This window comes from Fundulus heteroclitus, chromosome 19 (genome assembly GCF_011125445.2).
Source record: "Fundulus heteroclitus isolate FHET01 chromosome 19, MU-UCD_Fhet_4.1, whole genome shotgun sequence".
Lineage (NCBI taxonomy): Eukaryota > Metazoa > Chordata > Actinopteri > Cyprinodontiformes > Fundulidae > Fundulus > Fundulus heteroclitus.
In genome coordinates, this window is record NC_046379.1 from 33,301,989 (window position 1) to 33,374,077 (window position 72,089).

General features: G+C 41.0%; 2 protein-coding genes and 1 long non-coding RNA gene across 6 annotated transcripts; 1 reads left to right on the forward strand and 2 right to left on the reverse strand.

Moving 5' to 3' along the window:
- Positions 1-34,433: 34,433 nt before the first annotated feature.
- On the reverse strand, positions 34,434-36,356 carry LOC118567054. Its single transcript, XR_004933446.1, has 3 exons — positions 36,334-36,356; positions 36,052-36,189; positions 34,434-34,700 (listed from the first exon to the last, which is right to left on the reverse strand). It is a non-coding gene; the product is annotated as an uncharacterized LOC118567054 (long non-coding RNA).
- Positions 36,357-51,751: 15,395 nt separating this feature from the next.
- On the reverse strand, positions 51,752-69,593 carry LOC118567006. 4 transcript variants are annotated; one of them, XM_036150941.1, is made up of 3 exons: positions 67,484-69,593; positions 61,686-61,903; positions 51,752-53,937 (listed from the first exon to the last, which is right to left on the reverse strand). In XM_036150941.1, the coding sequence occupies exon 3, from the start codon at positions 53,532-53,534 to the stop codon at positions 52,563-52,565; it is 972 nt and encodes a 323-aa protein (XP_036006834.1). In that variant the 5' UTR covers positions 53,535-53,937; positions 61,686-61,903; positions 67,484-69,593; the 3' UTR covers positions 51,752-52,562. The 4 variants fall into 4 exon arrangements, with proteins under 4 accessions (XP_036006834.1, XP_036006836.1, XP_036006835.1 ...); XM_036150943.1 differs by lacking the exons at positions 61,686-61,903; positions 67,484-69,593 and adding exons at positions 54,031-54,175; positions 61,443-61,479; XM_036150942.1 differs by lacking the exon at positions 61,686-61,903.
- LOC105922401 (uncharacterized protein K02A2.6) lies at positions 58,849-59,999 on the forward strand. The gene has a single exon (XM_012858294.2). It carries the CDS (start codon positions 58,849-58,851, stop codon positions 59,977-59,979), a length of 1,131 nt encoding a protein of 376 aa, XP_012713748.2. The 3' UTR covers positions 59,980-59,999.
- Positions 69,594-72,089: the final 2,496 nt, after the last annotated feature.

The following is a 72,089-nucleotide window of genomic DNA, read 5'->3' on the forward strand; positions in this document are numbered from 1 at the left end:
GGCATAGTGATTAACAGATGCTGTTCTCACAGAAAGAATACTGCTCACCACAACTGGAACTGCAGTCTACAGACTGCAGTTTTCCACTAAGGTCTCTCCTTCCAAACTTCTAAACAGATATATTTCCATGAATGCTTGGTCCACATTAATGAATCAATTGCTTTGTTGCAAATTAAACTGTATGAAATGTGGCTTCAGATGTCAATCCAGTCTGGTTAAATGCTTCTACGTGTGCAGGTTTCTACATGTGTGTCATTTCAAATGACTGTAATTACCCAAGTGAAGCTTGTTGGAAAAAGGTAGTGTCAGAATGAAGGCAGAAATTATGATTACTGGTGTTAAAAACACTGCTGTTAAAGTATAAATTCGGAAATACAACAAAATCTTGTCAGTTGTCTGAAAAAAAGTTTCTTTCAGCCTCTGAGGAAACCTGGGAGTCAGATTGAAGTACAGTGCACTAGAGTTGTTTTTATTATTTGCAGTATTTTAGCTTTTTATACTTGTATGCTCAGAGTTCATGAGATTGCATATAGCATCACTTTCTGTTTCTTGTTATTGCTGCGTGGATTATGGTTTGGTGTTCCAGAATCTCTCTTCTAAAACATAAGCACATTTAAAACACATTCTCTGTAGCTGTACTTCCCATTTGGAAATTCTTGTGTTTCACACGGTTTACTTTTCTAGCAATGGTAAGTTGTCCCTAACCTAGCCTAGCCTAGCCTTAGCTTTACTGTGGTTTCCTCCCCGTACTTCCATTAGCTTCTCTGCCTAAGTCTCCCGCTCTCTCCTGCTCTCTGTGTCTGATGTTTAGTTATTCCTCTGCCACCTTTAGTGATAATGGTACGTGTAATAAATTTAGTATTTTTGTAGCCATGGAGGTGTCAGCTGGCCTGTGGATAATTATCAACAAATTCAAAACATATATTTTAAGTGCAGCCCTGGCCATTTTATGTTGTTGCTTAGCGACCTAATTTTACATAGAGAACGCACAAACACTGAATTCAAACTCAACCCTTTATTCAACAAACTTTTTACCAAAGCTGCAAATATTTAAAAACTGAAAGAGAATGCATGCTCTCTAAACTTTTTTAAGGGGGCGGAGTGTTCCTGGGTCTGCGTTGTGATTGGTTGGAAGGATGTAAAGACTGTAATATTAACTTACATAATAGGCTCGAATGCAAAAGGAAGGAAAACTGTTCTATTGAACTTTTTATTGAACCTATTTTGTATCATCGATATACGTCTAACGATGGATATATATTGTTATTTAATTATCGTCCAGCCCTAAGGAAGAGTAGCAACTATAATTGAGTCTGATTTATTAATTAGTCCCAGGCCAATTAATAACTGCAATTCTTTTGAACACTTAACCCTTTGTTTCCCTCATCCAAACTGCAAAGCAACAAAACCTGTTTTTCTGTTTGTTGTTTTGTATCATCCACCAGGGGTCCGTTCTTCGTACGGTGCTTAAAACATCCAAGATCAAATGAGACATCCAAGATGATTTCATCCGGCTAATCCTGATCCGGCTAATTGGGTTCTTCGAACACACCTGTTGTTTACGATTAGTATGGCTGGATTGAGTTATCTGAGACAACTGCGCGTTCATGCGTTTGTTTAAAAGGGGAAATGTATCGATAGTAGAAACAATGATCAGCAGCGCCGCTATTGGTTGTTCAGCATGGCCAAAGAACGCCCACAGTTTTTCTCCCAAGCAGAACAAGAGCTTTTAATGGAAGGTTATGCCGAATTTGAGTCATTAATTAAAACACCTAAAAATCTGTTAAAGCCAGGAGAGAGGGCTGGCAAAAAGCAGCAGACAAATTAATGTGTAAATACTGTCCATGGTAGATGTTTCTATCACTTTCTACAGTATGTATTTTTGCATTTTAATAATCTCATATTTACTTTGTTCTTTTATGTCAGAGCCTCCACGGGACCCACTAGAACATGGGGACAAGTAAAAGTGAAATACAAGAATATTCTACAAAATGGTAGCCTTTAATTATTATACTGTATTTTAAAAAGGCACTTGTTATGTCAAGAGATCCAAATTTCAGTGTCATTCCTTAGATACGGGAAGTAAAGGACACGTGCAAACTGGGAATTTTAACAAAAAAAAACAAAACAATCTTTATCCATAAAAAATGAAAATCTTCCTTTTCCAAGTCATCCACAGTTTACACGGTAAAACTGTATTGCTCCGTGTCTAGATAATCCAACCATAGTTTTTTCTAATACAATATACGGCTCGACAGGAAGCAAGCCTTTCAAAGTAAACTAAACTTCACAATAAAATGGCCCGAACAAATCTTCTTACTGAATAGGATAAAAATAAAAAGCAAACCACCATACAAATAACTCAAAATTTTAGATTTATGGCTCCAACACCACTTTTTCCTCTTTAAAAGCCACTGTTAAATGATGTGTTTGTCTGTTTATAACAGCCACCAAGAAAAATCTCTCTACAATTACACTGTCGCGCTGCGCTAAAGGATCCTGTCTATTGCGCAATACGCGATTAATTCGAAAAACTCTGCAAATTATTCTTGCACCTTCAGCAACAGGTTGCAGTCGTAAAAATGGACATAGCTACGGCAGACTTCCCATCTCCTCCGCTTATACAGCCGTGATCTAATCTTGTTTACATGAAATAAGCCTGCTCTGGAGCAGGCTCAAGCTGGCGCACTTGTTGCTATGACAACAAGTGCAGGAAGTCTTTCGAAGAACCAAACGATCCAAGATCATGCCAAATCGTCAACAATGAAATCCTGCTAACTGAGTTAGCGACGTACGAAGAACGGACCCCAGCTCCCTTACTCTCAACCTTGTCAGTGTTAAACACTGACAAGGTTATTATAGTGAGGGATTTTCACATTTGCGTTGACGCTGAAAGTTATAATCTTAATGTAGCCTTTAATACTATCCTATATTAAATTAGTTTTGCTCAAAATGTGCACAAACCGACTGTCAGAACCCTGCAGGCAGCGTTGTGCAGTTGTCTGCAGGCTCCGCCTGATCTGCTTTCCCCACAGGTGGCTGGAGTTGACAGGTGGGCATGGTACACACCTGCGGCTCGTTCAGCAGCGCGGGGCTGCGCTATAAAGACAGCACTCGGACTGCTGGATGATGCCAGAGTGCTAACCAAGTTTTGGTATGCTTAACAGGCCCCTGTTTCGTGACGGTGTTCCTTCTTAGAGTTTAAAACCTTTTTCCTGTTTCTCAGGTCACCCCTTCGTCCCGAGTGTTCCTCGCTCCTCCATGGACTCTGTCTCTGGTGCCCACTCGGCTTTAATGAACCTGTCAGTGGACCCCTACGTAACCACTCTGGTTACTCCAGCTTTCCTCGAACCACCCATCTACCCAGCTGCTGCTCGGGCCCCTCATGGACTCCTCCTGACATTCCTGTCTCTCCACCACCTTCTGCCATCTAGGAGGGTCTCTGATCTGGTCCGCCTCTCCGCTCAACTCCCCCCGGCTAGATTGCGATGCTCGCCGACCGCCCGAGCCCGGCTGTGTGTACTTTCCCTGGCTTCGAGAATTATAAACCTCCTGTGATCGGCTCGAGCTTCCTTGCATTAATAAATATCTGAAACTGCTCCACGCCTCTTGAGTGTATTCTGCATGTGGGTTAAACACCTCAAAACCATGACACCGACACTTTCTTGCCTTCATACTTTCGACCTTGTGCTTACATATGGCATTGATTCCGAAGAATTAACAGTATTTCCTCTCAGCCCTGTCCTATATGACCCAGTTAAATTGAACTCAAAGGTTCAATTTAACTGAGTGCCCCCCCCCCCCCCAAAAAAAGAAGGTTTCACTATAGTAGATCTTAATCAGATATATATATTCTTCAGATTGGTAACATTATCAGACAGTTTGGGATTAATTTCTAGTTATGCTGATGACACTCAACTACATTTATTCATAAATCCTGATGAATTTAATCAATTAATTCGACTACAGGCATGTCTTGATAACATCTGGATGGCTTTAAATCTCCTGCTTTTAAATTCTGACAATACAGAAGTTCTAATCTTTGAGTCCTCAAAAAATAAAAATCCCATATTAAACAGGTTTCCATGGTTTCCGTTTTTCACCTCCGGAATTCTCCTAAAATTAGAAATATTCTGTCAAGGTGTGTTACTGAAAAACTAGTTCATGCATTTGTTATTTCAAGGTTGGAATGTTGTGATTCTCTACTATCAGGAAGTCCACTAAATGCAGTTTGAAGCCTTCAGCGGATCCAAAATACTGCAGCAAGAGTTCTAATGAAAGTCAACAAGAAGCATCACATTTCTCCTATTTTAGCTTTTAACATTTTGTTCTCTGTCATTTTTTACTTCATAGTAGGTACACCATGTCTGGTGTATTTCTGGTGATGTTTTGTGTTTGAACCAGTCTTGTTGCTGAAGGATTTCTTTAAAAGTAAAAATGTTTCACCTGCAATTATATTTTCAAGTCCAGGTATTTGGAGAATACAAGAGACTTGTCACAAGTAGAACATAAGTGTACTTGTTTGAAATTATTGCAGCTTCTCCAGTGTTGCTCTCAAACCTCTGGGCCAATTTTAGTACTGTCTTGTTGCATAGTTTCCTGAAATTACTTTGTACAGTGAGATATTTTTGATTCTTTGTAACGTCCTTTTAAACTATAGTACTTATAAAGAAGCAACTTAGCAAATGTCAAGAAAACCCAACCAGAACATTGCCAGCTATACTTCTGATTAATCGGGTTATCTGTCACTGATGGAAGTGTAATCAAAAATAGTAGACTATTTATCTCCACTGCACAAGGTGTAATACCAGGTGGGAGATGAGTTGTGTTTGCTAAAGCGTCACAACATTAACAGCCCTCCATTTCTAAACAGCTCTTATTCAAAACACTCTTCTGCACTGCGAAAAATAAAGTGGCTCCTAAAACTGTCAAAGTTTTGGTGTTCTTTAAATTGCAACAAAAAAAAAACAGACACAAAAACAAACTGGCATTTCTTTTTTTAACTTTTTAAAAATCTGTTCTTTTTCCTGAATGCTTGGTTTCCACCTGCCTCCAAGTGTTTCATCCATCTGATTATGTGCCTTATTCTTTATGGTCCAAGGTGTCGTGTCAGGTGGGAATTGAACTGGCAGTTCTTTGAGAGAGTAGAGGGCAGGTTTCACACTATAATTCTTTTTTAAAAAGGAGCTCTGTCTCCATTTCTTTTACAGGTCTGATTAAAGGTGTCGTCACCATGTCATACCTATGATTATGTCTAAAGTCAATGGGGGGATTGTGTGTGCGTGCACATGCATGTGTGAGAGACAGGTCAGTGAATACCAAAGGGAACCTGTTCAGTAATGTGACTAATATATTGGGCATCACAGACTGGTGAAGCTTGACAACATTAATAATAGCTTCTTCTGGCAGGAGATGAATGACCTACCTCCATGTATCAGCCTTGTGCAAGCGTTGTGGTTCAGCCTTAAAACTTGTGTGTCCATCAAAGCTGAGAGAGACAAGAAAAAGTCACAGGATACTTAACAATGAATATTGGAAGATCACATTTGTGTAGTACAGGATGTACATATTAGAAGCTTTAGGCCAAATACCTCTCAGGCAGTTGGGCATGGCAGTCAGCTATATTGTTTCTCTTGTGCTGCAGTAAGACTTTAAATACTCAGCCCAAGCTCAGGCAGTTGATCACTCATTCCCTTCACCTGCTTATTTATGAATATCAGATTTATTCTAATAAATATTAACAGCTATTTTCATTCATGATGTGCAAATGTGGAGATCACTTTTTTGTAATGGAATTAAAATACTATTTTCGGTCTTGATATGATGTTACTAAAACAGAAAAACATGCAATTAAGAAATATTTGCTTCATAGTTTGACAAACTAGGATGAACCCCTCCCACAGAATTTCACAAAAACTGTCTTGGCTTATGTAGATATAGATGTTAGGCTTTTGTCATTCAATATATTACCAGGGGAACAATATTATGTATCACTAACTGATATGTTGCACACATGAATGGACACCAACGTTGGCATTTGTTAAGTCGGCCAACAAAACTAGCAGAAAACAGAGACGTAATATAACTTTCATCCGATATGTCTCAGTCTGGAGTTTCTGAGAAATTCAGGAGAATTTTCTGAAAGTAAAATATACCAGTTTATTTCAAACCTAACAACACTTTCAGACAAAAACTGGATTAATTCAAAGATGGAACATCCAAAACAAAGCTGAGCAGCGTTGTGAATGCGGTCTAATGCAGCGAGGACTGCTCAGACTCCTACATCAGAGAAAAAAACAACAACTACATAAACGCTTGGTGCAGCACAGGAGAGCCAGCAGCTCAGGGCGAGATTCAGCCATCTAATTCCACCTCAAGAGTAAAGGACACACTTTTGACAACAACGACATCCAGATTTTGGAAAAGAGGACAGATGGTTTGAAAGACGGGTAAAAGATGCCATATTTGGTGATTGGTAAAATCGCCTGTAGTTGTCTAGTGCTTTATCAAGTCCAGAGGAATTCAAAGTGTTTCACACTACATTCAGTCAATCACCCATTCACACACACATTCACATACCGACGGTGGTGAGCTACATTTGTAGCCACTGACAGACTGAAGGAAGCCTCTGACCACTGCCAACAGGCAACGCAGGTGAAGTGTCTAGTCCAAGGACACAACAACCGAGACGGTCAGAGAAGGGGGTTGTTACAGGAGAAACTCCTTGGCTCCTTCACTGACACCCACTGTCTTTTTGTCAAAAGAAAAAAAGCCAACACTGAACAGAGGGGGAGGATTGCACTTCCAACTCCCCAGTGTTTACAGCTCGGTCCACCAGCTCATTCCAAAGAGACTACATCAGCAGTCTCATCATGATTCAGGTGACCAAGTACTCCACTCACACCAAGGAATAGCTTCTATTCTGAGAAGGTCGCAAGTATCCGGTACGATCCCCACAGCCTGCAGTCTGGGTCCCTGAGCAAGACCCTTAACCTCCGATTGCTCCGCAGGCGCCGCACAGTGGCAGCCCACTGCTCCCCAAGGGGATTGGTTAAAATGCAGAAGTGAATTTCTCCATTGTGAGATCAATAAACTTAATTTTTTTTAACAAACCAGGACAGTGACAGGTGGGTCATTGATTGCATCTAACTTAGAATGTGCCTAGTAGGATGGGCCTCCACAGGCTTAAAAACAACAGCATTCTAACTGCAGGGAGCCCAAGTGTGATCCGCCAGAATTAAAAAGATTCAAAACGTTTTCAGAAGAACAGAGCAAAAGTCTGGCTGCCTCTGATTTAAGCCTGTTTGTGGTTATGTGATTTAGGATTAGGATGTACTAAAGTTAAATGCATTTTTAGTGTTTATTTTGTTAAAAAAAACTTTGGGATTTACTGTATTTCTTAAAAAGTTGTATTTACTTGTTGAGATGTACAGATGTGTCAAAGAGCAAAATTATGATCTGCTGAATATAACCTAGCCTATGCAGAACCACACATATTGAAAAAAAACATAATTATTAGTTTAATAAGATATACATAAATGATTAGGAGTCAACATTTAAATATTTCCACCCAATGTTTTCTTTGTTTATGAATGTTTACATATTTATAATTATATTTCTCTATATTTTCAGTTTAAATCTAAAACTTCCACACAACAATAAACTGGATGTCCTTACAAAATGAAATTTTTATTCTAAGACGTTTCGAGCATCATTTATGTTTTTTTACATAAATGATGAGTAACATTTATGAATTGCGTTGAAGGTGGTTGAGGTTACCAGCTGTTACCAAGCTGACGTGCATTTACACTTGCTACTGTATGAAGTAAAACAGAATCAGAGACCAAATGTTATTATTGGACTAAATGATCATCTGACTTCATCTGTGAGGAAAATGAACTCCTTTAAGATAGAATGTGTCTTTAGGCCTCCTTATAAGTAGCTCACTAATAAGTCACTGACATATTTTCATGACTGTGCATTTTTCACAAGTATATCTAATTAATTAACCTGGATAGATACCAAAATATCATACAATAAGAAACCGTGCATGATAAGAGAAATGGGGTTCTTTCCTATGTAACATTTGAACACAACAAATCTAAAGGAATATTTATACTGAATGGTCCCTGCAGACAGTTTGAGAAAGACTCTCTGAAAAAGTCTGTATCAGTAAAAATATACAGAAGAAATGCTTCACAAATATAAAACATGGATGTGAAAAATGGATGGGGTAGTGCATCAATAGATAGAGAGGCAGATGAATAGATGGATGGGTGCAGCTTGACTGCTGTGCCCTGCTCTGAACCTTCTTTTGTACCAAATTAGGGAGAGTATGAAAAGACAGAAAGAGAGAAAATGGCTGCTCTCTCCTTCTGCTTCTTGTTGTGTGATTTAATTTCCCCCAGCACCGGTGCTTCAACTGAAATCTAATTTGAGTGAAAAATGGCAATCCAGCTGTTCCGTTGACAGAACCCAACCAAAACATGGTTTTCTTTCAGCGCAAAAACATGCGGCGGCCATCTTCATCTGCACATCAATGACTGCTGAGCGGAGGCTGAGCTCAGTGCAAGGTGGTAATTATAATGTTCCTGCATGCGTGTGTTGTGTGTGTATGTGTGCGTGTTTTGTACTTTTACTGTGCTTTGCAGTGGAGGTAATTTGTAGTCCTGCTCCTTCTCTACTCTATAAAACTGAACGAATACAGAGAAAGAATGCACTGAGGCAGTTATCGAAATGAGAAGGAATGGAAATTATTTGGTTCATGCTCTCTCTCTCTTTCTTTTTACCTCTCTCTCCGCTCATTTGCTTGGTGTCACCAGGCAGGATGAGTTGAACTGAGAATTAAATGGCCCCCCTCTACCTCATCCTCCTCCCCTCTACCTCCTTTCCTAATCTATTATGCAAACAGAAGTGGTTAATTGTCCATATATTTGCATGCACTGGGTAAATGAATAATACACTGGCTCTGTTGCTTAGCAACTATCCTGGGTGAGAGAGTTAGAGGCGGAGACAGAGGGTAGGGAGACTGTTAAAAGAAGGGTTGGCAGTGACATTAGGGTGTCTTACACGACATAATGTAAAGAAGTCACAGAAGGGCAAAATCAAGTTCTGTTAGAATGTTTTTAAATCACAAATTTCAAATGACCTGGAGCTGTGATTGGAAAGAGAAGTGTATAAAAGCAAAAAGACAGAAATACTAACACTATCAAGCAAAAGCAATCCCTTTGAATATATTTGGACATAACAATTACAACCAATGTCTTCATTAGTAATTTAAAAATATTTCCTTTTTTTAACCTACTTTACTATGCAATTTTTTTTATGAACGGTCCTTTCAAAAATCTCATTTCGATTTGAAGGCAATCACAACACTGCTGTGCTCATAGTACTCACCAACCTACTATGCTGCTTTTCTGTGCCATCCAACCAGTTTTACTACAGATGCCCTCCTGTATATCCTCAAGTCACACCCTGTAGCTGCAGACACTACTGCCACTCTAACCCTTCTGTTCCCATCATGTTTCATTTTCATTGTCACTCCAGTTGCAAGTAGGTGAAGGTTTTCTTCAGGGCAATATTCCACCTGTCTTCACCTTTGCCAACCATGGATTTGTATCATGTCTCCTGTGCCCTTCAGTTACTAAACATCTTATTCCCCTCTCAAACCTATCTATACTTTCTCTCATTTGGGAGCTGGTGTAAGTCATCCTTTAGGCTTAAAAAACAGAAATGCTCTACTCCTTCATTCTACCACACAAAATCTCCCATCTCTGTCAAACTTAAATATTCTATTCCCTGGATCTACTCCATGCTGATTCATTGCACCCTTGATAGGGGTGTTTTAATCCAATATCTGGCCCGCACTCATAGAATAAACAAAGTCAAAAAGGAAGACAAGTCCCAAAACAAGTAATTATACTTACTGACCGATGCTCAGTTCACACGGCCATAATGAATGTCAGATCTCTTACAAATAAAACGTTTATTTTGAACGACTTTTTTACAGCACATGATCTGGATTTCCTCCTGTTGACAGAAACCTGGTTGAAACCAGGTGAGAACAGTGCCTTTTCAGAGCTCCCCCCCCCCCCCGGCTGTTCCTTTGTCAGCACCCTGCGAGCTGCCGTTCGCAGGGGCGGCCTGGCTGCTATATTTAAGGACAGTTTCAGATGCCGGACGATAACCGCCAATAATTACTCCAGCTTCGAACTGCAGCTGTTCGTGATCTACCTTACCTGCCCTGTGCTGTGTGCCACAGTTTATCGCCCACCCAGATCAAATAAGGACTTCCTCCAAGAGTTCTCAGAGTTTCTGTCTGAGTTTCTCCCAAAGTTTGATAAACTGCTGATTTGTGGAGACTTTAATATTCATGTTTGTTGTGCAACAAATCAACTGGCCAACAAATTCAAAGGCCTTTTAGTTTCCTCTAATCTTATTCAATCTGTTAATGCACCAACACATGAGTGGGCACACTCTTGACCTTGTCATCTCTCATGGGCTTTTGGTTTCCCTCAGAGAAATATTCAACACTGCTATCTTGGATCACCTCCCTGTTGTTTTCGACTTTGCTGCCCCCTACTTGCCAATAAGCAAGTTTCCCCAGCTCACAGACGCCGAATCTTTACTCCATCAATGGCTGGGGAGTTTGCTGCTGCCTTCGGAAATTCTCAGCTGTCTGATGACTGTGGGTTGGTTCCTCCCCTTTGCTGAGACTCATATGGGCCCGTTCATGTACCACGGCCCGTCTCATTCATCGGTTCGATGATTTGGCCACAAGAGAGGAGACAATGAATCAAAGGCAAAAACAGGTAAACATATATTTATTACAATTTGGAATTCCAAAGTGGGAGACAACTTACAAATTTTTATCACCGACGCGGATATCCTAATCTCATCCCGAAAATGCTCTCTGTGAGTTGTAAAAATGTGTCTCAGCGCTTACACTCGAAACAAGCCCTTTTACCCAGAGGCGGTGCCAGAAGGGGCTGGACTAATCCCCCTTCGTGCAGCCTCTCAGCCTGGCTCAAACATGTGCTTCCTGACGCTTGACCGTTAGATGTAATCTATTATCCTAGCTCGGTTCCTGGGAGTTAACTGAAATAACATTGAGACCCTGAGAAAGGTTTTTCTTAAACCACTATCTCTTGCACAAGGCTCTCATAAATTCCCCATTCTGTGCCGTGGCTGGCACGCTTGCTGAAGTCTGAATCCACCTTTGTGCTCTGTGAACACTCTCATCTTTAGGTTACTGGGTTAAAGGGTGATATCTGTATAACTTTAAAATACACTATTATCATATAAGGGATTATATATTTCCATAACACCAGACGGCCTACTTGCCACTTTTCATTTAACATTTAGCAATTCTTGACTCTGTTGCCCCTTTTCGGCAAAAAAAATATTAAATCTAACTCAGATCCCTGGCTGAATGACCATACCCGTCCTCCATTATAGCTAACAGCTCCATAATCCAAGACTTTTATTTAATTCTATTGATTCTGTCATTAACCCATGCCCTACTGTCCTGTTCAATGCCTCCACTGCAACTTGTGAGGAGTTTGTGTCTTTTTTCACTGATAAAGTAGCATCTGTCAGGCACAATATCTGTAATATGAATATGAATATGATTATGTGTTTTGATGGTGTCTGTGCTCCTCCGACACAGACTGCTGTATTCGAGCGGTTTGAGACCATTTCTTTGTCTTCTTTTATTAAGGTGGTTAGTGGCATGAAACCCACAAACTGTTCCTTACATATTATTCCAGCCAAGTTTTTGAAGGAGGTTCTGAGCTCTGTTGGGTCAAGTCTGCCTGTTTTTATAAACACTTGTCTTACCTCAGGGTCTGTTCCAGCTGCCTTCAAACACGCTATGGTTAGGCCCCTCATTAAAAAAAACGTATCTTGACCCCTTTTTATTCAACTACAGACATTTATGGAGATCTATACTTTTCTTGATAAATTTCAGTCTGGTTTTAGATCCCAACATTTAAGTGCACTGCAAAGGTGCACAATGATATTGCCTTGTCTGTGGACGCTGGGAACCCTGCTGTGCGGGTACTGCTGGACCTCACAGCAGCCTTTGATACAGTCCACCATGCAGTTCTTGTATCTCGCCTAGAGCACGTCGGCATCCGTGGCACCGCTCTCCAGTGGTTTAGGTCATACCTGGCAAACAGGAGTTTCTCTGTCGCGATTTGTGACCAACGCTCTTCAAAGGCATCGCTGCCCTGTGGGGTGCCACAGGGATTTATCCTCTGCCCTATTTTTTTTTTTCAATGTATATGTTACCTTTGGGATCAATTATAAAAAAGCACAACCTGTCTTTTTACTTGTATGCCGACCACTTGCAGATATATTTGCCCATGAAACTAAACGAAAACACTGCCCTTACTAAGCTATTGGACTGCATCACAGATATAAAGCAGTGGTTGTCACAGAACTTTTTGCACTTAAATGACAGCAAAACTGAATGCATTTTGTTTGGTTCTCCATTTATGTCAAATGTTATCACCACAAACTCTGGTACCCTGGCCCCCTTTTTTAATTCTCATGTCAAAAATCTTGGGGTAACATTTAATAATGGGCCCACATTTGACAAACAGATTAGCTCTGTTGTCCACTCAAGCTTTTTTCAGCTCCGTCTTTTGGCCAAAGTCAAGTCCTTTCTCAGTCAGCAGGATCTCAAGAAGGCAATCCATGCTTTCATCGGTTCAAGACTGGACTACTGCAATACCCTCTACATTGGCCTCAGTCAGTCATCAATTTCTCGTCTCCAACTTGTACAGAATGCTGCTGCCCGATTTTTAACAAGCACGTCTAGACGTGAACACATTACCCCTGTGCTGTCGTCACTCCACTGGCTTCCAGTCAGTTTTAGAATTGATTTTAAACTCTTGCTGTTTGTTTTTAACGCGATTTATGGCTTGGCCCCCTCTTACTTGTCTGAGATTTTAACTTTTCGCAATTGTGGCAGAGCCTTGCGCTCCTCGGGTCAACTTCTGTTAATGTCCCTAGGTCAAGACTTAAACAGTGGAGCGATCGCTCTTTTGCCGTCGCTGCTCCCAGACTGTGGAACAAACTACCCCCTGACATCAGCAACGCTACTGACCTCAGCCTTTTTAAAACGAAGCTTAAGACCCACTTTTTTAAATTAGCATTTCATTCTGACCTGGGTAATACGATCTCTTAGCTGTTCCTCCTTCTGTCTGCTCCTTTCTATACATTTTTGGAAAGCTTTTAACGTCCAGCAGTGCTGTACCACTACAGCACCTTTTTATTGTATCTGTATGTTTTGTATGTCTTATGTATTGTTTTATGGCTCTATTGTAAAGCACTGTAGGTACCGTTCGGCTATTGTAAAGGGCTATACAAATAAACTTGATTGATTGATTTATTGATACTTTCTCTTAAGCAGGTGGCTTTGGTTAAGATAACCTTTTCTGTATCACCTTTACCTTCTGGTCTGACCTAATACAGGTCAGAACCAATAAGGCCTTTGTGATATTGCATAAAGTAAAGGATTCACCAGATAACAAGCATTGTCTATGATTGTTCCATATATAACCTATTGTGTAAAGGTTTGAGGTAGTGCATGTAAAACATAAATTTAATAAGTTTTTATTTTGCAAAAAAAGCCCCATAATAATTGTAAGTGGAAAACACTATTTCTGTATAGTATTGTACAACTATAGTATTGTACAAACAATGTAAAGCACATAAAACACATTACCACTAAACATTCAGAACATATCTGAAAAAGGAATATGATTTGAAAGAAACAGACATTTAAAATAAATCACAGTGTTTCTGTGAAAGGAATCAGCTCATGGAACAATCTGAACAAAGACATCAAAGAGTCACAGTAAATATTTACAACTGAAAGGACAATAAAAGCAAGTACACTGAGAGAATATGACAGCTATGCCTGATTGTAATGTAAAGTAAATAATCATGTCAAATGTTGTTATGCTATAATAACGCCGTGATGAATAATTGATCTCAGATTGAATTCTGAACAGTGGAAGAGTTTGACAAAGGAACCCAACTCCTGCTGTAAAGGATGCACAGGCACAGAGCACGGCCCCTCCTTTTCTCACCAGGGGTCCTGCTGCTATAAACACCTTCCTCCCACAGACACAGACTCTCTCTCTTCAGCTCTTCACTTCTGCAGACTTCTTCAGCTCTTCTCCTCTGCGACCCACTCTCAAAGCTGCTCAGACTATGGGCCCTGCACAGGCCCATGACCGATACACACACTATGCTTGACCCAGGGTCTGCTGAACTCATCTGCTGTTTCAATGGAATGACCAAGGGGAAGCAGAGGACCTGACTGAATCAGGACAAACAACACACAAAATACAAAGCTAAGTCTGCTGTTTAACATCATCACCGGTAGCAGGAGCAAAGATCTTGCATGCGAAACAGCTCTGTTGTGTTTGTCCTCAGCCTTTACCAGGAAGCAAACCCAGATGGAGCTAAAAGCTGTGGAATTCTGAGGAAAAATCCCTGCCCAAATCGGACTGCAACCGGGTCAGAGGCTGCCTGGAGGACCTACAGACCTCCATTCCCTCCACACGCTGTGGTTAGCCCACATGCTGCTGCAGAGCTAACGCTTGCCCGCCAACAACTTCCCTCCTTCAACACTCCTTCCGTGAAAGGCCAAACTGCATAGAACTGACACGAGATAAAGGACAGGTTTGGGCAGCGAGCTGAGGGTGAAGTAAAAGGTTTATTGGGAAATGTTTTGTAAACCGTTGGACTCATGGTGTTTAGAACAAAAGGGCTAACAGGTAGCTCACGCTAGCCTTAATGCTATTAGCCTTGCTAACATCCGGTCCCGGACATTTCAAAAGGAGTTTGTTAAAGCACAAAGCTTAATCGTTCGGCTCCGGCATCCTTCAATGGTGCTATATGAGCCTTATCCAGGCATGGACTGGTAATCGGGCGTACTGGGCATTTTCCCGGTGGGCCGACGTGCTGTTTGGGCCGGCAGACCCGACATGTATATTAATAATATGTATTAATATTATTATTATGTATTTATTTATTATTATTATTTTATATATCGGCCTCGTTATATTTGCATAATGCATAAAGAAAAATAGCAGCGCAAGAGTCTGTTCCGATCATCCGGCCCTTACCACAGGCTACCGGAGCCCATTGGTTATCATCCCTGACAGTCTAAAGGGCTAGGCCAATCATAAAGTAGAAAAACACCTTCATGCTCCGTATGGAACTTTGTGCAGCGGTGTTCACAGTAATAACGGATAAGAAACGCAAGGGAGGCGCAGAGAAACTGCGCGAAAAAAAGAAACGGGTTCTTCAAGCGGACGCTGCGAAATGTGTCAAACTGACTGACATGTTCCCAACAGCAGGCCCTTCATTTGCTCCGGTGTCTGATGTAAAATATGGTGGTGGTGGTGGTGGTTGTTGTCAGTGACGTGCGGTAGAGTTCATAGCTGGTGAGGCACTGACGTCATCAGAGTCAGATTTACAAATATATACACTCTACAGAGTAGACTCATTGCAAAGTGCTGAAGGAGACTGATTGAGCAAAATCAAGTCACCAAGAGACATGGAAAAAATATTGATTCTTTGATGAAAAAATAAAACTAAATTATTTCTCATTTGACTGGTAACAGTTTATGAGTTATGATGGATTTCTGCATTTGTAACACATTCTAAAACTATAACCCACATTACGCACATTTTATTACAAAAACAAAACATGAATAAGTATCGCTGTCTTACCTCTGCTTATAATTTAAGTCCATGCGGCGCTCTTTCTGAACAAAAATATCATCATTTTCCGGTAAATGTTCCTTTTATTTTCTTCAGTTTTAAAAGTCTCTCAGTCTCAATGGAGATCACTACCAGGGAGGAAAGCCTTCCTTGATCAGTCCTGTTCCAGCTGTATGTTTAGAATCTTTTTAGTGCTTTACTTGTTTAGCATAACTCGCTGAAAAAACATCCATAACTTGCTGTCACTCTACAGTTTTGGGATCAGGAGCGGTGCCCCATGAGCGCCCCCTGCCTAGAGCCCAAGGAACTGTCGGCCTCACATTCAGCCAGCTCTTTGCCTTTTATGATCGTGCGCAGCAGCACAAAAACATGTTACCTGCACACAGTATGATGACCAAAACACAATTCATAATCCACATATATTAAATTGTGGAAAATCAGTTCATAACTGTTTGAACAATTGAATTTTCTCTCTCTCTCTCTCTCTCTCTCTCTCTCTCTCTCTCTCTCTCTGTCTCTCTCTCTCTCTCTCTCTCTCCCTGATCTAAGAATTGTTGCTGTGCTGTGGTGGAGTTTACACTTTACAGTGTTAATAAATTAGGATTTTGGAAGTATTTTAAGTGTCCACTCTCACTAAATTCCATTAACTTGGCCTCAACGTATTGCACAGTTGGTATACACATTCAGTACACACAAAAAAAATGTGGTGGGCCAGTCTAATCCAAAATGCCAGGGCCGATTTTTTGTCCCAGTCCACCCCTGGCCTTATCCCCGCATTACTATTGAATATTAATGTTGGTAAAAGCAATTTTGCCAACTTTATGCTGTAACCTTTTAGCCATCGATTTGCTACAGCGACCCCAGACGTCCAGAGGGAGAATCGCATTAACAAACTCGGTCATAAGGTTAAATGATTTTACTGAGCAAATCAGTCTTCAGAATATGCTGGTGAAGATTCTCAGTCATCCAGGTCATGGTCATTCCAAAAAAAAAGTAAAAAACAAAGCAACTTGTTCCTTTAAGCCAAGCCAATAACAACCCTAACAACTCCTCGTTACAGAGGAGTGGACCAGTTTCGGTCCAATCTGCTGGCTTAATGGCTTTAACGACCGCCCATTACTAAGGGGTGGACCTGTTTCGATTGAATTTGCATGTTATCTAAGCCATTGCAAGGCCTTTGTTGGGCAATGGTATAAAGCTTGTTACTCCACATTACTCCAGACTTTTTGAATTGAGAAAGTTTCCGGGAGAGGAAGCGAAACGTCAACTACGGAAAACAAGTCCAGTTGCTTTGTTTTTTACTTTTTTTTGGAAGTCAGAGGCAGAGGGGTAGAAGAAGACATGGCAGCTTCAGTGGCATGTGCAATAGGCTAAAGGTTAATCCACATAGACAAAGAAGTGGTTAAATAAAAACACCCCAAATGCCGCAATGCAGCAAGCAGACTGCTCCCTGCTCAGAGCCAACTGGACTGAAGCGACAGAGAGAAGCAAAGGTTAAGGCTGCAAAAGCAATCAGAACCTTCTGCTCTCCCGATCTGGAATATCTAGCAATTAAGTGCAGACCATAAACTAGTTAGAGAGTTTAACTCTGTGATAATTATTGCAAAATACATTCAGCCTAAAGCTCATGTGAAGTTAGCACTGGACAATTTATACAGTTTCATCAATAACCAAATAAACAGTAATCCAGAAGCAGCTATGATCGTAGCTGGAGACTTTGATCACGTTGAATTCAAGTTGCACTTCCCAAATTCCATAAGTTCACAAAGTTTCTGTCCAGAGACAAAAGCATACTCAATCAGATCTACTGCAACATCCCATGAGCATATAAGGATGCAGGAGCGTTAGAATATTTTTTATTATTCGGTAACACTTTATAATAACTATCCGTTATAACTAGTTAATAGATAAATTGTAAACTGTTAATTCATGACTTATTAATCACTTGTTAAGTGTTTGTTAATAATTTGCTAAGGATTTATAACTATGCCTAATAGCTGCAACTTCAGAATAATGTTTCAATAACATTCATAAGCTTGTAACTAATACTTAACTACTACATTAATTCAACCTTTACAGGTCACTTGTTAATAGTCTGTCAACCATCTACTAATACCAGCAAGACTTTGTAGAACAGAAAATGGGAGAAACAAGTTCAAGGTACAGAAATTTTATGTGATATTTAAAATATCACATTTTTGTATCTTAACCTTCTTCCACCCATAGACTTTTATATATTATCAAAGACATACAACAGATAACATGTTGAACATTGTTTTTAATTTACAGAAACACACATACTGAGCCTTCACATGGCAGAACAGGGGTCCGTTCTTCATACGTCGCTAACTCAGTTAGCAGGATTTCATTGTTGACGATTTGGCATGATCTTGGATCGTTTGGTTCTTCAAAAGACATCCTGCACTTGTTGTCATAGCAACATGTTCGCCAGCTTAAGCCTGTTCTCGAGCAGGGTTATTTCATGTAAACAAGATTAGATCACGGCTGTATAAGCGGAGGAGATAGGGAAGTCTGCTGTAGCCATGTCCATTTTTACGACAGCAACCTGTTGCGGAAGGTGCAAGAATAACTTGCAGAGTTTTTCGAATTAATTGCGTATTGCGCAATAGACAGGACCCTTTAGCGCAGCGCGACAGTGTAATTGTAGAGAGATTTTTCTTGGTGGCTGTTATAAACAGACAAACACATCATTTAACAGTGGCTTTTAAAGAGGAAAAAGTGATGTTGGAGCCATAAATCTAAAATATTTAAGTTATTTGTATGATAGTTTGCTTTTTATTTTTTATCATATTCAGTAAGAAGATTTGTTCGGGCCATTTTATTGTGAAGTTTAGTTTACTTTGAAAGGCTTGCTTCCTGTCGAGCCGTATATTGTATTAGAAAAAACTATGGATGGATTATCTAGCCACGCAGCAATACAGTTTTACCGTGTAAACTGTGGATGACTTGGAAAAGGAAGATTTTAATTTTTTATGGATGAAGATTTATTTATTTTTGTTAAAATTCCCAGTTTGCACATGTCCTTTACTTCCTTTACTAAGGAATGACACTGAAATTTGGATCTCTTGACAACAAGTGCCTTTTTAAAATAAAGTGTAATAATTAAAGGCTACCATTTTGTAGAATATTCTTGTATTTCACTTTTACTTGTCCCCATGTTCTAGCGGGTCCCGTGGAGGCTCTGATATAAAAGAACAAAGTAAATATGAGATTATTAAAATGCAAAAATTCATACTGTAGAAAGTGATAGAAACATCTACCATGGACAGTATTTATGCATTAATTTGTCTGCTGCTTTTTGTCAGCCCTCTCTCCTGGCTTTAACAGATTTTGAGGTGTTTTAATTGATGACTCAAATTCGGCATAATCTTCCAAGCTTCTGTTCTGCTTGGGAGAAAAACTGTGGGCGTTCTTTGGCCATGCTGAACAGCCAATAGCAGCGCTGCTGATCATTGTTTCTACTATCGATACATTTCCCCTTTTAAACAAACGCATGAATGCGCAGTTGTCTCAGATAACTCAATCCAGCCATACGAATCATAAACCACAGGTGTGTTCGAAGAACCCAATTAGCCGGATCATGATTAGCCGGATGAAATCATCTTGGATGTGTCATTTGATCTCGGATGTTTTAAGCAACGTACGAAGAACGGACCCCAGCAGTATACAACAGTATACAAAACATTGAGGTTTTGGTACTTTTTGTGCTAAACATTTAAGAAACAGAATATTTCAGAGAGACATTTAATGGCCCCTTGCGATGTTTACGGGCCAGCCACTCATACCATTCAATAACTCTGAGATGGTCTACCAGTAACTCCTCTGTACGATTCCCCCTTAGTCTCCACACATTTTCCTTAACCGTTCTCCAGGCCCTCACTGTGTGCTGTGTATGTGCACCTGTTTGGGCATCAACATATGAAACACTGTGATTGACAGTGAAAAGGGTGTAACCTAGCTGAGGTGAAGTATTGCGATAAGCCCGCCACTCATCACTTATTATTGTAGATCCCACTTTTACATGGTGAGCTATAAGCGGTACCAGATCTCTCCTTCTTCTTCTCTCGACTAAGCGAAGAACAGGCTTTGCATGTCTTTTCCCTCTCCGGTTCACACCTATCATCCCGAAAACCCACTTCTTCCTCTCGTCCATACTGTTGAAAACATAAAATATTTGGAATTATTCTTGTTTATACTAAATGAATAATGTCGTAATAATGTCGTAATGTACATTATTATCTTGATAATAGTAAATTCTGCTTGCCTTTCTTTTGTGTCTGAAGTGGCTCTCATCAATGGTAACAAACTGCTGCCGCCCTCCTATGTACTGGCCTGTTGCTTGCTGATATCTGTCCATTGCAGTAGTGCAAACATCTCGCAGCTTTTGAGCCATCTTGGACAGGGTTGCTGAGCTTCCAGAGATGTCATCATTGATCATGTCCACTTGACGAAGACGCAGGCCTTGTGCAAATCTAAATAATTATTATATCACAGTTAGCAATAAAGTGGTTCTTTTGTTTGTTTGTTTTTATTTGATACACAAATTTAGCCTCTATTGCATCCAAGAATATGAAAACTGTCATTGTGTAAACAAAAATAGCAATACTGATGGAATATATATTTCAAGATTTGAAGACTGTCTGTGTGGAAGAATGGGCCTTGAAGCTGTCATTGCCAACAAAGGTTTTTGTACAAAGTATTAAATACATTTCAGTAAGTTTTTTCAGTATATTTTCCCTGTGCCATTTCACTTTATTACAAATAACTTTATTTCTGGACATCTATGGTTTGATTTCTTTGTATCTGTGGATTGTTACCGATTTCTGGTGAAAATCTCATGTATATAGCACCTCTAGAAACATATTTACTGAGAACAATGGTGGTTTATTTCACCCGCTGTACACCTTTTGTCAAAATGAACAAAAGTGAAATAACTCCAAGCACTGTCTATCATCATAAGTCTACAGATTCTCCATAACATAATAATCACAAACTTTATTCCAAAGTCTCAAGTTATTGTTTATGACAGCATAGTTACACAGTATTTCTCCTGAAATAACACCTTTCATTATAGACAGACTAAAATGATATACCTATATGATATACCATATTGTATACCTGTACACAAAGTTGAAGAGGGAAACATATATTTGTGTCTAATTGACCTCTTCTGTTTCCTCCCTCTGTGGTTATGGTGTTTGCAAACCCTGAAAATATACAAATAAAGATAAGGATGACACAGGCCAGGGAGGTGGCTAAAGCAGTCTGAAACATTTTCATGTCAAGGACCTCCAAATGAATCAGTATTTGGCCATGGTGCCATCTGAAAATATTTTGTACCAGGTACCTCCATAAACTCATATGTGTGTTAAATGTTTCAAATGTGCTGAATATTAATTTCTAGAAATGGTTATTGACATTAATTATAATATATAGGGCACTCTTAATAACTAACAACTAAATTAATTTAATTTCATGCAATAAAAAATAAAACATACTATGCATAGTTGTCCACACAAACCGATTCCTTGAATTTCATCTTGTGTTTGCATTTCTTATATCATCTCATCCCTCTTCTTAGAAGCCTTTTCTTCTGCATCCATTTGATTATTTCTCTGTGTCTTCTTTTAGATTTAGCTCTGCCTTCAATAAGCTCTCTTAGTTCAGTGGCTAAACCAGGCATTATTTGGCCACGATATGACAATACAACTTGATTAGGGTGTTTCTATTTTCTTATCCTCTGATCTTTCCACACACACATCACACAAACTTCTGAGTCTATGTTCCTAGTTCCTGCCAGATTACTATGTATGAAACAAGCCAATCATAATTGTATTCGCAGGCTGGAGGCGGAGCCATGCGGCCTTCATCATTTTGGCTGGTTGTCAACTTGTCAATCACCTCATATAACCACTGTGGCTATTACGGCCCATCTTTTTCACTTACTCGGCAAATTGTTGATGCACAGCTCGTATTAACATTGACTTCAAATAATGAATACAAGGTCTGGTAAAACGTGCAGTACCAGTGTTCCCAGCAGCGATGTGCAAAATACCCAAGTAAATCCAGGTGCTGTCGGGAGAAAGAGAAAGAAGTCAACAGTGCAAACTACACCTGTGGACCATGCAGTGCACATGGACAACGGTAAGCTAGACTGCATGTTAACAAAGTCCTGCTAGAAAGAGGGTTAGCCCGACTTGTCAAGTGTACAGTGCTTTATGTGTGTGTGTGTGTGTGTGTGTGTGTGTGTGTGTGTGTGTGTGTGTGTGTGTGTGTGTGTGTGTGTGTGAAAACAAAGTCTATATGAGTTGTAAGTCTTGTTGTAGGCCTATATTTAGTAGAATTATTATTTTCGGAGAGCAGCAAGGAGTGCATACAAAGTATTATTGTTGATTGAATGTTGACGCTGTCAGTTATAAAGGCTGAGCTATATATTGATGTTAAATGGCATAATGGGTGTCTTTTCCTGGTTTTTAAAGGCCGGTTCCGGCCCGCCAAACAATTTAGTCCGTCCCGGTGGCTAAATGCATGATCATTATTCAAAAAAATAAAATAAAGAAAAGCTTTTTTTTTTTTTTTCCAGGTCCTGTCTGGCAATGTGGCAATAAGAATTGTTGTCTTAATGCCAAAAAGAGCTCATCAGATTTGACTTTCACAAGTGGAGCAGTACTGCTTTTGCCATAGTGTTCTGCTTGATTTATGAATGTGAATAGTTTTACTATGATTCATGCGGGGAATATCTCAAATTATAGCCGCAAGCAGCGTCGATCGGCCCTCGCAGCCAAGCGCCGCTCTGGCCTATTGGCCACCACGGGGATTCGCGCAATGCCAGCCGCAAGCCACTGCAGAAGCTGTCACACATTTTTCCCGCCCTTCCACCGGGCGATTCACACGAATGCGTTTGGCAGCGCTCCCCCACGACTCACAAAAATCTGGTGCAGATCAGTCGATACAGCGAGGAGATACAGCCGTTGAATAATGATAATGCATTTGGCCACTGGACTGGACTAAATCGTTTAGTGGGCTGGATTCGGCCTGCGGGCTGTACATTTGAAACCCCTGGTTTAAACATTAGTATACCAATTTAATAAAAGGTGTGTTTGTAATGTTTCTTGCATTAAGACAGCTTTTATGAAAGTTTGACATCTAAATTGGTGGATACACACCCAAAAGTAATAATATAATGGTAACACTTTAGCAATTGGAATATTGCTAAAGTAACACTTTGAGCAAGATTCCACATGTGTATGTTGTGTACCTACTTTTGTAATTCCTAACAGAGCACTTCACTCTCAGACTGCAGGTCTTCTGGTGGTTCCTAAAGTCTCTAAAAGCAGAATGGGAGGCAGATCCTTTAGCTATCAGGCTCCTCTCCTGTGGAACAAACTCCCAGTTTTGTTCCGTGAGGCAGACACTCTGTTTACTTTTAAGACTAATCTTAAACCTTTCCTTTTTTCATCCATCTATCCATCGTCTTCCGCTTATCCAAGGTCAGGTCGCGGAGGTAGCGGCTTCAGTAGGGAGGCCCAGACGTCCCTCTCCCCAGCCACTTGGGCCAGCTCCTCCGGGGGAATCCCAAGGCGTTCCCAGGCCAGCGGAGAGACATAGTCCCTCCAGCATGTCCTGGGTCTTCCCCTGGGCCTCCTCCCGGTGGGACATGCCCAGAACACCTCACCAGGGAGGCATGCTGACCAGATGCCCGAGCCACCTCAACTGGCTCCTCTCGACGTGAAGGAGCAGCAGCTCTACTGAGTCCTCCGCGGATGACTGTGCTCCTCAACCTATCTCTAAGGGAGAGTTCAGACACACTATGGAGAAAACTCATTTTGGCCACTTGTATCCGGGATCTCGTTCTTTCGGTCACGACCCAAAGCTCATGACCATAGATGAGGGTAGGACCGTAGACAGACCATTAAATCGAGAGCTTCGCCTTTTGGCTCAACTCTCGCTTCACCACAACAGACCGGTACAGCGCCCGCTTCACAGCAGACGCCGCACCAATCCGCCTGTCGATCTCCCGCTCCATCTTCCCCTAATTCCTGAAGAAGACCCAAGGATACTTGAACTCCTCCACTAGAAGCTGGCACTTGGGACTTTCCTTTTTGACAAAGCTTATAGTTAGAGTGGCTCATGTTACCCTGAGCTACCTCTATGGTTATGCTGCTATAGGCTTAGGCTACTGGAGGACATCAGGGTCTATTGTTCTTAAATTTTGCATTGCTTGTTGTCATTTAAGCTTTTAGCTTTTTTTGTTCTCTTTTTCTTCATAGTAGGTACACCTGGTCTTGCGTTCTGTTAGCTGTGGCATCATCCAGGGAAGACAGATCACCCGCTACTACCATCTAATATAGAACTTCTGTGCTTTTTTGTCTGTCTTGTTGTGTCTCTGCTCTGTCTTCTGTAACCCCTAATCTGTCGAGGCAAATGACGGTTCATACTGAGCCCGGTTCTGCTGGAGGTTTTTCCTTCCTGTTAATGAGGAGTTATTTTTCCAGCTGCCGCTTCATGCTTGCTCAATATGAGGGATTGCTGCAAAGCCATGGACAATGCAGACGACTCCCTGTGGCTCTAGGCTTCTTCAGGAGGGAATGCTGCTTGTTAAGACTTTGATGCAATCAACTGGTTCCCTTATATAGGAATAATTTTGACCAATCTGTATAATCTGATCCAATGTATATAATCTGATTGATTTTGACTTTGTAAACTGACTTGAGATGACATGTCTCATGAATTGGTGCTATATAAATAAAATTGATTTGAATAGCTTAACGCATGGCTTGGGGCTGATCATTTAAAATATTCTAGGGGGCGCTATAGAGAAATTAGGTCACGGCCACCAAAGTTTGTTATGGATTCCTGGTGGGGGGTGGATAAGGATGCATCCAAGCGAGTTTTAAGCAGCTCGGCCCAAAACTGTGGAATTTAGAGCCAAACGTATGGCAGCGGCGTTTGAGGTGACTTTGCCACGCCGTCACGCCGCCCTGCTCCATCGAATCCACTTGGGGCTGGAATCCACACCACACCAACTTGTCTTCTGTCTCTGGACACAGTTTCATCTTGATTAGCTCAGAGGGGTAACATAGCGACCGTTTACAGCAAAACATGACACCTTCTGCTGTCAGGAGGCATGGCCTTAATTATTTCATAATTTGATCATTGGATATTGTAGAAGACCCAATGTTGATCAATCATGGAAAGTTTGGTGCCCCTGTGTGTTTCTGTGTAGGAGATATAACACTTTTATTTTTTGTAGCGAATAGGTGAACTTTGACCCCTGCTTAAGCCCCATCAGCATGCTCAAAAACTCACAGTTTTGATAACTTTTAATTGGCCATGCCTTATGATCAGACTGCCCGAGTTTCAAGCCGCATGCTCAAAATCTCTAGGACGAGTTTGATCAAATACCAATGTTGTAAACGTGAAAAATGAGGTCAAATTACGACCTTAAATCTAAAATGGCCAACTTCCTGTGATACTTGCACTATGACATTAATTGTAAATTCTGAGTGTCTTGTTGAGCTCTGCAACTGTACCAAGTTTAGTGTCTCTACGATGAAGTAAGTGTCTTCTATAACCCCCAGTCAGTCGAGGCAGATGACCATTCATACTGAGCCCGGTTCTGCCGGAGGTTTTCCTTCCCGTTAATGGGGAGTTTTTCTTCCCACTGTCGCTTCATGCTTGCTCAGTATGAGGGATTGCAGCAAAGCCATGTACAATACAGACGACTCTCCCTGTGGCTCTACATTTTCCCAGGAGTGAATGCTGCTTGTTGGGACTTTGATGCAATCAACTGGTTATATATATAGGACATTTTTGACCAATCTGTATAATCTGACCCAATCTATATAATATGATTGAACTTGACTTTGTAAAGTGCCTTGAGATGACATGTTTCATGATTTGGCGCTATATAAATAAAATTGAATTGAATTGAATAGAATAGCAAAGGGTCCTTTGAAAATGTCTAGGTGGCACTGTTGAGGCATTTTTCTTTAGATTTTTGTGACGACCTTAAAATATAAAAATTTTAAATTGTCACCATGCATTGGCAAAGTTTGGTGAGTTTTTGAAAATGATAAAGCTCCCAAAAAATTATAATTTACACTACAGATACAATAGGCCTTTGCAGCGCTTCGCTGCTCGGGCCTAATTATAATTTACACTACAGATACAATAGGCCTTTGCAGTGCTTCGCTGCTCGGGCCTAATAATAATTAACACTACAGATACAATAGGCCTTCGCAGCGCTTTGCTGCTCGGGCCTAATAATTAACACTACAGATACAATAGGCCTTCGCAGCGCTTTGCTGCTCGGGCCTAATAATTAACACTACAGATACCATAGGCCTTGGCAGCGCTTCCCTGCTCGGGCCTAATTAACACTACAGATACAATAGGCCTTCGCAGCGCTTTGCTGCTCGGGCCTAATAAAATCTGCAGTTACAATAGGCCTTCGCAGAGCTTTGCTGCTCAGGCCTAATAATAAGAAACAGTACAGATACAATAGGTCTTGGCAGCGCTTCGCTGCTCGGGCCTAATAATAATAATAATTAAAGGAGAAGTCTGGTCAAAATCAGAAATCAAACTGCTGAAAGTACTTTAAATATAAAACTACTACATACTGTGCAATAAATTATACGTTTTTTTAATTAAGAATAATTTTCATTGAATCATGTTTATTTGGAGGAACCCATCTTGTTCAAAAATAGTACTGTCACCTCCCATTTTGTGACGTCACACAGCAGGCCCGCTGTTGAGCAAGTCCCAACGTTCTATTGTTTGTGACGCACTATTTTCCAACATGGTGATGACTGGTGCTCTGTACAAAGCACAGAGTGATGAAGTACTTAGTGACATTGATGGGAATTCCGTGGACCTATCATCATCTGATAGCGATATGGATTTTTTAGAAGAGTTTCTTGACAGAAACCCGACTTTTGGCGGAATCCAGCCATACCTATTTCCAGTGCAAACTCAGTCGGGTCCTACAGTATATATATATATATATATATATATATATATATATATATATATATATACGCGTGTGTGTGTGTGAGTGTGTGTGCGCGCTTCGCCGCAGCACGGCTTTGCAGGCGCTGCAGCGGAGGAGAGATCGCGCTGAAGTGACATGAGTTATATTTGCCCCCTAGTAAATAGAGCAGGTGGTCATTATTGTATAAATATTAAAATATAAAAGCGTTCCAGCACATGCTGGGGCGGTAACCATCCCTGCAAATTCTAAATTTAAAATTTAAAATTTGAAAATAACTTACCGAAATCTTTGCTCTCATGTCATGTTCAAAACATTCTTCTTCGAAATGGTCGCTGCATATGAAGTGTTTTCTCTCTGGCCAGAAGTTAGATGGCAAATCCGCTCTCTTCAAGTTGGCAATCCAGCGACGAGCCCGGTGGCTCATGAATCGGAAAGTTGAAATAAGCAATGTTTTTTCCACTTTTACCATTTGTGTTGGAACATCCAATGGCCATGCACGTGGGCATTGTTGCTGTAACAATAGCTCTTGCGAATGTCAGTGGTGAAGTCCTCTGGAAATCCGAAAAAATTGTTGATGATCGCAACTGTGTAGAACGGCTCCTATTGACTTTGCGCCGAGAAAAGCGCCGAGAAATGCTGTCGCCGCTCCGCTTTTCCACGTCACAGGATGTGATGTCAAACGGCCCTTACTGCCCAAATATGGGCAGTAATGGCCCCATACACAGTGAACCACATGACAATTTATGTTTTTATTTTCTTATTGATTAAAGATTAGTTCATTAAATAACCACAAACATATTAGTTTTAGTTATAGCTAATGGTCCCCTGATTTTTCCTTGTTGACCAGACTTCCCCTTTAACAGTACAGATACAATAGGCCTTCGCAGTGCTTCGCTGCTCGGGCCTAATTATTACTACAGAGGTATTTTTCTTTAGATTTTTACGACGACCTTAAAATACAAAATTTTTAAACAGTCTTCATGCATCCGCCAAGTTTGGTGAGTTTTTGAATATGATAAAGCCCTCAAAAAGGCCCCTCTTTGGGGTGGCAGATTAATAATAATAATTAACACTACAGATACAATAGGCCTTCGCAGCGCTTCGCTGCTCGGGCCTAATGATATGGACACTACAATGGGAAAGTAGGAGAGGAAAGGAAGAACAAGAAGAAAAAAGAAAAGGTGAAAGAAAGAGGAGATAAAAGGAAGAGAATGATACACAATTATTGAAAAAAAAAAACATGTACTTCGTTTAATTAAAAATGAGTTTGACACCCCTGGTGTAAAGTGATGTAATTATCTGAATTTACAAGACTGATTTAGGTGGTAAAACTTAAATAGTAATAATAGTAAAACAAGAATGATCATACATGTGATTCTATCCATCTAAGCTTTAGATTAGGCTATATACAGGGGTTGGACAATGAAACTGAAACACCTGGTTTTAGACCACAATAATTTATTAGTATGGTGTAGGGCCTCCTTTTGTGGCCAATACAGCGTCAATTCGTCTTGGGAATGACATATACAAGTCCTGCACAGTGGTCAGAGGGATTTTAAGCCATTCTTCTTGCAGGATAGTGGCCAGGTCACGACGTGATGCCGGTGGAGGAAAATGTTTCCTGACTCGTTCCTCGAAAACACCCCAAAGTGGCTCAATAATATTTAGATCTGGTGACTGTGCAGGCCTTGGGAGATGTTCAACTTCACTTTCATGTTCATCAAACATGGCATTCCCTTGAGGCCAAGGGAATGCCATGATATGGCAGCCCAAACCATCACTGATCCACCCCCATGCTTCACTCTGGGCATGCAACAGTCTGGGTGGTACACTTCTTTGGGGCTTCTCCACACCGTAACTCTCCCGGATGTGGGGAAAACAGTTAAGGTGGACTCATCAGAGAACAATACATGTTTCAAATTGTCCACAGCCCAAGATTTGCGCTCCTTGCACCATTGAAACTGACGTTTGGCATTGGCACGAGTGACCAAAGGATTGGCTATAGCAGCCCTGTGGAGCTCCCGACGGACAGTTTTGGTGGAAACAGGAGAGTTGAGGTGCACATTTAATTCTGCCGTGATTTGGGGAGCCGTGGTTTTATGTTTTTTGGATACAACCCGGGTTAGCACCCGAACATCCCTTTCAGACAGCTTCCTCTTGCGTCCACAGTTAATCCTGTTGGTTCGTTCTTCTTGGTGGTATGCTGACATTACCCTGGATACTGTGGCTCTTGTCACCCATAATGTTGTGTGCATTGCAATATTTTGAGCAAAACTGTGCTCTTACCCTGCTAATTGGACCTTCACACTCTGTTCTTATTGGTTCAATGTACAATTAATGAAGATTGGCCACCAAGCTGGTCCAATTTAGCCATGAAACTTCCCACACTAAAATAAGAGGTGTTTCAGTTTCGTTGTCCAACCCCTGCATATATATATATATATATATATATATATATATTAGGGCTGGGTATCATCTAGGATGAGCCGATTCGATACGATTCTCGATACACAGCTCACGATACGATACGATTCTCGATACATAGCTCAGCTTGATTTGATTCCAATATCGATATTTATTACTTTGAATTAATGCTCAGTGATTCAATCACCAAAATCAGCCAAATATTATGTTTATGTTCTATTTATTGATCACAGACATATTAACAGGAAAATAAAGTGCATTTGCTTCAATGCATTTAACGTGTCACAGAAACCAAAAATGTGCCCAAACATCTGATTTTAGGGTCAAAGGAGCTTCTAAAATCCTGTCGGCCGTTCCACAAATTCGTCTCACTCGCTCTCCTTCGCTGTGAACTGTAATGGTTGCGCTGTAATAACGCCCCCTAGGGTCTTCGGTTCTCCACAATCACTATCAAGCTATTTCTGGATAATGTTCACCTAAACTAGTGCACTTTCACATCTCCCACAGGTGCTGGGTCCCAGGTATTAAGTGTTCACTTATATACAGTAATCTTGTAATTTATTTATTTATTTATTTATGTTCTTTCACTTTCTTTTTTCAAATATCACATTACACATGTCAGCTTACATAATAATATATATGATTTAGCAATGGCATCTAGGTGTTATTCGAGTGTATCTGTTGCTTTATGTCTGTTGGTTGTGCTGTTCTTTTTGTGTCTCTTTCCAGGTGATGGAGCAGACAGAGAAGGTTTTATCATTCTCTTCCTTTTATCTCCTCTTTCTTTCACCTCTACTCTTTTTTTTCTTTTCTTTCACTTTTTGTTCTTCCTTTACTCTCCCATTGTCATGTCGTTTGCTCCACTTGTAAAAGTAAAATCTGTCGAGCTCTATCTGGCATTGAGACATAAATTCCTATTGCCATATTGCTGGACAGGACACTGGGAAAAAAAAAAAAAAAAAAAAAAAAAAAAAAAAAAAACGCCCCCTAGCGGTTGGGAGGTATATCGATATTGAAAGCCAGAATATCGATATTAAATCGTTTTTAAAAATATCGATATTAATCTTTATATCGATTTTTATGCACAGCCCTAATATATATATATATATATATATATATATATATATATATATGTGTGTGTGTGTGTGTGTGTGTGTGTGTGTGTGTGTGTGTGTGTGTGTGTGTGTGTGTGTGTGTAAAAAAGGACAAGAGAAAGAAAAAAGTGAAGAAAAAAGGCAACATGGCAAGCAGAGAGGTAAGTGTAAAGAGAGGAAAGCAACAAGGCTGCTTCCCTCATGCGCGTCAGGCATGTAGACATATCCAAGTCTGTCTGTCTGTTTCTCTCTTTCTCTCTCTCTCTCACACACACACACACACACACACATACATATATAAAAAATGAAGAGCACGTCCTCTATGGGTGTGAACCTAAACTCCTTTATAAAGAGCAATCGGGGCTTCTTGCCAATCAAGAACCTATCAGCGCTGATGTGTCTGTAACAGTTTCTCTGTCTTTAGTAGATAAAATATAACTTGAAGTATACTTTTCTGTTTTATGCGTCTTTCATCCAAAGTAATAAGAAGGTGGAGGGTAAAACAAACAAACAAAGGGTAAAGCGGACTGGGTCTACTAAGGGTGTTTCACCGGCAACTGGGTGCGGTAGCTCTTAACAGATATAATGATAACAAAAATATCTCATAGCAGTTTAATTCAAGAACTGATGTCTAACCATTTTCCTTGCTTTTCTTGATAACTGATTTTGGCTATTAAGTTCTTACATCGATAGCTATGGCATTGTACCGCCAAAAACAGCTTTTAGGCATCAAAACCACATTTGGTTCTCGATTAAATAACCTTTTTTTTACAAGGGTGCTCTCTTAATTTTTTTTCATGACTGTATATGTTAGAGATGGGCATTTTAGGTAATTTTCAAAGTCGACAAGTCAGGCTAATCAAAATCAATTAATCGATTAGTCCTGACGTCATCGTGATCTCATCTATAAAGAAACAAATATAGTTCACCCCAAAAGGAAATTGTAAAACATGTGTGAGATCTAATTTTCTTTATATATTGGGCATGTTCCATACATCATTATTTTTTTATTTATCTTGTTTAATTTTTATCATTGTGTGGGCTCTACTGTGCTTTATTGAACAGCTGAGAAAGTGGATCAGGGAGGCTGGGATTTAACTGGGCTGTCTGTGTTCATATGGCGAATGTGGCTTGATGGGTTGAGTAGTCATCTTGCAATCAGAAGGTTCAGGGTTGATTCCAGCTTCCCCTTGTCACATGTCGATGTGCCCCTGGGCAAGGCACTTTACCCCAAGTTGCCTACTGAGCTGCGTATCGGTGTATAAATGAATTTGGCTCTAGTGCGCAGCGCAGTCAGTATGACTGGAATAAGTACTTATAAGTTCAATCCATTTAACATTACTTTTTGAAACCACTTTGCATCTATGTGTGTGTTTTGTGGTGTTAATTCACTAGTCGTATGTTTGTTATACTTAACAAAATTTCTGTTTGTTTCTGCACGTCATCCTGAAGAGGTCATCAAGCGATACAGAAAAGTCCTTAAGGCATACAAGAAAGGAAGAAAGTTGAGTGTGGCATATCGAAGGGTTGGTGTCGACAGAAACACCATCGTCGCCAGTGCTCCCATCTGTGAGCTGGCTGTTGTGGCACCAAAGAAATACAAGGAGTTGCTGCTTGCTCATACACCACAGCAACGACTGCAGGACTTTGAATCATTAATCAACACTTCCTGACATTTTCTGGCAAACATTTGAGGGATGTTGAACATCAAAAGAAAAAGGGGAAACTGCTTCCTCTGTCTAAGAAAACTTGGTGTTGTTTCACTGTGTGATGGTGCCCTAGAGCAGTTCAGTTGTGGCTCGGGTCGAGTTCATTGAGTATAGCGGGTCCAGGTTGTGGATATGTTCATATCAGTAATGCAAATGGCTTGATTTTGATTTACTTTTTTTTCTCATGTCCTGCACAAAAAGCGCCCAAACCTCAAGAGTTTGTGTACTGTTGTATACTGCTGTTCTGCCATGTGAGGGCCCAGTATGTTTGTTTTTGTACAATAAAGACAATGTTCAACAAGTTGTCTGTTTTATGTCTTTGCTAATATATAGTACACATGGAAGTCTATGGGTGGAAGAAGGTTGAGATACAAAAATGTGATACTTTAAATATCACATAAAATTGCTGTACCTTGAACTTGTTTTTCCCATTTTCTGTTCTACAAAGTTTCACTGGTATTAGTAGATGGTTCAATAACTATTAACAAGTGACCTGTAAAGGTTGAATTAATGTAGTAGTTAAGTATTAGTTACAAGCTTATGAATGTTATTGAAACATTATTCTAAAGTTACAGCTATTCCTCATTTACCAGCAGTTAATAAATTAGGAATAGTTGCAACTTTAGACTAACGTCCCAATAACACACTGAAAAAAACAACTCATTAGATTTACTTAAGAAATATATTGTAAGTATGCACTCATATTGTTTAAGTAAAATTTAATGATGCAATTTTAAGTAACGCTCACTTGCCAGTATCAAGTAAGTTTTACTTTCCATTATACATAACAGTTGTGAAGATATTAAGTAACATTTACTTAATTACATCCAAGTTGTAAGTTAGATTTATTTAAAAAAACTAAGTAAAGTGAACTTGCACTTTACTCAAAATTTTAAGTAAATTTTATATTCCTATAGAATTTGCTGTTATGAAGTAATTAAGTAGATTTTATTATTTTCTTGTGCTTGACATTTACTTTGCCTTATTATGTTAATATTACTCACTAATATTAGGTAATAATTGCCAGTTTTATTTTGATAAATGTTACCAAATAAATTGAACCAATAGTCTATACATTAAACAGTTTATTTTTCAATTTTAAACAGTTTAACAAAGATGGCAAATACATTATTGTTTTAAATTGCAATCTGTCATGGGTCAGCAAGAAATTTGACAGTCTAACTGAAATAGTACTATTCAAATATGTAATAAAAGAAAAAAGTACAACCCTCTGAAACTGAGCATCAAGATTCGTTACAGAAATATACTCGTATGTCACATCAAGAATGTTTAACTTAAACAAACATGCTTAAAATAACTTCAGGTCGAGGGTCAGAACAGAAACAGCCACTTACACTTTGAGCAGTGGAGTATAGATTATGTATGCCTCTATTTAAATGGAAAAAAAAGCATGTACAATATATCATTACTGTTAAAAGTGCATTTTGTTGTACTGCATTAGAATTTGTGCCGAAAAAAAGATAAGATTGGTACGACTTGTAAACAACAAATACACAGTATTACATATACACCACATCCAACACAGATCTGGTAATAGTCACTACTCAAATGTGCAATATAAATCGTACAAACCTACACACTGAAACGATGCAATTTCAACACTTCAACCATTCGTCCCGACTAGTTGACTTTTAAGAATGCAGTTACAACATTAATGGAACACAAAAAAAATGAACAGCTTCAACTGTCTAACCATTCTCAATGAAGAATAAAATCTACACTAGATATTTGAATAAAGGTATCTGTTATTTGGTTAAAAAATACATATATACCTTATTTGGCAAAAAATAAAACATTAATGACAAGGCAATCTTCCACTAACACTAAATGGAACCCACTGCTAATTCTTGGCATTTGATGCCACATGTTCCTCCTCTAAGATGGCAAAGTCATAAATGCATGTAGGAAAGCAACTTAAACTTCAAGGTGTTTACTTTTGGGGACAGTTTAAATCCATCCAAATTTTTGGAAGACTTCAAAAATGTAGTGCAAAGTGGGTGGGTATCACTGATCTCTACTCACTGGATTGCTGATTTGCCAGAAAAACCACTGGCCGCCATCTTGCTCCTCCCTACTCTCACAGAACCCCATAGGATTTGGTAGCAAAAACAAGCAGTTTTCTGGCTCTGTGAAAACGTTTCACAGGTAATTCTACAGTCAGCGGATGTACTAACACTATCAACTACTGGGAAAGTCATGTGCTGAAATATATTGCATGTTATATATATACGTGTGTGTGTATATAAATAACATGCAATATATTTCAGCACATGACTTTCCCAGTACTTAATAGTGTTAGTACATAACATAAAAGTTTATGGTATTTGACATTTTAAAAGTTTTAAGCCTCCCCTGAACATGAGAAAATCCTCGCTATTCGATGCTGTAGCGCACATATTCCCTAGTTACTGGAGGAAAATAGGGAGTACCAATATGGCGGCTGGTGGCTTCACAGAGATGTGGACTAACATCGGTGAATCACCAATCCAGTGAATAAATAGGGATCAGTGGAGGGTATGCCAAGTTCAGGGCATATATCAGTCCCAGGAGCAGCGAGTAGGCTTTTGCAGTACTGTTGAATGCTGCCAAAATCTCCTGGCCTTCAAGGATGGAGACATCAACTGGATCCTCATCAGCACTGTGGAGAACATGTATTTTCAGGATATGTTTATTGATGTCACTCCAGCTGTCCTCCTGCATGTAATGCACAACAACAAAAAAGAATGTTTATTCTTTTATTCGAGAAACAAATAAAAGAGCTGCATGAATAAAGTGACTTCTTTATCAGGGAAGAAAGAACACAAGAAAACATCTGTTTGACTACTTACTTCTTAATTGGAATATTTAAAGGGACATTGTGTAAAGGAGATAACATCTCCTGTTATCTATTAAACTCAACCATCCATCCCTCCTCTAACCCGCTTAGTCCCTCATGCGGGTACACCCAGGACAGGTCGCCAGTCTGTCGCAGGGCAACACAGAGACAAACAACCATTCACGCACAGACTCACAATTTAGAGAAGCCAATTAACCTAATAGTCATGTTTTTAGGACTGTAGGAGGAAAGGTTGGATTTGAACCCAGAACCTTCTTGCTGCAAGGCACCAGCGCTAACCACTGCACCACTGTGAAGTGCTTTAAAACCAAATAGTTAAAACGTATTTTTTTATTAATCACTAAGTACACCTATCAACAGACTGAAGTGTTCTAATAAGCTCTGAATAATGATTTATACTGTATATACATGGATATACATGGAAAGCTCTGTGCTGGCTGCCATATCGTGTCGCCATGTTTATACGTTCAGTAATGATGCGTTACATTGATGCTGCATTTATGTACAGCTGGGCCGATGGCTGTCGGTAACAAACCAGATGTCATTTTAGTCACAGCAGTCGAAAGAAGGCTGGTAAACATGGATCAGGAAAACAATACAACATCGCAATGTTTTGCCTTGTGCTGACGGACCACTTCTTTGCATAGAGGCTTGTTTATGCCGCTACATGCAGCGGCTGTTGTCCATCTGCTGTCTGCTAGGCCTGTACAATAATTCAATAACGATATACATCAATCTATAGACATATGTCAATGATGGAAAAAAAGGGTCAATTAAAGTTCAATAGAAAAACAATTTTCCCCCCTTTTGCATTTTAGACATGTGGGTTAATATTAATTCATTACATCCTAACCAATCACAGCGCAGACCCAGGAACCGAGCTTTGCCACTCTCAAAGAGTTCAAAGAGAATGCGTACTTTTTTTCTTTTTTAAAGACTTGCAGTTTTGGTAAAAAGGTGGTTGAATAAAAGGTTCAGTCTGTGTTTGTGTGTTTTTATCTAAAAATAGGTTGCTATGCAACAAAATTAAATGGCCAGGGCTGCTTTTTAAATATCTGTTTTGAATTTGTTAATAGTTATCAATATCAATCAATATGATTTCTATTATATCGAAATACAACCGCAACGGTAGATGGCAGTAATTCCTACATAATGTCCCTTTAGTCCGCCATAAAAATTTATTTTTAAATGATTAAAATCATGCCACACCAAGCAATCTTCAAAAGGTTCCTCCTCCTTCTCCCCGAGGTAGAGTATAAGGCTGTGAATAACGGTTCCTCCTCTACCTCCTCTCCCTAGACCTCAAGTCCAACTGTCCACAAAGTCCACTGGCTCCTCCAAAGGACACTCTAAAAAAGAAGAGACACAATTTGTGGTATTAAAACAATGTTCAAAAATATTCAGCCACAATTTTAATATTACATTTTGATGGATGAATAAGGGCAAATATAAGACAATATTCTATCATGCATACATTATTTTCCCACCTACCTGAATAATGAGGATAATGTTTTAAAGGAAAAAGAAATAAACAGTTGAATATTTTAGCCTAGAAAATTTAGGCTAAAATATTCAACTGTTTATTCTTTTTCTTCAATCCCACCGTTATGTTTAGTAATTTCTGCCAACAGCTGCAGCATTTTGATTTAATCCATCCGATTGCAGTATTTGCAAGCCATACTCTGATTGGATGGAAAAAAAACTGTCTGTGATTGCCTTGTCGAGTGGACAGTTTTCTAAGTGGCAAGCGGAGAGACAGAGTACAGAGCTGTATTTGTTCACTAAAGTGTGCATTGGCCGTATGTAACACACGTCGTTGTGAAGCCACCAGCCGCCATATTGGTACTCCCTATTTTCCCCCAGTAACTAGAGAATATGTGCGCTACAGAATCGAATAACGAGGATTTTCTCATGTTCAGGGGAGGCTTAAAACTTTTAAAATGTCAAATTCCATATACTTTTATGTTATGTTCTAAAACTATCAAGTACTGAAAGTGATGTGCTGAAATATTTTGCATGTTTATTTATATATAAATAACATTAATAATATATAACTAACAGTATACAAAAACACACACACACATTATATATATATATATATATAAATATATATATATTTCCCGCAGCGCTATCTTGGCGAGGCGGCCGCCTGGCCAACATTCCGAAAAAAAACTTAGCTATTATCACAAATTTAAAGCAGAGTAATAATAACTTACCTGAAGAATGACTGTCGTCGGGACCACCTCTTGCTCTGTGTGTGCTCCTGTAACGTCTGGACTCGGAGCAGAAGCGGTCCTGCTGTGAGCTACAGTGCGCATGCGCTTGCGACCGTTTCGAAACGCAACATTTTTTGAGTAAAGTTTATGCAGTATTTGTAGGTTTATGTTCATACTACTATTAAGCATTTAAATAGTTTAAGGATATCTAAGTAAAACTTACTGTTTCTCCAAAATTCATGTATTACTTAAAAAAAAGTTTAATTCTAGTTAAATTCTAGTTCTTACAGAAGCTTAAAAATTCTAGTTCTTACAGAAGCTTAAAAATACAAAGTAGAAATTAAGACGAATACTGTAATAGAGTTTACTACACCAAAAAGTCAGTTTTTTCAGTGCATATATAAACTATTAACTGATACTTTACAATGCATTAGTAAGTAATTCACTTATTAATGGTCTATTAACTATCTATTAGGCATAGTTATAAATCCTTAGCAAATTATTAACAAACACTTAAGAGATTAATACATCATTAACAGTTTACAATTTATCTATTAACTAGTTATAACGGATAATTATTATAAAGTGTTACCTATTTTTCTCTACATGTCTTATTTTTATTTACCATGTTTACTGCATTTATCAAGTATTTGCTCATTACTATTAATATGGTTTTAGGGTTTAAGTTTATTCAGATATTTAAAGTGTTTTTCAGGTAACTGAAACTTTCTCTCTCTCTCTCTCTTACATATTACTGTGTTTCTGTTTAGTGTTTTTATTATATATTTACTGGAACATCTAGACCAGTGGTTATAATTTTATTTTACTGTATATGTGTATTGATTTTCTCTCTCTTATGTGTACAGAAGGTCTGCAGAAAGCAGAAAAACATGTTGTGATAATGATATGAACTGCACTCAGCCATCTGGGGCCCGTTCTTCGTACGTCGCTAACTCAGTTAGCAGGATTTCATTGTTGATGATTTGGCATGATCTTGGATCGTTTGGTTCTTCGAAAGACATCCTGCACTTGTTGTCATAGCAACATGTGCGCCAGCTTAAGCCTGCTCGAGAGCAGGCTTATTTCATGTAAACAAGATTAGATCGCGGCTGTATAAGTGGAGGAGATGGAGAAGTCTGCCGTAGCCATGTCCATTTTTACGACTGCAACCTGTTGCGGAAGATGCAAAAATAATTTGCAGAGTTTTTCAAATTAATCGCGTATTGCGCAATAGACAGGATCCTTTAGCGCAGCGCGACAGTCATAACACAGACAGTGTAATTGTAGAGAGATTTTTCTTGGTGGCTGTTATAAACAGACAAACACATCATTTAACATTGGCTTTTAAAGAGGAAAAAGTGGTGTTGGAGCCATAAATCTAAAATATTTAAGTTATTTGTATGATGGTTTGCCTTTTTTTTTAATCCTATTCAGTAAGAAGATTTGTTCAGGCCGTTTTATTGTGAAGTTTAATTTACTTTGAAAGGCTTGCTTCCTGTCGAGCCGTATATTGTATTAGAAAAAAAAACTATGGATTGATTATCTAGCCACGGAGCAATACAGTTTTACCGTGTAAACTTTGTAAACTTTGGATGACTTGGAAAAGGAAAATTTTCATTTTTTATGGATAAAGATTTTTTATTTTTTTTAATTCTCAGTTTGCATGTGTCCTTTACTTCCCGTGTCTAAGGAATGACACTGAAATTTGGATCTCTTGACATAACAAGTCCCTTTTTAAAATAAATGTAATAATTAAAGGCTACCATTTTGTAGAATATTCTTGTATTTCACTTTTACTTGTCCCCATGTTCTAGTGGTTCCCGTGGAGGCTTTGACATAAAAGAACAAAGTAAATATGAGATTATTAAAATGCAAAAATTCATACTGTAGAAAGTGATAGAAACATCTACCATGGACAGTATTTACACATTAATTTGTCTGCTGCTTTTTGCCAGCCCTCTCTCCTGGCTTTAACAGATTTGGAGGTGTTTTAATTAATGACTCAAATTCAGCATAACCTTCCATTAAAAGCTCGTGTTGTGCTTGGGAGAAAAACTGTGGGCGTTCTTTGTTCATGTTGAACAGCCAATAGCAGCGCTGCTGACCATTGTTTCTACTATCGATACATTTCCCCTTTTAAACAAACGCATGAACGCGCAGTTGTCTCAGATAACTCAATCCAGCCATACTAATTGTAAACAACAGGTGTGTTTGAAGAACCCAATTAGCCGGATCAGGATTAGCCGGATGAAATCATCTTGGATGTGTCATTTGATCTTGGATGTTTTAAGCAACGTACAAAGAACGGACCCCAGGTCTGCATACGCATAACGGAACTGTGGGAAATTGGTTAGTCTTATCTTGAAGGTCTCTTTGCTTTATGCCTCCCCTACACTCCTTAGAAAATAAAAGTAAGAAGCGACAGGGATGTGTTTTAGAACAGGTTGGAGATATGCAACTGAGCACATACCTGGCGTTCTCCTTGCAATAAAAGATCTGTTGTCTTTCCTTTTGTGTTTTTTTAATAAATGTTTTAGGAGCTCCTCACTTTGGATCATCAGATCACAACTCAGTGGACCTTATCCCTGCTTATGTAGCAGGATTAATTTTATTTATTTATTTTATTTTTCTTCATGAACCTTCTCAAAACTAATTTTCTTTGAATTGACATGTCTGTAATATATTATTTCTGTTTTATCTTGCTTTCATTTTTGGTCCCTAGTGTGTAAAAACCCATCCGCATCTATGAATATTTGTTTTCCTTTTTTAAATTGTATTTTGTTTTGGAGGGGAAGCTTTTATTTTCTTACTTCCTGTTGTGCGTTATATCCTGTGTGTTCCCGCTACCCTCCTCAGTTCGCGCTAAGCTGCGCTGGGGAGAGGGTGTGTGGAGAATCCGGAGCCCAGGAGCTGCTGTGTTTAAAATGTTCTTGTTTTGAACAGGAATAAAATTATCCTGAATCCTGATCCCAACGTGGTTCTGACTTCCTGTTTCACGACCGTTACACTTATACCCCTTATCTGCAGAACCAGATCCATGACCAAAATCATTCAGATTTGGACTGGAGAGGCCTGCTAACCTTTATAGGACTGCTTTGAAAACAAAGACTGGAAAGTGTTTAACAGGGCACTGATCTATATAATTACACATCATTTATGCTGTCCTATGTTCACTTCTGTACTGATGCTGTACTAACCAGAGTGTTTCTCAACCAGAAATCATGGGTGGACAGCACAATGTGACAACCAGCACGTCCACGTGCTTCCAGCCTTTTTTGGCAGACATGGTCTTAATTGTGGGAACAGCTCCACAAACGTTGAAAAACAGATAACTTTATCTTGTCAGTTGACCTCTGTTTGGGTCACACAGGATGTCATGTCCTGGTCATGTTCTGGACTTTTGCTCCCTTCGCCTCGTTGCCTAGGACACACAGACCTCAGATGTTTTCCAAACATCTGCAAGAGTAGCTCTTTTTTCTAGGAATCAGGATGGATTTATTAGTTTTCCAAAATGCTGACAACCCAGTAGGGGTGTGCAAAATAATCGTCATGACGATGCATCGCAATTCTAATTTTCGCGATCTACTGCATCGATTCTTGACGGCAAGTATCGATTATTAATTTAAAAAAATTAATAAATACAATAGCGTATCACGCACGTGACGTCACCGTCTCAAGAGCAATGCCCCTTTTGCCGCTTAGGTAGGGCATACAGGTAGAGAACGCACGGAGCAACCAGCTATTACACGCACAACAGAACCAGCGATATGACCGACTTTACAGTTGTTAAACTTTCCCAAGACGATGTCCCAGGCGCACGGATTACTGGTCGCACTGTCGAAGAACACACCAACCTTCAGATCAAACGATGGCTTGAGTGTCGAGGGCTAAAAAGACCGAAAAATGGACAGAGTTGATCGAACGGTAAGCTTTGTTTTTTTTTTCCTGCGCGGCGGTCATGGCGTCGTCTGCGTTTTTTTTTTTTTGTAATCACCGTCCAGGAATCGGTGTTTAATGTTTGTCTTATTTGAAATGTTTTTGAGTAGGCTATCCTGGTGGAAGGGTATCATGTTAGCGCCTGCTACCATGATAGCCTATATGCTATCATGGCAGCAGGCGCTTCATTAATAACATGTCGGCCACCAAAATACTCTTACCTGTTCACTACTTGATGTCGCTGGAATTGGGTCAGGATGTTCCTCGGTTGGGCCCTTTCCTCTGACAAAATGCTTGCTACATATGTATGTGAATTTGGTAACTTTTTCCGGGTTGAACTGTTGTGTAGGCTGACCGCACCGGTGTACCCAGCGCACACATTTCTCCTTGGCAGTCTTGAAGAAAACATCCTTCATATGCGGCCGATCAGCGTACCTCGAGTCGCTGTTGCACGTTACATAGCAACAATATTTAAAAACCATGGCCTTAGATTTGGAAAAAGCAGTCGTTTACCGAGTAAAACCAAGGGTAACGCACGACTCTTTTACAGCAAAACAGCGGCGGACTATGCAAGCTTGCCCTACTGCGTACCACGTGATGTGACGTTACGTTTCTAAAAATAGCTCGCTCGCAGTACGCTATTGCATGAATGGTTGGCGAACATCTGGAAAAAACAAGTGGAATACAACTTCATAGGTTTAAAGGACCGCTGAGGCCATCTAAACGGCACTGATTAGTTTTTTTTGTTATTTTAAGTTTTATAAATCCTGAGCACTTTTTGTCAGTGTGTCCAGTCCAGTAATAGTAATAGTTTTCATGGCAATACCTCCAAAAGTCGTTTCAATAAATGCAGCTATGTGTGAATTCAGTTGCTTTCAGTTATGTATCAATAAAAGACACTATCCAGATCATACACAGCCAGTCAGCCACTGGTAATGGCTGTATTTTTTTATAACAGTGTTCAGTGAAAATATCGCAATGCATCACGATAATTCAAGTATCGTGATGCATCGTGATAGAATCGGATTGTGGCATGTGAATCGTGATACGAATCGAATCGTGACTTCTTTTGCAATACCCACCCCTACAACCCAGTGTCAGGACCAGGAAGCAGAGCCGTAGTTTAACACACCTCTCTGCAGCTTCTGTACTGTTACACACCCATCACCCCATTTAAATAAGGTCTTGCCCATGGCCAAAATCAAACAGATTAAAAACTGATCGAGGAGGAGCAAATAATGAAAACCTCATAAAGCTTAATACAACTCCAAGTGAACAAAAAGACAATTAAGTATGATTTATTCAACATAATGTCCCTCTCCTGTAAGACATTGTTAGTTAATGACTTGATTTATGATAATCTGATTTATTTTGACTTGTAGAAACCTGGCTGCAGGAGCACTATGTTAGTATAAATGAGTCAACTCCTATAAATATAAAAAATTTCACATTTCCAGAAATATGGGGTGAGGAGTAGAAACCATCTTTCAGTCAAATGTATTAATTAGTCCAAGGCGTATTAACTGCTACAATTCTTTTGAACATTAACTGTTAGTTTCCCTCATCCAAATTGCAATGTAATAAAATCATTTCTGTTTACTTCAAGTGTGGACTATTGTAATTTTTTACTATAAGGAAGTCCACAAAATGCACTTTGAAGCCTTCAGCTGATGCAAGAGTTCATTGGAACTCCTGCAGCAAAATAAAAAGAGATGATATATTTCTCCAATTTTAGCGTCCCTTCATTGGCTTCCTGTTAAATAAAGAATATTCAATTCAATTTTACTTAGATGGCGCCAATTCATAAAACATGTCATCTCAAGGCACTTTACAAAGTCAAAGTCAATCATATTATACAGATTGGTCAAAAATTTCCTATATAAGGGAACCAGTTGATTGCTTCAAAGTCCCGACAAGCAGCATTCACTCCTGGGGAAGCGTAGAACTACAGGGAGAGTCGTCTGCATTATCCATGGCTTTGCAGCAATCCCTCATACTGAGCAAGCATGAAGCGACAGTGGAAAGAAAAAACACCCATTAGCGGGAAAGAAAAACCTCCAGCAGAACCGGGCTCAGTATGAACGGTCATATGCCTCGACCGACTGGGGGTTACAGAAGACAGAGCAGAGAAACAACAAGACAGACAAAAAAGCACAGAAGCACACATTGATCCAGTAATCTTTTCTACATTAAATGGTAATAGCGAGTGATCTGTCTTCCCTGGATGATGTCAGAACGTCAGACCAGGTGTACCTACTATGAAGAAAAAAGAGAGAGCGCAAAAAGTTAAAAGCTGAAATGACAACAGTCATTTCAATGTAATGCAAAACTGGAGAACAGTAGACTGGAGAACAGTAGAAATCAGTAGAGTGAGAAAAATAGGCCCTGATGTCCTCCAGTAGCCTAAGCCTATAGCAGCATAACTATAGAGGTAGCTCAGGGTAACATGAGCCACTCTAACTATAAGCTTTGTCAAAAAGGAAAGTTTTAAGATTAGTCTTAAAAGTAGACAGGGTGTCTGCCTCACATACCAAAACTGGGAGTTGGTTCCACAGGAGAGGAGCCTGATAGCTAAAGGAACTGCCTCCCATTCTACTTTTAGAGACTCTAGGAACCGCCAGCAGACCTGCAGCCTGAGAGCGAAGTGCTCTGTTAATAGAATTTAAAATTCTCCTTCTCACATATAAAGCCCTTAAAAATCTACCTCTATCATATATCAGAGCTCTGATTAGACCTGTATATTCCTAACAGAGCATTTCATTCTCAGACTGCAGGCCTACTGGTTGTTCCTAAAGTCTGAGCCAGCCTGATCCCTTATTCTGTTTTTCCTGCCTGTTGTGACTGCCTGCCTGTTTTACCTGACCTGATTCTGTTTTTGGATATCTGAGCTTGCCTGATCCCTGCCTGCGTTGTCTGTTGAACTGTGTACCGATCTTGGACTGTTCCTTCCCGTTTCAGTGTCCATTTAAACAGAGCTTATGGTCGAGCTCATGGTCTAGAGCTCGACCATGAGCTCTGTTTTTGTCCTGCCCGCACCTTTTTTGGTTGAAATAAACCTTCTTAATCATACTTCCTGCTTGTCTGGCTGAATACTGGGTCCATCTGTTCCCGTTCATGACAGAAATAACATTTTGCTTGAGTTAAAGAACCAAAGTTCACCTTAAAGAACATAGAATGATCTTAAATTAGCTTTACTAATTGAGAACATTTGGTATGTGTTTCAACCCATTCACAATGCAAATCCCAAATTACACAAAACATTACTTTGAGGAAATAATATTATAAAGAATGGTTTGCTCAGTTAAATAATTTAAACTTTGTGAACAGCCAATTTTATTAATGTAATTCTACCTCTGGGCGGGAGGGGTCGCTGTAGCGATCGGACGCTAAAATCAGTTACTCCTAAAGTTAACCAAAACTCCTTTAAATTGACATTAATATTCCATATTAAGGCTCATATATATATATATATATATATATATATATATATATATATATATATATATATATATATATATATATGTATATGAATATATATATATATATACACATATATATATATATATATACACACACACACACACACACACACACACACACATATATATATATATATATATATATATATATATATATATATGAATAACATGTAAAATATTTTAGCACCTAATTTCCTAGTAGTTGATAGTGTTAGTATATCCACTGACTGTATAATTACCTATGAAACGTTTCACACAGCCAGAAAACTGCTTGTTGTTGCAACCAAATTCTATGGGATTCTGTGAGAATAGAGAGTAACAAGATGGCAGCCAGTGACTTGGGTTTTTCGGCAAAATCAGCACTCCAGTGTAGAATATAGCTCAGTGGATGTAACCAGGAAATAAATAGCATATTGGCTAGCGGATTTTCGGAGCTGACTTTAAAAGCTTCGGCTTTTATTTTAGTCATAATCAGTTGCGGGATAATATAAACATTAATATCCCATCAATGGATGAAACCCCTGTGGAGATAACGTTTGTTATAACCATAAAACACATTTGGTAGTATGAGCTAATTTCGTTAGCCCTTTGTTATTTACACCATGTAACGCATTACACAAAAATTTCCAAATGACCGTGTAACCTTTCTCTGCTTCAATAGAGAAAGATTACACGGTTATAGGGTTGGCGCCTCATGTGAGTTCGGTTAATTTTGGCCATCCAAGGAATAGAACAGGGAACCGTTGGTCCTTCCAGCAGCGGGCTAGCCTGCGGCTCTGCGGCTATGAGCTAACCGACAGCGTGGTTGGAGAGGATAGGCCTGGCCCGACGTCCATTTAGTAGTTTGATCTCTCAGCTTGTCTGGTGAGGGATGGCATCTGCGTTTCGCGTCCGCTTTCCTGCAACAGCTGACAAAAATAAACAAAGCTGTTTCGGCATTCCTTTCATTCACGGCTGGTTTGCGGAAAAGTCAGATAGCAATTTAGCTTTGATCTGTGTGATGACTCTCCGGATTCAGCCAGGTCCTCCGCTCCGCAGAGGACGAGAATTCCCCTCTTTCGCTCTTGTCACTCCATCGAAGCAGGCAGATGTGTTTCACAGAAGGTTCTGTGCAGCTTTTGGGCTCTTGTAGGCCTTGATCCCCATGGTAAGATAAGATAGATAAGATAGGCTTCATTGATCTCACATTGGAGAAATTCACTTAACACATCAGCTCAGTAATCAATAATCAGAAGAAAGTGCCAAAACTAGGAAAAGGTGCATCAGTTATATACAGTGTGTCCTCATATATACAGTGGATCAAAAAAAAAAAGAAGAAAAATAATAAAAATTCTAAAAGAAATAGAAATAGGGCAGAGGATGTCTTATGTACATTCACGGTGACTTATATACATATGTATTGACATATATTCAGGTGGTAATGGTGCTAGTCTAGGTCGGACTCTCGTCTCAGGCAGGAAGGAGACCATGTGGATTGTAGGGGTGGCTTGCTAGCCCCCCTCTCCTCGGGAGCCCCAGGGAGGAAAAGCAGACACTACTGTTCCATGTAGCTTGCAGGAATAGAAAAGGATCTCTGCTAGAAGTGCTCTGACCTTTGTATGTGGGGGGAGTGCTTTGGGTTTACAGCAGGCACCCTGCTGAAAGGGAGGCAGTCCCAGCCTGAAAGCGTGAAACTCTTTCACACAACCCCCTTCTGAGTTGTCCACTGGCTACATGGCCAGAATTTAATCTGACATCAAATATTTTATCATGGCTTTAATATGGCACAACAAATGTGTGTTTCTATGCTTTTTTGTCTGTCTTTTTGTGTCTCTGCTCTGTCTTCTCTAACCCCCAGTCGGTCGATGCAGATGACAGATGACACTGAGCCTGGTTCTGCTGGAGGTTTTTCCTTCGCGTTAAAGAAGAGTTTTCCTCTCCACTGTCACTTCATGCTTGCTCAGTATGAGGGATTGCTGCAAAGCCATGGACAATGCAGACGGTTGTCCCTGTGGCATGAGGAGTGAATGCTGCTTGTGTTTCTTTTCTTCTTTTTCTTTATTTCTCCCTATTAGATTTTATGCTGAGACTATTTCATTTTAAATGGACACTGAAACGGGAAGGTAAAAGAGCAAAAAAAGAAGAGAAACATGAGACAAAATGGCTATGCCGCATCCTAGCATTAAAAAAAAAAGCTTTGCTGATGTGTTTGGCTGTGATTTACGGTTATAACAAACTTTATTTCCATAAGGGTTTTATACACCGATGGGATATTAATGTCTGTGTCATCTGGTCTGCTCATAACAACCAAATAGAGCTTAAATGGCTTTTTAAATTAGAGGCAAATGTCTGCTAGAATAGCGCTATCAGCCTCCAGGATCACTTACTGCTAATACCCTAGTAAACGTAATTACAGCGTTTTAATCTAATACTGGTTTTTGTCTCACTATGCCATCGTTTCGATGTGCAATAAGCGGTATTACAGCAGGGGGGCTGTTGAAAGTGATTTGAGCACTGGCATTCTATCAAGCAATGGTATTATTTTAACAGCAAACACTGATTGAAATTGTGCATGAAAGTTAATTAAAGTTTAATTAACTTTCAAATAGGTGAACTTTGAATTGTATTACTCTCTGCCTCCCAGAACCAGGCCCGGGCTGCAAACCGCCGGCGGGTCCCAGCCCCGCAGTATCATGGTGGGAGACAGGGTTTGGCTTTCCACCAAGGGTCTTCCCCTGAAGGTCGATAATAAGAAGCTGGCACCTCGGTTTATCGGGCCCTTTCCCATTTCCAAAGTGGTGAACCTGGTGGCGGTCTGTCTCCGCCTACCCTCAGCCATGAAGGTCCACCCCACCTTTCATGTTTCACTTGTCAAGCCTGCTAAAACCTCTAGTCTGGTACCCGTCTCCACGTCCCCTCCACCCACCCGTCTTGTTGATGGCTCTCCTGCATACACCGTCAAGAGGATTCTGAAGTCCCGTAGGTGGGGTAGAGGGACTCAGTACCTGATTGATTGGGAGGGTTATGGCCCGGAGGTGCGCCAGTGGGTGCCTTCCCGTCACGTTCTGGACAAGTCCCTCATTAGGGATTTTCACAGAGCCCACCCAGACCAGCCAAGGGCGTCTGGAATCCGCCCTTGAGGGGGGGCTCTGTGATGATTCTGGCACTGGAGCTGACCCTGCTCTCTACCATCACACCTGCTCATTCTCCACCTCTGCGCAATCAACCTTGACTGGCTCCACCTGTCTCTAGCTGCATAAAAGGCCCGTCCTTATCAGTCTCCAGTGCCAGATCGTCTCGTGCACACCACCGAGTACTTTCCAGCGCCTATCCAGAGAACCTGTCTGTCTGTCTGCTCGTTACCGACCTGATCCGTCTTCTGACTCCCGAGTTTGCCGAAGCCCCGTCTGACCCAGCCTGATTGTAACCCGTTTCCCCCTGGATTGTTTCCCCGTGCACCGAACCTGGACCAAACCGGAACCTGATCTTGGACACCCCTGTCTGTACCACCGCTGGATTCTGGATTCCCTGTGAACGGACCTGGACTGCCCCTGGATTCACGCTCCCCTGGATTGCCCCATTCAGACTGCCTGCTAGCTGCAGTTTGCCCCGGAGCCGTCTCTCAGCCAGCGCTCGTTCAGAGGGCTGGTTAGCGCATGCAACGCCCCCCTGAAGCCGCACTCTACCTCCCTCTAAATAAACACGTTTCAGAACGCCACTGACCTGTTTCGGGTTGTCAATGGGGTCCGATTCCCGTTCGTAACAATTCAATTGCACAGAATGTAAAACAACCCTTTAATATGGGCTTTATTACGTCTATTTGCTTAAAGCCATTCTTGTCAATGCTGTATTTCCCACCGGCTCTGTGGCACTGCGGCATGACAGTGCCTTCCTCCATCAGAAATACAGAACAAGTCTATTTTGGATGGATGGTGGAGCAAAACATCCTAAATGCATCCAGTTTGGATTGTTGCATGACAGACTTTCACAGTGTGATAGTTTTAGTTCTTTGTCCTGTTTTAGTCTCAGTTTAGGTTCTGTATTAGTTTTCGCTTATGGAATAATTTGAGTTCCTTGTCTTAGTATTCAGTCTTAGTTTGAGTTTATATCTTAGGTTTGGTCTTAGTGATTATTTATGTTCTGGATTGGTTTAGTTTAGTTCTGTCACCTTCCACTTATCCTGTCAGCTCATTTCCTATTTCAGCCACTTTCATTCCCTTGATCACCTCCACCTTCTGTCTAATAAGCTCCACTCTGTTCACTTGCCTATTTAAGCCTGCCTCCTCTGCCAATTCCCTGTCAGAACGTCACCGTTCCTTACTCTCTTCACTGCTCTGCTCAGGATTGTTTGTCGCTGCCTGTTTTTCTGATACCACTGGATGATGTGTGCCCTGCCTTCTGGACTCTTCTGCTGAGGTGGCCTGCGCCTGCATTCTGCGTCTCTGCCTGTTTTCTGTGAGTTCCAGCCGCTGGTTCTGTCTGTTCCGGTGGTTTTCCAGCCCACACGCTTAGTCTGGTCTGTACCTACCTGCCTAATCTGGTCTTCTCCAAATCTCTGCCGGTCTGTATCGTCTTCCTGCATTCCCCTGCCAAGATTATCCAAGATTAATCTGCCTGGACTGTTACTGCTTATCTGCCTTATCCTCCATTATTCATCCCTTCAATAAACACTTTCTCTGTGTCCGGCTGAATATCGGGTTCACCTGCATAATTCATCACAGACAGAATACAGCAGAGTTACACACTAGATCAAGTATTATTAGGCAAATTCATAGTTGTTAAGCAAAAGGGAATAAACTTATCAGAAGGGGAAAAATATATTGCACAGCTACTAATTGAAAATCCGGCACGTTCAGGAGAAAATGCATACATTATGTAAAAAATGCAATATTCAATTTGGCTAGAGGAATACAGCAGCTAATTTACAGAATGATGTAAGAAAAGTAATATGCATACAAGGAAACACCTTAGAGAAGCTATACCATGTGCAAATAGACATTACCATCTGAGAGAAAGTGTACATTATTCTAAATTAGATCAAGAGTCAACCATTAGTATGTTGGTAAACACTTATTCAGTCTGTGACCAGCAGCAGAGATAATAAAGTCTAACATCAGCTGGGAGAAACAACCCACAGAAGCCTTCCTTTGAGCATATAGGATGCAACATTTTGTCCCCAAAGAAGATCTCCAGATCTATAACAGCTCCATGCAGATGGTGGGTGACATTGTCCATCAGTGATGTCATTTTTCTTACAGTCCTTTTGTCTCCAACCACCTGCAATGAGTTTAGGGGTATACCAGGACAAAGATGGCCCTCCTACTGAGTTTATCCAGCCGCTTCTTCTCAGCTACAGATAAACTGCTGCTCCAGCAAACCACACCATGAAGATGGCTGATGCCATTGTTACTCTGAAAAAACTATGGAGTACCCTTCAATCAAACTCGAAACCACACCCACATTTCACAGCCGGAAGTCCCGCCTTCCACTTCTGGTGGAAGTCCCGCCTTCCACTTTAGCCGGATGTCCCGCCTTCCACTTCCGGGGCCGATGTCCCGACCAGAAGTCCCATCCTTCGACCCGCTTAAATTATTATTATTGTTTTACATTATTTTCATTAATATATAAATTATATATTTATTATTATTGCTTTTTAATCATTTTAATTATGTAATCCATTTAGGCAATATCTCAATGGTCAGGAGATATGTTTTTTATTTTTCTAGGGTTTCTCATAACCAAACGTTATAATGGAATTTTGTTTGACAACCTTTGTTTTATCTATGTGTTTATTCAGAATATAAAGCTGAAAAAGGGGGGGGGGGGGAGGGAGCACCAACACAACGCGACAGGATTGCGCCTTTTGCAATCAATAAGCATTTGCGGAGGAAATAGCTCATTCAGACAAGTTTTAAACCCAGCGGGACAGATCCTGCCGTTAGGGCTATTGACTCGATTGTTATGGTCGATGGTCCGAATTGGGGTATAAACCGAAGAGCCTCTTTCACAGCTAATTCGAGGGAGTTACACCTGATGGGGCCAGTTCACGCAGATATTTTCTTCGGCGAAAGACTGTCGAATTGTGTCGACATGAGGGTTAAGTTAACCAGAGCTAGCGACGCATTCTCTCTGATGGGGCCTCGTGATTCAACCTTTCGACTGAAAATTCTGGGGGCTTCTCTTTTTGTGAAAAAAGTTTCAGTGTCCCCGGCTATCTGACTTGGGCATGCCTCGGCATTAATGAGAGGAAATGCCCTCTATCCTCTCTCGCGCGTGAATGTGAAAACATATTCTATCCCAGAAAATTCCAGGATAGGTACTCAGGAGAATCTCTTTTTGGGAACCATGCCGAAATATGTTGCTTTAGGTGTGGTAAATCATGAGGCGTTCACTGGAAGGAGAAGCATGTCACCTTTCAACTTTAAGCATATGGATATGGAATATTTTGCTCTCTGCAAAGATGGCAGACAGGTCCCTGCCAAAGCGTTCCAACCTCAATTCAACAACGGTATTTCAGTCAGGGAATATTACAACATGTTCACCGCTACAAGGTCGTCATTTAAAAGACCTTCCTTTAAGCACCGCTCGTGAGGAATTTAACAACGGTCATTCCCTGTTTGTCTTTAATCTCAATCCGAGCGAGGACGCCGAAGCTTTGTCACCGGTGTGTAATGGGAATTTGAGACAGGAAATGGAATTCAGAGTTCTTCTGCCTCACACGACCACCCTGATTGTGTGCACATGTTACGACTCAATTTTGGAAATCGACTCAAAAAGGCAGGTCCTGCTGGATTTTTATTAAAACATGAATAACCACGAGATCGAGAGTGTGATGCATCATCTGCTGGGGGACTTATTTTACGGCGGCTGGGCGTCCGATCAGCTCCCGCTACTGAAACGCATGTACAACGGACCCGCCTATTTTATCGTTAACACTCATCCTTCATACATGCCTGGAGAACACTGGCTAGCTTTGACTTTGGAAGAGAATGATCAAGCCACCTATTTCGTCTCTTATGGATTCCGTCCGGATTTCGAATTTTATCTATCAAGCATAGTGACATTTTTGAAAGATAGATCCTCGAAAATATTGTATCATAATCGTTAATTTCAAGAAACTCTGTCTGCCGTGTGCGGTCACCAACTGTGTTTAATATCTGTGTCATAAAGCCTGTGGGCTTTCAGTGCATGACATATTGGCTACCTACCACGATGATGTTTATAAAAATGATGTTATGGTATATGATTTTGTGAAAAAATATCTGCATTATATCAAAAATAGGGCCTTGTGCTCGTTTAATCATGGAACTTGTTCTTTACAAATGTTTAAAGATTGTTACAAACTGTAACGTGTCTAAAAAACACTGTATGCATTAAACATTAAAGCATCTTTATTATAAATTCTTTTCTCCAGTTTTTATTTCATACAGACTGTTAGGGTGAAAATTTCATAGTAAAAGTCACCCGGGGTTCGTCCAGCTGACCCTGCTTCATTAGAGTGAGATATCTCTGCAACAGAGCGTTGTACCTTTTAATTTTTTTCATAAGAACACAGTCCCAGTTCATTCAGAATCTCTCTCATTTTAGAATCCAAATCCTCTTCAGCCGTCTGTCTGGTAGAAGAATCTGACAGGGTCAAACGTTTGAACTGATGCGGTGAAACCAGATACATCTTTTGCGCTGTCCTAAGAGATATTCTCTCTCATCTCCTGATGGCACCACCCAACACCTGTCCTAATAAAGGGGCCACGATGCTCAGCAAGGGAAGAATAAACCCGCCTGTTTGATTTTTCAGAACCGACTGCTTGTGTTTTAAACTAGTTCTTTTATCAGCCAGCAGTCTGATTATCTTTTTCTGCTTTTCCAGTTTTTATGTTGAGAAGGAGATAATTTAATGTTACCTTTTAAGATATTCAGAGCTATCTCACACAAGGCTTTGAGACAGTCGGATGAGCAATGGGCAAGAATGTCATTCCGTTCCTGCGGTGTAGCGTGAAACAGAGCTATGAATAAGGGAGCATTCCTTCTTATGCGCGCCGACATGATGAATTAATTTAACTTAGGTACATAGACAGCTGGCCACTGACCTGGGAGCATTCCAGTTCTCAGTCTAAAACGATCTGGGCAAGTGGGAGTCAGATTGACGATTAAATACCCATGAGGTTCTTTGGTGGCGTCTTGAAAACTCTCCATAAAGAAAGTTTTCTCTGATGGAAATATTTGTCAAGTCCACCCATCTCTCCTGCACCCCAATGCATCCCTGATAAAGCACATGTGCATTCAGTGCTGCCATGTCAATCATGTTGTAGAACACGGCAACTGGCCATCTCCGTGTTCCTGCACGCACGCTGTACTCCCGCACCATTTGGTCCATCACATCCACACCGCACTTTGTTTTGTTGTATTGTGTGACCGTGTTTGGCTTCCTTTTGGTGGTATCCTCAGTCTCAACCACGCTGTGCATGCTGTTGAAAACGTAAACGGCCTTCTTCCGTTTGGGCGCATACACCGTCAGCGTGGCACCAGTGGTTGAAAACATCTGAGTGGTGAATTCAGTGCGATCCATCTGTCTAGCGGATTGAGGAATTTCCCGTCGTCTCTTGTTGACTGTGCCGAGGATAGTGGTTTTCTGGCTAAGCAGTCGTTGTGCAAGTGACAGTGATGTAAAGAAATTGTCCGTGGTTACAGTTCTGCCCTTGTCCATGAACGGTTCCATCAGCCTCATCACTACAGTCTTGGACAGTCTCTCCCCACTGAGATGACTGGGGTCCTTGCCAAGATATGGGAAGACATTACAGATGTACTTTGATTTCAAGTCACAAGCCACCCAAAACTTGATGCCAAACTTGTCCGGTTTTGTTGCAATGTATTGCAGGAAACAGCAGCGAGTCTTTGATGGAAAAAGTTGTTCATCAATAGTGATGTGTCGACCAGGGTTGTAGGATGCGATGCAGTTAGTGACAAACGATCCCCAAACATCGGAGATTGTAGCAAACTTATCGGTCTCCACTCGCTCACTGCGTGTAAACATGTCATCAAAGCGTAGGTGTCGCATGATGTCTTGGAAGCGGTTTCGGGCCATAGTTTCAATGATCCTTGGGTTTCCCAGGTTTGCTGATCAGCTGTCACATAGTGATGGAACCTTGGTCACCCCCGCAAGATAATGACTGAAATAAATGCCATTAGTTCCGGGAGATCCATGAACCAATCCAGCTGCTCCGTGTGACGTGCATGTTGAGTAGTCCATTCTCGAATGCTACGAAGCATGTCAAGAGTGATAAAACAGAGGAAGCTCTGAAGGCGACTCCGGATACTTCGTCTGGCCTTAGCGCTTGGCTCTCCATCTGTGGCGTACGGTTCTATTGGAGTGAAGTGGAGATGTGTCCCCACTTGTTCTTCACGCCACACTGTGCCATCTTTCGCGGTCTCTGACGGCTCACTCCCCAAACGAGCTCTCTTTTTTGGTAGAGGGAGAGTCTCCTCATCTGCAAGATAAACAATTTCAAATTAACTTTTTGTTTTGTTGTAAATAAAAAAAATAGTCAGGAAACTAAAATAGGTAGGTTGAGAAATCTAACCTGAAGACAGCTCAGGATATAGATATAGACCATCCAGTTGAAGGTCTATATCTTCTCCATCTGAATCACAAGGGCTGGCACTGCTCAGAATCAGTTCCAATGCCTCCTGAGCGGTGAACCTCTTCTGCATTTTGTTTCTTGTGAACTAAATAGATGAAGCAGTCACCTATTTATCCTCCACAGCACAAAAGGTTGCATGCAAATTTGCATGTGCAAAGTCTCTCAGATTTCTTTTGCTACACCTTTTGCATGATTTTTTTGAGGTGGATCAACACAATTAATTTGGTTAGTTTTCTACTGTAGAGCTGCCTCCATCATAGATCGCACCCACCCCCAACATGGACTATTCCCACGTACCTTCTGGCCTGACAGTACAGAAGTGTGGAATGCTTTTGTGAGTTCGGCTCTCCTCCCCCCTGCTGATTCCTCAGGCAATGGCCCTATTTACAATTGAACAAGGGGTGCTAATTTGAGCCACCAGAGTCGTCAGTTTGGACTCTTTCAGGACTTCAGGGGGGAGGTCGAAAACCCTGGTAATTCTAGTGTTAAAAAACATATAATTTATTGCACAGTATGTAGTAATTTTATATTTAAAGTACTTTCAGCAGTTTGAATTCTGATTTTGACCAGACTTCTCCTTTAAACACCATATAATTAGTGTTTAAACTGATGGTATGGCTGTACTTGCCTTGATGAAACACATTCTGAGTCAGCATAATAATGCTCATACTTTTATGATGCCAGTATTGGGTAAAAATCTTGACCACTTCTGGATGCTCCAAAGCCTGGAAAATTACATCGTCTAAAATAACCAAATGATTTCGATCAGGAGGAAACAAATTTTCATCATCAAAAGAATCAGGTAGTCCTTCGATGAATTTAATCTTTTTATTAATTTCTTGCAATTCAGAATACATAATTTGGAAACAGGTGTAAATCCAGACTATATTTACAGAACAACATCCATAAATTGGTTACAATTCTGCAAAACACTTTTAACAAAAAAAGATTTACCACAACCACTCGGCGCTGCTACCAGAAGTGAAAAAGGGGTTTTGAATCTAGGATCAAATTCAATCTCCTGTGTTTCACGGAAGAGCGACATTTTTTTCCCTCAGTTACCCTTTAGTAGCCAAACAGAAGGGTTGTTCTGTCAGGAAAAAGCCTTCTTTTATCATACACCACCCGAAGCTTTTTCTGAAATTTGGCATTTTGAAGCTGGAAACTTCTTTTATCTCTCCTGATGGTATGCTGTGGAGCCTGTAAAACATCCCCTGTAGAACCTTGCAAATAACCTTCAACCAGGTCTTTCAGGCTGTCAAAATTCACCCTCTCACTACATTCGTGTGTCAAATTTCATCACAACTTTTTTCTGGCTTCTTGTCTGGTAAGCATAGCTTTTGGGACCTGCTGAAACAAATTCCTGTATGGTATCACCTGCTAGTTCGTCTGTTAAATCCCCCCCAAAATTTCCCAGCTCGAGGGAGGTCTGACCCGGTTTAACCATGTAGATCAAGCTGTCCGTGTCAATGTACAAAACACGCTGTTGAATTCGTTCGAGACAGGTGTACAATTTCAGAAGTGCATGCGCAGTTGTAAAAGCAGCGATGAAGACATCATTCACCTTGTTGGGTGGAGACATGCAGCGCTTGTTGTATTTCCACTGAACCATACACATTTCATCATTCAGAAAGTGAAAGTAGCTCACTGTGTATTTACCTGAAAACAGGAAGTTAAAATCTCATTGGGCTCGCTCACAATGCTGGTCTGAGCCAAATCATTTGTCTATGCAAATTTGCCCCAAAAACTGTTCAGACACAATTTAGCCACCTGCCTTTAAGTCAGATTCACCTCAATGTTCTCCACATCCAGCTGAATGCCTTGGTCACGTTTGTAGTGTGCCACATATTTCAATCGACTTTCCTCATCTGTCGCTTCAGCTGGGAAACCTGTAGCTTCCTGCGTACCCTTGAGAAAAGTGTGGATGTACAGTTTAAAGATTAAACTGCTTTGTTTTTCAAAATGCCTGACCTCTGTGATTTCAGCAAGGAGGTAACCATGTTCTAAAGCTTTGCAGAATTCCACACTTACCCATACACCTGTTAACGCTCTCTCTTGGTTAGAGTGGGTGCAGGGACCTGTCTGGTAGTTCATTACTCTGTGCCGCAACCACAGAGTGAACACGAGTTTACCGCTAGATGTCCTGTCCGGCAACATAGGAAAAAACAGACCACGCGGAGGAAACGAAGGTAGCTACGGGGATCTTAAAAATCTTTGCAAATGATTTTGGGATGGCCGAGTGGATAGCAGCAGTTTGCATTCACGTATGGGTACAGGGAAGTAAAGTCAACATAATGCACCAATTCCTCCACCCCAGCCATGTACCTCAGCCTGAGAGCACAAGTCCTGCCCCCAAACAGAGCTTCTCGTGGGGAAAGAGGCTCCGGTGCGCTGAAACACACCGGAAACCTTTTGAGACCCGAGTGCGACACCCTCATTGGAATCCAATCGTGTTCCCACATAACCTGTAATTGTAAACTGATTTCAATAGCCTGGCTATCCATTGTAGCTGAGTGGAACGCTTAAAAGCAAACTCCTCTGAGAGGACATATCTGGTTAGTTGGAAAGCATGTGGGACAGCCGTGGTAGAAGCATCTGTTGAACTCAAACACAATTTTGACCCCTTGAACCTCTGCAAATCCATCCACATAATAAGGCCTGACTTTCATTTCACCTTTATTGAGCGCATGTTGAATGAAAATGCCTCGTTCAACAGCTACCCACTCCAACCATTGAATGGATGCGTCCGAAAAAGTCTTGCACTGCCGCCGGTAGTCCACCGGGGAGGGGATGGCTAAAGTGTTAGGGGGCAGGAAATTTGATGTGAAAACATTCATGCAAGCTGACGCAATGGTGTGTTGTCCAGCTACTGGACAACACACTTGCTGGAGGGTAAACCAGTGCGGATGGAAATTGACACCGGGGCAGCAGTGTCGCTGGTTTCAGAGACAGTGTACAAAGAACACTTACACCACTTACCAATCCAACGAGCTCAGGTGGTGCTGAAGACCTACACAGGGGAGACAGTGGCTGTCAAGGGCCTGGTCAAGGTTATGGTGGAGCGAAATGGACAATGTGTAAAGCTGCCATTATACATTGTTCGAGGCAACTACCCGTCCCTGCTAGGCCGCGCATGGATGGATAAAGTGCGGATTGACTGGCCTACCATCTACATGATGAGTCAAGGAGAGACAGCTCTGGAAGCTGTCTTAAAGAAACACGGTGAACTTTTCACTGATGGACTAGGGCACATGAAAAGTATCACTGCAAAGTTGACCCTAAAACCAGGCAGCATCCCCAGATTCATTAAAGCAAGGCCAGTTCCATACGCACTGCGTCCTAAAGTGGAAAAAGAGCTGGACAATCTGGTGAATAGCGGGGTGCTCGAACCGGTGCCTGTCAGTGACTGGGCAACCCCAATCGTGCCCGTCCTTAAGAAAAATGGCAGCCTACGAATTTGCGGTGATTTCAAAGTGACTGTTAACCCAGCCTTGCAAAATGAACACTATCCACTGCCCCTCTTCGAAGACCTGTTTGCGGGTCTAGCGAATTGCAAACAGTTCAGTAAAATTGACCTGAACCAGGCCTACCTACAGATGCCGGTGGACCTGGAGTCCAAAGAGCTACTGACAGTCAGCACGCACAAGGGCCTTTTCCGGTACAGCCGTTTGGCTTTTGGGATCACATTGGCCCCTGCACTCTTCCAAAAGGCCATGGATCAGATTCTGTCGGGACTTCCAGGGGTGCAGTGTTACTTGGACGATATCCTCATAACGGGGAGAGACAACGCTGACCACCTCCACAACCTGGACATGACATTGCAGAGGCTGAGGGAACATGGATTGAAAGTTCACAAGGAGAAATGTGAGTTTTTCCAGTCCTCCATTGAATACCTGGGTCATATGATTGACGACAAAGGTCTACACAAGGGCTCCTCCAAGACCAAAGCCATTTTAGAAGCCCCAGCACCACAAAATGTAAACGAGTTACGCTCATATCTGGGGCTCCTGAACTACTATGGCCGTTTCATTCCCAATCTCTCCACCTTATTGAAGCCCCTCCACGAGCTGCCGAGGCAAGGAAAGAAATGGGAGTGGTCAGAGACTTGCAAAATAGCTTTTGCCAGCTCAAAGAAAGCCCTGCTGAACTCTGAGGTGCTTACCCATTTCAACCCAGCACTGCCACTTCAATTGGCCTGCGACGCATCCCCCTATGGGGTTGGCGCAGTTGTCTCACACATCATGCCGGACGGCACAGACAAACCCATTGCTTTCGCCTCTAAGACCCTAAATAAAGCTGAATGTAACTATGCACAGATTGAGCGGGAGGCCCTGAGCGTCGTGTTTGGAATTAGGAAATTCCATCATTACCTTTTTGGAAGGAGATTTACGCTTCTGACCGACCACAAACCGCTAACCGCTTTGCTGGGACCACACGCGGGCATTCCACCGTTGGCCGCAAGCAGAATGCAGAGATGGGCGCTGCTGCTCTCAGGCCATGACTACGACATCAAGTACCACCGATCTGAGTTACATGGTAATGCGGATGGCCTCTCCCACCTACCGCAAACAAGTGCAACATGCCACACGGAACGATCCGGTGTTATCGGCGGTAACGGATGCCATCATAAAAGGCAGGAGAATATCAAGCACACCTGACAGCAAACCATACTTGGCCAGGCAACAGGAACTGTCTGCACAGTCGGGGTGTCTGCTGTGGGGCAGAAGGGTCATCATACCCCCTTCTCTGCGCAGCCCCATGTTAAAACAACTCCATGTCAGGCACTGTGGTATAGTGCGCATGAAGGAACTGGCTCGCCGTTATTTCTGGTGGCCGGGGCTAGACAAGCACATTGAGGAGTACGGGGGCCATTGCACTACCTGCCAGACAGTGCGAAACGCACCCAAACCAGCGGCAGTCCACCCATGGGAATGGCCCGCGGAGCCGTGGCAGCGTATACACATTGACTTTGCTGGACCAATCGAGGACAGAATGTTGTTGGTGGTGGTGGACGCGCACAGCAAATGGCAAGACGTGGTCATCATGAAGTCTACAACCACAAGGAAAACCATTGAGCGTCTGGAGGAAATGTTCAGCCGGTATGGAATACCGGAGCAGCTGGTGAGCGACAACGGGCCCCAGTTTGTCGCCGAGGAGATGGAGGCTTTCCTCAAAATGAATGGAATTCAACACATTAAGTCAGCACCCTACCACCCGTCCACCAATGGACTGGCCGAGAGATTTGTACAAACCTTAAAGAACAGTCTAAAGGCCTCAGTGTCCCAAGGTTCCCTTCATCAGCGACTGTACAGTTCCATGCTGACTTACCGAAACACGCCACACAGCACCACTAAAGCGCCGCCCGCTGAGCTCCTCCTGAAAAGAGTGCTGCGCACCAAACTGGATTGCATAAGGCCGCCGTCAAGGAGCAAAACTGTCCATAGCAGCCAGCAAGAGCAGAGCCAACGCAGGTCGGGCACACCACGGTCTTTTCATATAGGAGACCCGGTCCTGGCTCGCAATTACCTAAGGGGTCCCAGGTGGGTGCCAGCAGAGATGGTGGCCATTATCGGGCCGCTGTCATACCAAATACGCACCAACAATGACGCAGTGTGGTGTCGTCATACGGACCAACTGCTGACCAGAAGGGGCCCTGCATCGGAGCCCATGGACTCTCCTCCGCTAGATATCTCCAGCCAGGCCGATGTGGTGGTGGACCTGGCCGCCCCTGACACCCTGCCAGCCACACTTCAAGAGGACAACGTTACAGACCGGGTGTCCCAGCTTCCATCACCAACGGAATCAGCGCCACTGCCATCTCCGGTGACCCACCATCCTCACCGGTACCCCACATGCGAACGACGACCTCCTGACCGCCTGGACTTTTAGCTGAATCCTTGCTGATGGACTTTCATATCCTTTTTACGGTTGAAAACGTTGGAGTTAAGTTATGCCTTAATTTGGGGTACGTTATCTGATTTTGGGGGTTAGTCTTTTTGAATATGGGGGAAGGAAATGTTTGATATTAAATCGGGTTCTCCCGTTGTTATGTTTGTGCCTCTGCGGCCACCGTACCTCTATGTTACGGAGGGGACTGTTTTTCTTCCTGTATTCTGTAGTTCAGTTCTAGTAAACGTACCGCAACCACCTTCCAACCAGTCTCCTCTTTATTGATGTAAACTAAGACAAATACATGACAATAGAGATGACAATGTTTTTTATGAATCAGCTCACAGTCTAATGTTTTTATTGCCTTAAGTTTTGCACCGCCGTGTGGGCCTCCTACAATCTGAAGTACTATTTCCAGGTTTTCGGGGCTTGGCAATTCTCCATTAGACTGTATTAACTCGTCTAAAAATTCCAGAAATGCAGGCAGAATTGAATCACCTTCATTATTTATTTGAACGATCGCATGACAAGAAAATCCTTCCCCGCTTAATTCTAGCTGTATAATATTGTTGCCCAACGTTAAAGGTGCAACAGAGTCCGCAAGCTTGGTGAGAAGATGATAAACCTGTGTGTAAAATTCGGCTGGGTTAGGAATTTCCCTGGGTTGTGATGCCGTCATGCTGAAAGGACGTCTTATTTCTGTAACATTGAAACGTTCACGCTGAATGCAGGGGTTAACAGCTGACTGAGACTGACTCGTGCAGAGCTGATCCTCTCGGTCAAGCGTGGGAATGACAGGTGCAGTCAAAAGTGGCTGTTGAGGTGAACTGGATGAGGGATTTTGCAAAACAGTATTCGAAGAACCAGACCGACGATGTTTACCGCTTTCGACAATACTTTGATTTAAAGGACCCCCTTTGCTGCTGCTGCTGCGGAAACTGATCGCTTGTAGGATTAGAGGTAAATGTTTGAGAGACAGAAATGTTTCATTGATGGATCGCTTGTTCTAGTGATAATAAATGCTCATAATTCGAACCTGAGTGCGTATGACCCTGATGTCTATCCGGTGAATTACCTGGATTTAAATTGGCAACCCCCACCCCATGCTGAACAGGTATATTTTGAAGGTCGTTAACCATTTGCATGATTTCATTTAAAACATTTGCAACTTGTTGCTGGAACTGTGACGAGTCATTTACAGGTGAGAGTGGTTGAGAGAAAGAATGATTTAATTCACTCATGGCTTGTTCTAACCATAGAAAATGCTAAAAATCCCAGATCTGTCTGCCCCTGAAGTCTGATGGGAGATCCTGGGGTTAGATTTATAGATTTGGATGCATGCTGAACATGGAGATTCCGGAGTTCATTTACAGCTTCCACAATTTCATCCAAAGCATCTCTGCTTTGCTGACTATTGTTAAGAATTAGCAGAAAGGAGATTGGAGTTTCGACTTCGCACTCACAGCTTCCATGTGTGGAACTCCACATTCGTCCCCCACGTGTTGCAATGGTTCGCTGCCGACGCACCTCAGTGACAAAGTTCTGGTCCACGACTCAGAAACTGGATGAAGTATGCAACTCCAGTGTATGCAGACAGTCATTTCCCTTGACAGCTTAGGATCTGTGCTGTTCATAGGCGTTGGCCATTGTTCCATGGTGTGTAACCATTGTTCATGGGAGCGTTATCCCCTTGCTGGGGTACTGACCTTCTGGAGGTGAGGTCGTATTGGGAGGCCAGGCTGACTTGCTTGTGATGTGAAACAGCCTCTTGCTCAGTGTCTAGCGTAAGCGACTGTAGCAGATGTGATGGGTGCCCCATGGATACACATATCGGCTGTAAATGCTCAGTTTTATTCCTCCAACCCCAAATCGGCACCGATCTGCGCCTTATGTCATCCGTGTCCATACTCCAGAACAAACAGACCTGTAACAAAATAAAGATAGAAAAAGAAAAACAGGGGGGAGGGAGCTCCCCCTCCTTAAATTAAAGTAGAGACATTTCTCGATTGAATCAGCTGCTTACTCACACTCCCTTCCTATGTTGTTTTCCAATAACTGTAATTTTACTAACTTTTAGTAATTAACAAACTCAAGCGTTGTGTTTCACCCTTCCTTTGAGTCACAGGCAAATGGTGCATCAAATATTGTCTCAGCGAGTGTATCAAGATGTAATTTCATCAGCTGAGACACTGAAGAAGACACGCTGTCTAACCGTATTTCTCCAAATACTCCACCCATAATGGCAAAAAATTGTTTTAGGATCCACACCAGTGTGTTTGATCCATCCTACTGATTTTTTTTTTTTTTTCGGAAGATGTTGAGAGTCTCAGTCAAACTCAGGAAATTTCTGCTAAAGTGTATAAAGAAGATGCTGTGTAATTACATTTATCAAGGAAGAAAGTATAAAAAACACCAAAGGTACATTTTAAAACAGCTCTAAAATCAGTTTTGTGCATTTGTTTAGTAACTTTTTAAGTCAAATTCTGCCGGCCACGAACAATCACCAGCAACTGATGTTGAAAAGTTTGTTCACCAGAATTTGCACATTACCAAATGAACAAAGAAAAAAGATTCCTCTGCCTCTAAATTATTGTGTAACAAGGGCATCTGCATTTTGTGGGACTATGAAAATGTGGTTACATACAATGAATACTTTGGGCACCGTCCTGTGATGATCCCACAATATTTTCCGTTCCTACTAATTTCTGCTGTTCTGTAATATCAGTATCTATAATAAAACAATGCAAGCCATTAACATTGGTCCTAGATTCTTCAAATTTAGCTGCTTCATTTGAGGATAACTTCAAAACTGACTCATGACTAAATGCAGAGTTAACAAAATCTGTCAAATCAACCGCAATATCCGTTTGCACACACTATTAAGGTACAGTTTAACCTCAACTTTTAACTCTGTTTAGTTCTGCTTACTGTGTTTTTCCCAGGACTGCAAATGAGCTAAAGCTGATAGGGTTTACTACTCTCTATTAATCAGCTAGATTGAAGTCTGACGGATTATATCTATTTATTTATTTATTATAACTAGGGCTATCAAACAATGAAAACCTTTTAATCACATTTTAATCGCAAATTATATTTTATGTCTGAAAGTATATACATTCATTAGGCATTTTAAGATGCTATTTTGCAATAGATGACGCTAGTTAGAATTACACTCTAACATAAGGCATGTTCCCTTTTTTGTTTTTTCCCAATTTATAATGCCTCAAACAGATGTTTAATGTTCTCCCAAATTTTCAACAACTTTTCCAAACTTCTAACCTCTTTCTAACTTTTAGGCTACATTTTAAAATAAAAATTTTCCCCAAAACTCACCAAGATGCAGCTGGCCGTGCTCTCTCTCCAATGCAACTCACCCATTCAGCTTGCAGCCAATACCTCAAATGCTTTACTGCATTGAAAGTTGTCCTGCACTTCAACAAACATCATTAATGCATTAACCTTTTTTTTCAATGATGGAACCTTCCTTTTTCTTTAAACTCGCCTCGGTCTGACCGTCGTGCTCCAGAATCCAATTCTGTCGCTAGAAAACAATCCAATTGTCCTCCTGGGGCCCCTTTTAATCCATTTCTCTTTTATCTTCTATATTTATCTTCTGTATTTATCCTCTCTCTCTATTTTATTCTCTTACAGCTCACCGATTTAGGGTCTTGCTGTTCCTAACCTCAACTTAAAGATCCCTATCACTAAACTACTTTTGAGAGTCTCCTTTCTCAGGGAAAGTTTTTCATCCCGGCTCTTAGAAATCACCAGACTCGTCAGTCATGGAGGGGGAGCGACCAACTTCCTGAGACTATTTTTTTATCTATGTGTTTTAACTTTTTTATTGTCTTTTTATTTTATTTTTTGACAGCCTTACCACTTACGGCTTCTTGGCTTTTATCTATTTTATCGTTTCTACCTTATTTTACGTTTTTTGACGTGGACATAAATCCCATTTAATCATTTCTTAGTTTCAACATAAATTCCATTCAAACCTAGTTGTACTGTTCAGCCTCTGATATTTTGAGAAGAGAGTATCTTAAACCACAGCACCACTTAATTTAGCCTATACATCTAACATTTTGCCAATGGACAATAATTTCCTTACATTTTTCCGGTCGACCGGTGATGCTGCAGAATTAGTCCTCTTTTCGTGTCCAATTTTCAAACAGACTTTTACTCACAGCCAAAATCCGACCGTCACGGCACCATGATGAAGATCGGGTTTACCGGCCTGCTGTTACATGTCTATTGAAAACCCATCTTTCCCCAGTTCCGGATTTGGCCGCAAGTGAGAAGACATTAATCAAGAGGTAGAACAGTTTAAATGCATATTTAATTCATAGAAATTAAATATGGAGACAGAGTATACATTTACCAATCAAGATGATTTCCCCGCACGGTCGAGAACAGGTATATGTCTGAAGTAAGCTCTAAACAAAGACTCTTTTTATCAACTTTAAAACTCCTCCGGCTCGGTCAAGGGGGAGGATGACTAACCTCCTCTCCTTCCACCCCCTCAGGGCAATAAACCGCCCTGTTATTCTACCCAGCAACAGAGAGGGGAGACACCCCTACTAAGTGATAGGGTTATTAAAGATAACCCCTTTTATCCTAGAACGAAAACCACACAACACAAGTTTTAGACTGTTCTATAGAAAAGGAGAACTGCACTCCATTTCTGTCATTTCTGTCCTCTTGTCTTTATTGTCACACATCAAAGAGGGGGTCAGGAGGGTTGGGTCAGAAGGATTCAGGAATTTACACCATGGGGGTGGAAAACAAACATGGGAGCAAGCTTTGTTGCAGCCTTATCTGGGAGAACCATTTGTTCTCCCTGTCTAAGGTTAATTACAACAGAACCTTCCTGAAAGCAAACTCTTAAACAAACCAAATACCTGTAACTTGATAGAAATAAAATGATTACATTCACATTTTTCCAACAATGAGTTTCATTTGCATCAGAAATGTACATACAGCAGGAAATTCCAATCATTATATATACACCACCTTGGCTAGCAGTTTACATGTCCAAAACCATTCTGTTTTGTAGTACCATTAAATGCATTTCACTTAATTGTTTCTTTTGTCTTTTATTGATGTCCATCGTCATGTTCACTAGGGTCTTGATTCTGTAGTCCAGTGTCTCAATCATCAGCATAGATTTACCAACTCCAAACCACGGGAAAAGTGAAAGTCCTATTTTATTCACTGTACTCCAGTACAGCGTAAACGTGACCACATATCACCCGTTCTAGCCTCACTGCATTGGCTTCCGGTTGTTTTTAGAATAGATTTTAAAATTTTATTGTTTGTTTTTAAATCTCTTAATGGTCTAGCCCCCCAGTATTTGACTGAGCTTCTCAGAATCCATGTCCCGGCCAGAACACTGAGATCCTCTAATCAGTTGCTACTGGCCATGCCTAAAACCAGACTTAAAACCAAAGGTGACCGTGCCTTTATGGCAGCGGCACCGAGACTCTGGAATAACTTGCCTTGGTATATTCGATCGGCAGGCTACTTGGAGGTTTTTAAATCCTCTCTAAAAACACATTTCTTTTCCCTGGCTTTTAATCAAGTCTAGGTGGACATTTGGCAAATAATAATCTATTTTAATATTTTATTTAAATTCAAACATTTATCCTATTATATTTTTATCTGCATTCAATTTTTCTTTTTGCATTGTGTTTATGTATTTTATCATTCAGTTTTTATCTTTTATCTGTACAGCACTTTGGTCAACCCCGGTTGTTTTAAATGTGCTTTATAAATAAAGTTTGAGTTGAGTTGAGTTGAGTTATGTTCAGAGGGAACGTTGGAACCCCATATGGGATCATGGGGCTGAAAAACAGAGCTGGAACTGAGTTCTCTTCTCCTCCCATTAGAAGGATGATTTTCCTTCACAGCTTGAGCTGAGATGATAACAGTGTGGTCAGAAACAAACACAGGTGCACATGTACCTGACCAGTTTATAGGCAATGATGGATAGATACTGTCTCCTCCACACAAGAACCAGCCACCCTCTTTAGGACAGTTGACTTGTGGTTTCAAAGTAGAACAGCTGGTGTACCTTCCATTAGGGACAATGCCGCAGACAAAGTCAGAGTAAAGGTCAGTGATGGTACTCTGGCATCCTGCTGCATGCCCTACCTTCACCATATCGTTCCCTCTAGGTGAGTGAATACACACTGGATGTTTCATTCCTTTAGGCATAACAGCCTTCATCTTGGTGGGATAGCCTGTAACTTTGCGTTCTTGCATACGTTTCCCATAAGTTGTCAACATGGTGGTTTGGGATATCACCCAGCCAAATCTTCATGGCAGTGGAGTGGATGAACCTTTTTCTTCTCTCACTCATTGGATCTGGACTGAAATAGATAATGCACGCAACAGCCACAACGCAAAGGGAGCCCCACCTACATGGGAACCCCATTTTTGCTAGGTTAGCAGAGATGTTAATTTTACCCAGGACTCTAAAGAACAGGGATCAGTTGATTTCTTCACCGACGTTGAGACGAGTGGCCCTAAAAAAAACAAACCCCTTTGTAAATCGGACTTCCCCACTGTTCCAACCCTTTAGGTCAGAGATGGGCAACTTCCATGATAAAGAGGGCCACATTTTTTTCAGCACGACCATTGGAGGGCCACATGACCACGCACTTCAAATAATTGGATATGAAAGACGCTACAAATTATTCTCAATAAGAACAAATTTTAGATGAATTTATATCTGTATGTTTACTGCACCAACATATAACTATTTTCTGCATATAAATGCATTTTAATATGTCCTTAAGCAAAAGACTCCATATCAATGCATTCAGGTACATGGGTCATTTTAAATTAACAAGGAAAGAGGCATAAAACGGAACAGAACTTAACTCAAACAATAATGTGTCTATCCAGAAACTGTGTGGGCTTTCTTACAATACTGAATGCTCTATAATTGTATTTCTGTTACTTTTCGATTATGCACATCTGTTAGCTTTTTATTCTGAAAAATCTGATGTCCCATGCTCCTGAATGCACCATAGCTTTCTGACGCTCACGAATGCATCACACTGGTCTGTGAACGCGGCGCTGCACGTTTGAACTTCTGCTTAAGACAAAGCTTTGCCGTTTCAAAACTCACGTCGGCTCTCACGGTTTATGTTGTGTGTGAATGACAAGAGACCAAAAAAAAATTCCCCATGTCCATACTTCTTCCCATTTTGTCTGAAAAATGTGACTTTCTCGTCAAGTTTTCCCTTTATTCCACTGCTAGTGGCCAGGGCTCTTGACTTTCTTCCTCGCTGTTGCAAAGCGGCCCATGCCCGCTATTGTTTGGGTACGACCCCCTATCGGTCAAAAGTATAATTACAAGTTTTTTGTTTTTTTTTATCATTATTAAATTATTATTGATCTATTCGCGGGCAGCACTGAGTGATGACGAGGGCCGTGTGCGGCCCCCGGGCCGCCAGTTGCCCATCCTTGCTTTAGTTATTTAACACTCTCTGTAACTTACAGTGGCTGAGGTGAATCCAGGAAGGTCTTTCAGCAATCTTCACAGCTGTTGGCGTGGTCAGGAGCTCTTGGGATGGTCCTTCCCACCTTTGGCTCGCCCAGTTAACACCCAGTCTCCTGGTCTCACTGCTTGTGGATCCTGTGGAGACAAAGGTTCTCCTCGCAGTAAATTTGCATTGGACACTTTTTTAGACTGCAACATTTCTCTCATATAGTCTGCTAGAGTTTTTTCTTCCTCCTTAGGTGGTGTCTGTATTGTGAACAGCGGTAATTTATATGGTCTACCATATATTATTTCAAACGGAGTCAAACCACTGCTCGTTGGAGTTATTCTCATGTACAGTTTTACTAGGTCCAGACATTCTGGGCATGGCCTCTTTGTTTCTTCCATGCACTTATTAAGCCTGGATTTAAATGTCCCATTTGTCCTTTTCACAAGTTCTGCACTTTGTGGCACAGTATTTCTTTAAGGTTATCTGTAACCTGCTTGCCATTTGCTGAATGACCTGATTCAGAAAATGTGGACCATTTTCACAGTAAATTTTCTGTGGGATGCCAAACCTTTGCATATAGCTTTAGCTACTGTCAGTGCATCTGTGTGCTTTGCTGGAACTATTTCAACCCATTTTGAAAATGCATCAATCATTACCAAACAGTATTTGTAAGGGCCACTTTGTGTCAGTTCAATAAAATCCATATGCATCACATCAAAAGGTTCCTTTAGTTCTGGAAACCTTCACTGTTCTGATCTAAAATTAACCTGAGGGTAATTTTTAACACAGATCGTACATGCTTTACAAAAAAATATTTTGTGTATGAATTATATCCTATAAATGAAATCCATATGTTGCTGTATTATGGTTATCCCTCCCTTTTTGAGACATGGCAATTGCCCATGGCTCAAAATAGCTGCTTCTTGGAATAAGCTTTTAGGAAGAACTGCTTTATCACAAACTAAATGTAATGACCGGGGTCCGAGCCCGAATTCAAACCACACACAGAGCCGGATATTTAGGAGCTTTATTGCCACAAAGAAGGTAGGATGGATCAGGACCGGGCTGAAGAAGACTGGAGATGGTGGAGATTGAGCAGGCAGACGGGTACGGTGGTCCTCAGAGCCACCGCAGACGGGACGCAGGAGCACCGACAGAACGAGCCTGATGAGCTCCGGAGCTGGGTCCAAAGCGTGCTGACGAAGTGGGACAGGTGGTGCGTCGGAACAGGGACCAGGATGTGAAGGAGGACTGTGGCTGTGGTGCGTCAGGGTGAAAGCCAGGACGTGCTGGTGGATCGAGACAGGAGGGAAGACTGGAACACAAAGTAAAGAGGTGAGTGGGAGGCAAGATCCACTAACCTGGGATGGCGTGAGGTAGCAGACTGGCTGGCGAGGAGTGCACAGGCTGGGGAGCAGAAGGGAAGCTGGACATCTGGTGATTGAGGGAGTGCAGAGTCTTGGAGATCAGACAAACCAGCAAAGACAAACTGAAAGAGGAGTGCTTATATAGGGATGGGCTGACAGGAGTAATTAGAGCAGGGAATCAGTTGCAGGTGACGGTGATCAGTAGGGAGGAGGTGATCAGGCGAAACACTGAGCTAGAATCATTACACTATAGAATCCTTCTGATTCATTGTTTCTAAATTTTTTACCCACATGTGTTTTTCTACAGTTGGCACTGTTTGTATAATTAACAACACTTCTAGAACAATGATTTGCTCTGTTTTTTGCTCTAGGCAAATATCAGAAAGACCAAATTGTAATACATATACTACATGGGGGTCTAGTGGTTGAATGAAACCAGACCACTTCAGCCATGGACCGCGGAACGCATTTCAAATTGGTCGGGCCCATCAGGCAATACTCACAATACCACTACCCATCACATACGAACGCGCCCCCATACACATAAAACACCAGCATCCCCTTGATCACGCAACTGATTTGTGTCACATGACACAAGACAAGCCAATCCGTTTCTAAATTAACTTCAGAAATTACAGCAGCAGATGTCTCCTGTCCAGGAGACATCCTGTTTGAATCTTATTTGAAACAAACCGTTAAACTGTAGTATGCTGTGAGCAGTAACTCATTGTTGCTTATCGCCCCCTGACCATGTAAGAAGCTCCATACTGCTCTAGGTCTTTAAACCTTTTTCAGTCATTCAACATTAGTTTAACTGATAATACATCCAAGCATAATTATATCCCCAAGTAAATCAACCCTTTAACAAGTATCTAGTTCTTGTTCTCATGTGTTTAGTTTACCCTTGAAAAACTTTAAGCAGACATTACTCCGAGTGATTTTCTTACATTTTCATTCATCTATTATTATTACCGTTGCTTTTTCTACAGTTTTTCCAAATTTAGGATCTGTCTTTTGTTAACTTATATCACCCAGTGATCTATAAATCCTTATTTTATGTTTGCACTGTGTTGTCCCAGCAGATTAAAAATCCCCATTCTAGAATTTGCTTTTATGTTTCGTCAATCACTGTCTGTTGTGATTATTGAAGAAATTGTGCAGTTCCATTGAACCCTCTTAAATATTGACCACCCGTTGGTAAATGATCAGCATTAAGTTTTGCCCTTCTTCTAATTCTTTGTTTAGCCTTAGTATCTGCACCTTAAATTGAGGATTAGTGGAATTCTTTGTATAAACACTTCTCTGTGTCCGTATTTATTTAGGCCTCTATAATTCTGTTCTTTGCATTTTAAGTGTGAACCTGGTCAGGATAGAGAAAGTCATCTCCGATGCTCCTTTTGGCAATCCCAGCAAACCCAAACATAAACTTGTTCACAGTCAGTGTTAGGTTACAGGTAATCCCTGTGGGAACATGACGTCGTCTCCTTGGTCCAACCCTGTTCCAAGCGCCTGGGTCATCGAAACACTCCACCACCTGCGACAAATCTCTGACATTTTCAAACCACAGCAGCTATTCCTGGGTGTCCACACCCCCTGTCTGTGAAATGTCTCTCGTCGCAAGCCCAGGCTTTCAAGTTTATCTCCTCTTTAGTGTCCCCCTTTCGGGCCCATTAACCCCAAGTTGCATATTGTTGAATACCCATTTTCAAATGTTCTGTCTTTAAGAGTCCTAGAGTGTTTTCTAGGTGCGTTTCCTGAACGCCAACCTCTCCATGTCATGTTCGTGAAACCTTGTAGTTGAATTCCATCACCTGTGAAGCAAAGCAGTCATGCATAGTCCTGTTCAAGATGTTTGTAGCACAGCAGGAGTTTCACTGTCGGGTACCATTGCAGCTCTGATGTTCCTCAGAGCCAACCTTCATGCATTGATATCATGTTCAAGTTGTTATCCTCCTATCATCATCTTGTGTCCAGGAGTCGCTTCTGCTGTCCTGACCAGATACCAAACGTCCAACTAATCTAATTGACCTCATTTCTTTTCTGTATGTACGCAAGAGGATAATCGTTAGATTATCCAGGTCTAAAAGACCTCAAGGGTAATAGATGGCTAAACTATGTTTATGTGGGTTTTTTTTTCTGGATGCTTTAACATCTAGTTAAAGGACAACTATTGTGCTATTTTTTGTTCAAACAGATAGATGTTAAGTCTCCTCAAACCTTTTAGGTAACTGCGTACAATTTCAAACTATTTACACTGGTGCTTTAATCCCTAATTTACACAAGTTATTTAGTAGAATAAGGCATTATTCTAATCTTTAAGATACCCAGTAAATGTTGTGCTCACAATTTCTTCTTCGCTTGAACAAGGTTAAAAGGTTTAGAGTTTATTCTGCTTATATTGAAAAATTAGCTTGCTCACTCGTTCGTTCATTCGTTTATGCTATTAACTGTTGCTGTAATGCCTACTTTAGATTTTTCGCTCACTAGTTTTTCATGATCATAATTATCGCTCATTGATGTAGATGTATTTTTTCCCCATGTCGTCTGAATTACATACATTGTTCTTATCCATTTTCCTTTTACGATTCCTCCTTACTTTAATCACCAATATTCATACGTTGTCGACTCTGTTTAGGTTTAGCATAATTTCTTAAGGTACTCTATGCTTTCATCACGTAACTTAACATTTTGGTGCAAAATGGATGTCTATTAGCGGTGTCCCCCTATTTCTTCTCATGCATGATGTATTTTATGAAGCTTATTGTATCTTAAAGGTGCCTCTTTGAATCTTAGTCAAACCCCTTGTGGGGTTAATAAAATTCCAATACATATCTATATATGTTTTAGATGATTTAAATAAAAACTTTGTTAGAAAAGTAAAGGAAATCCTTCTTATCTTTGCGAACTCTACCAGCTTTGTTTCCAGACCAGTACCACTTGTCCGAATGCGTTTGACCCTCTTATTGCTCGCTAATAACAGCTCTGACTTAAAACAATTAACATCCTAGGGGTTTAATAATAATCTTGATCGCTTTTAATCTGAAAGTTTTCTCCTAAGCGCATCCGTCAATGTGTTTGTTTCTAATGTGTGTTTCGTTTTTTAATTGTGTACAGGAAAATCCGATGTGAAATGCAGAAGGGGTGTCTGCCAACTCATCTTTGTTTCGTGTTGCGGTCCATTGAAGGTTATCCGATGCCTCTGTCTTTTGCCCCTGCAATTAGTTGTCCATTTTCAGTCCTCATGTCT

Coding starts and splice junctions, on each gene's coding strand:
- LOC118567006 (XM_036150942.1), bottom strand. CDS start 53,534: ATGGCCCGAAACCGCTTCCAAGACATCATGCGACACCTACGCTTTGAT.
- LOC105922401 (XM_012858294.2), top strand. CDS start 58,849: ATGTTAAAACAACTCCATGTCAGGCACTGTGGTATAGTGCGCATGAAG.